Below are 72,089 nucleotides of genomic sequence, written 5' to 3' on the forward strand. Positions count from 1 at the left end.
GATTCTAGTCATTCAACAAATTGTGAATCTATTTATCCATGTTATCATCTAGCCCACACATCTTCATCTTTTTCACAAGAACAGCATGAAGTAATTTATGAAATGTTTTGCTAAAATCTAAATAAACCATATCTAGAGCATTTCCCTGATCAGCCAAGTTAGTAATCTTGTCCAAAAAAAAAGGTAATGGTAGTGGTGGTAAGTTTAGACTGGTATTACCTGTTTTTGATAAAGATATCCTGGCTCATTGAAAGGATTTTCTCTGCCTGCTTTTCAGTATGTTTATTATTCATCAATTCAATATACTACTACAAAATTTTCCTAGGAATCAAAAACAAGCTCTCTAACTCACAGTTAGAAAATTTTATTAATTTGCCTCTTTAGACAAATGGGACATTTGTACTCCTCTATTGTATTGATGCTTGTCACATTTTCTATGATTTTACAAATACCACGTACAATAATCATACCTGCCAGTTCTTCCAGTACTGAATTTTTACTTTATCAGTGCAAAGATATTTGAATTGAACAAGGGCAGCAAATTAGGTGCTCTTTTCCTAACTTCATGTAGTAACAATTAATTAACCATTTTTGCCCTGCCATTACCAGTGAAAAATTAATTTTCTTTGAAAGAGAAAACAGAAATAAAACAAATATCAAGCAGCCCTGCCTTCTCTCTATTTTCAGTAACCAAGGTCCCATTCAGCCCAAACAATGGTACAATTCATCCTTTGATTTTTTTTCTTTCTAAAATGAAACAAACAGAAAAATACAAAAACTTGTACTTTCTTTTTAAAAAAATGTTTGCTTTTAGTTTTTAACATTCACTTCCATGAGATTTTGAGTTCTAAATTTTCTCCCACTCTCTCCCTTCACCCTACTCAAGACTGTGTGCAGTCTGATATAGGCTATACTTATACATTCATATAACATATTTTCACATTAGTCATGTTGTAAAGAAGAATTAGAACCAATGGGAGAAACCATGAGAAAGAGCAACAGCAACACAAAAAGAAAGCAAATAGTGTGTTTTGATCTATACTCAGACTTGGTAGTTCTTTTTCTGATGAGTACTGTATTTTCCATCATGAATCTTTCGGAGTTTTCTTAGATTCTTATATTGCTGAGAAGAACTAAGTCTGTCAAAGTCATTCATTGCACAACGTTGATAACATTATCTACAATGTTCTGGCTCTGCTCACTTCACTTAGCATTAGTTTATGTAAGTTTTTCCAGATTTTTTCTCAAGTCCACCTACTCATCATTTGTTGTGGAAAAATAATATTTCATTATATTCTTATACCACGGCTTGTTCAACCATACCTCAATTGATGTGCAGCCCCTCAATTTCCAATTTTTGACCACCCTGAAAAGAGGTCCTAAAACATTTTTGAACATTTGCACAATCTCTTTGGGATAAAGACCTAGAAGTGGTATTGTTAGGTTAAAGGGTATGTAGGTTATTATAGCTCTTTGGACATAGTTCCAAATTGTTCTCCAGAATGGTTGGATCAGTACATGACTCCACCAACAATGCATCAGTGTTCTAATTTTCTCAAATCTTCTCCCATATTTATCATTTTCCTGTTCTGTGTTAGCGAATCTGATAGGTATGATGTGCTACCTCAGAGTTCTTTCGATTTGCTTTTCTCTAATCAATACTGATTTAGAAGATTTTTTCACATGATTTTAGAGAACTTTTATTTTGTCCTCTGAAAACAACCTGTTCATATCCTTTGACCATTTATCAATTGAGCAATGACTTGTATTCACATAAATTTGAATTAGTTCTCTATGTAATTTAGAAATAAGGCCTTTATCACAGACACTGGTTATATAAATTCTTTCTCAGTTTTCTGCTTCCCTCGTAATCTTGGTTGCATTGACATTGTGCAAAAAATTTTCAATTTGAGGGGCAGAGGCAAGATGCCAGAATAGAAAGATGGACCTGTAAAAGAACTCCCCCACAGCCTATAAAATATCTGTAAAAAATGATTTTAGTGGGGAGGAGCCAATATGGTGGAGTAGAAAGATATACATATGCTAGTTCCAAACCCACAGCTCATAAATTACCTATAAAGAACAACTACCAACAAATTATGGAGCAGCAGAAGACACAGAACAACAGAGTGGAGGAGATTACTGTTCCAGAGAGACCTGAAAAACTGACCCAAAAGGTCCATTGTGCCCCAGACCCAGAGCAGAGTCCAGCCCTGCCTTGGGCGCGCAGCACTGAGAGGAGCAGATACAAGCAGGCTCCAGGGACAGAATCTCCAGCTGCCAGACAGGTCTCTCCACCCACAGGTGACAAAGGTCAGTGAGAGAGTCTTTTTGGGTGGCTGAGAGGGGAGTGGGGTGTCCCCATAACTCAGGCCCCCTTGGGAGGCAGCAGCAAAGGCAACAGCAGACAAGGGCTCCCAAAGCAGGCAGGAGCTCAGATCCATTGTTGGAGGTCTCTGCATAAACCCCCTGAGGGAACTGAGCCCTGTGTGGTGGCCCTGCCCCCACCTGAGCACCTGAACTTAATCTCAACTGAATAGCAGCCCCGCCCCCAACAAGAGCCCTGAGGCTGGGAAGCAGCATTTGAATCTCAGACCCAAGCACTGGCTGGGCAGATCTGGAGACAAGGTGGGTGTGTAAAGGAAGCTCAGAAGTCAAGTCACTGGCTGGAAAAATGCCCAGAACAGGGAAAAAAAATAAGACCATAGAAGGTTACTTTCTTGGTGAACAGATATCTCCTCCCTTCCTTTCAGATGAGGAAGAACAATGCTTACCATCAGGGAAAGACACAGAAGTCAAAGCTTCTGTATCCCAAACATCCAGAATAAATATTCCATGGGCTTAGGCCATGGAAGACCTCAAAAAGGATTTTGAAAATCAAGTTAGGGAGGTGGAGGAAAAGCTGGGAAGAGAAATGAGAGAGATACAAGAAAAGCATGAAAAGCAGATCAGCTCCCTGCTAAAGGAGACCCAAAAAAATGTTGAAGAAAATAACACTTTGAAAACTAGCCTAACTCAATTGGCAAAAGAGGTTCAAAAATTCAATGAGGAGAAGAATGCTTTCAAAAGCAGAATTAGGCAAATGGAAAAGGAGGTTCAAAAGCTCACTGAAGAAAATAGTTCTTTCAAAACTAGAATGGCACAGATGGAGGCTAAGGACTTTATGAGAAAGCAAGAAATCACAGAACAAAGCCAGAAGAATGGAAAAATGGAAGATAATGTGAAATATCTCATTGGAAAAACAACTGACCTGGAAAATAGATCCAGAAGAGACAATTTAAAAATTATGGGACTACCTGAAAGCCATGATCAAAAGAAGAGCCTAGACATCATCTTTCATGACATTATCAAGGAAAACTGCCCTGAGATTCTAGAACCAGAGGGCAAAATAAGTATTCAAGGAATCTACCAATCACCGCCTGAAAGAGATCCAAAAAGAGAAACTCCTAGGAACATTGTGGCCAAACTCCAGAGTTCCCTGATCAAGGAGAAAATATTGCAAGCAGCTAGAAAGAAACAATTCAAGTATTGTGGAAATACAATCAGGATAACACAAGATCTAGCAGCCTCTACATTAAGGGATCGAAGGGCATGGAATAGGACATTCCAGAAGTCAAAGGAACTAGGACTAAAACCAAGAATCACTTACCCAGAAAAACTGAGTATAATACTTCAGGGGAAAAATTGGTCTTTCAATGAAATGGAGGATTTTCAAGCATTCTTGATGAAAAGACCAGAGCTGAAAAGAAAATTTGACTTTTAAACACAAGAATGAAGAGAACCATGAAAAGGTGAACAGCAAAGAGAAGTCGTAAGGGACTTACTAAAGTTGAACTGTTTACATTCCTACATGGAAAGACAATATTTGTAACTCTTGAAACTTTTCAGTATCTGGGTACTGGGTGGGATTACACACACACACACGCACACACGCACACGCACATAGAGACAGAGTGCACAGAGTGACTTGAAGAGGATGGGATTATATCTTTAAAAAATGAAATCAAGCAGTGAGAGAGAAATATATTGGGAGGAGAAAGGGAGAAATTGAATGGGGCAAATTATCTCTCATGAAAGAGGCAAGCAAAAGACACACTACTGGAGGGATAAAGAGGGGAGGTGACAGAAAAACATGAATTCTACTCTCATCACATTCCACTAATGGAAAGAATAAAATGCACACTCATTTTGGTATGAAAACCTATCTTACAATACAGGAAAGTGGGCGATAAGGGGATAAGCAGGGTGGGGGGGATGATAGAAAGGAGGACATGGGGAGGAGAGTGCAATCTGAGGTCGACACTCATGGGGAGGGATAGGATCAAAAGAGAATAGAAGTAATGGGGGACAGGATAGGATGGAGGGAAATATAGTTAGTCCTATACAACACAACTATTATGGAAATCATTTGCAAAACTCCACAGATTTGGCCTATATTGAATTGCTTGCCTTCCAAAGGGAAGGGGTGGAGAGGGAGGGAGCTAAAGAAGTTGGAACTCAAAGTGTTAGGATCAACTGTTCAAATAATGTTCTTGCCACTAGGAAATAAGAAATACAGGTAAAAGGGTATAGAAAGCTATCTGGCCCTACAGGACAAAAGAGAAGATGGAGACAAAGGCAGAGAGGGATGATAGAAGAGAGAGCAGATTGGTCATAGGGGCAATTAGAATGCTTGGTGTTTGGGGGGTGGGGGTGATAAAAGGGGAGAAAATTTGTAACCCAAAATTTTGTGAAAATGAATGTTAAAAGTTAAATAAATAAATTTAACTATAAAAAAAAATTAGAATGGAGCAGATGGAATCTAATGGCTTTATGAGAAACCAAGAAATTACAAAACAAAACCAAAAGAATGAAAAAATAGAAGAAGGTGTGAAATATCTCATTGGAAAAATAAGTGACCTGGAAAATAGATCCAGGAGAGAAAATTTTAAAATTATGGGACTACCTGAAAGCCATGATCAAAAAAAGAACTTAGATATCTTCTTTCATGAAATTATCAAGGAAAGCTGCCCTGATATTCTCGAACCAGAGTTCAGAATAAGTATTCAAGGAATCCTCCAATCACCTCCTGAAAGAGATCTGAAAAGAGAAACTCCTACGAACATTGTAGCCAAATTCCAGAGTTCCCAGGTCAAGGAGAAAATATTGCAAGCAGTTAGAAAGAAACAACTCGAGTACTGTGGAAATATAATCAGGATAACACAAGGTCTAGCAGCTTCTTTGTTAAGGGTTCAAAGGGTGTGGAATATGATATTCCGTAAGTCAAAGGAACTAGCATTAAAATAATCACCTACCAAGCAAAACTGAGTATAATCCGTCATGGGAAAAATGGTAATTTGATGAAATAGAGGACTTCCAAGTTCTCTTGATAAAAAGACCAGAACTGAATAGCAAATGTGAATTTCAAACACAAGAATCAAGAGAAACATGAAAAGGTAAATAGGAAAGAGAAATCATAAAGGATTTTCTAAAGTTGAATTGTTTACATTCCTACATGGAAAGATAATATTTGTAACTCTTGAGACTTCTCAGTATTTGGGTAGTTGGAGGGATTACACACACACACACACACACACACACACACACACACTCACACACACAAACATACATATGTATGTATGTATGTATGTATGTATGTATGTATGTATGTATGTATGTATAGACCGAGAGCATAGAGTGAGATGAATAAGAAGGAATGATAACTAAAAAAATAAAATTAAGGGGTGAAAGAGAAATATATTGGGAGGAGAAAGGGAGAAATGGAATGGGGCAAATTATCTCACATCAAAGAGTCAAGAAAAAACTATTTCAGTGGAAGAAGAAAGGGGGGAGGTGAAAGGGAAAAAGTAAAGCTTACTCTCATCATATTTAGCTTAAGGAGGGAATAACATGCATACTCAATTTGGTATGAAAATCAATCTTACACTACAGGAAAGTAGGGGAAAAAGGGATAAGTGGAGTTGGGGCATGATAGAAGGGAGGGCAAAAGGGAGGGGAGAGCAATTAGAAGTAAACACTTTTGGAGAGGGACAAGATCAAAAGAGAGTATAAAATAAATAAGGGTCAGGATAGGATAGACGAAATATAGTTAATCTTACACAACATGACTGTTATGGAAGTCTTTTGCAAAACTATATATACATATACATACACATACACATACACATACATACATACATACATGCATACATACATATATATATATATATATATATATCCTATATTGAATTACTTGCCTTCTCAGTGGGGATGAGTGGAGAGGGAGGAAGGGAGAGAAGTTGGAACTCAATGTCTTAGGAACGAATATTGAGAATTGTTTTTGCATACAACTGGGAACTAAGAAATATAGGTAATGGGGTATTGAAATTTATCTTGCCCTACAAGAAAAGAGAGATAAGGGATAATGGAAGGGAGGGGTATGATAGAAGCGAGGGCAGGTTGGTGAAAGGAGTAATCAGAATGAACAACGTTTTGGGGTGGGGAGAGGGTAGAGATGAGAAGAAAATTTGGAACTCAAAATTTTGTGGAAATGAATGTTGAAAAGCAAAAATAAATAAGTAAACAAAAATTGCAATTTCACGTAATCAAAATTATCTTTTTTGAATTTCATAATGTTCTCTATCTCATGTTTCTTCACAAAGTCTTCCCTTCTCCATAAATCTGATAGGTAAACTATTCCTTCCTCTCCTACATTGCTTATATTATCTTCCTTTAAATTGAAATCATGTACTCATTTTGACTTTATGTTGGTATATGGTGTAAGCTGTTGGTCCATGCCTAGTTTCTGCCATACTATTTTCCAGTTTACCCAACAATTTTTGTTAAATAGTGAGTTCTTATCCCAGAAGCTGGAGTCTTTGTGTTATTTTTTCTTGTGTACCTAGCCTATTCCACTGATCCATCACTCTATTTCTTAGCCAGTACTAAGAAATTTTGATGATTGCTGCTTTATAATATAAGTTCTAGTGTAGCTAGGTCACCTTCCCTTGCATTTCTTTTAAATAATTCCCTTCACATTCTGAACCTCTGTTCTTCCAAATGAATTTTGCTATTTTTTTCTAGATCTGTAAAATATTTTTGCATGACAAAACAAGAAAATTATAAATGGTGGAGAAGATGCAGGAAACTTGTTGGTGGAAATGCAAACTGATTCAATCATTCTGGAGAGCAATTTGGAACTGTGCTCAAGGGGCTATATAACTGTGCATACTCTTTGACTCAGCAATACCACTCCTAGGGCTGTATCCCAAAGAGAACATAAAAAATAGGAAAAGGACCCACATGTACAAAAATATTTATAGCAGTTCTTTTTTGTGGTGGCCAAGAACTGGAAATTGAAGGTATGCCCATCAATTGGGGAATGGCTGAATAAGTTGTGGTATATCAATGCAATGAATACTATTGTGCTATAAGAAATGATGAGCAGATGAACTTTAGAAAAACCTGGAAAGACTTATATGAACTGATGCTGAGTGAAATGAATAGAACCAAGAGAATATTGTACACAGTAAAAGTCACATTATGCAATGAGTGCCTTTGATAAGACTTAGCTCTTCTCAGAAATGCAAGGACCTAAAAGAACCCCCAAAGACTCATGATGGAAAATGTTATCCACATCCAGAGAAAGAAATATTGACCCTTAATGCTGATGGAAGAATACTATTCGTTTTCCCTTTCTTTTTGTTTATTTCTTTCTCATGTTTCCTCCCATTCATTCTAATTTTTCTATAAAACATGACTAATGTGAAAATTTGTTTAATAAGAATGTATATGTGGAGCTTCTATTGGATTGCATGCCATCTTGGGGAGGGGGCAAGGGAAAAAGGCAGAGAAAATTTAAAACTTTGGAAGTGAATATTGAAAACCTAAAATAAATATATAAATTTGTAAAAAAACACAAATGTTTGGTAGTTTGATTGGTATGGCACTGAATAAGTAAATTAATTTAGGTAGACTTATTTTGATTATCTTAACTTGGTTTACCCATAAGAAATTCATATTTTTCCAGTTATTTAGATCTGACTTTATTTGTGTGAAAAATATTTTGTAATTTTGTTCATATAGCTTTTTTTCTCATTCAGCTGGTCAAAGATGCCAAAAGAGAAAAAGGCCATGGGGAAGAAACTGGTTCTGGCCCCTGCTGTTGTAAAGAAGCAGGAGTCCAAGAAAGTGGTCAATCCTTTGTTTCAGAAGTGCCTCAATAATTTTGGCATTGGTCAGGACATCCAGCCCCAAAAAGACCTTACTCAATTTGTCAAATGGCCTCAGTACATCATGCTGATAATCTACGTGGGTTCATTTTATATCCTGCAACTTTGCTAAAGTTGTTTGTTTATTATTTCAAGTGAATTTTTAGTTGATTCTCTACAATTATCTAAGTATACCATCACATAATCAGCAAATAATGATAACTTTGTTTCTTCTTTGCCTATTCCAATTCCTTTATTTTTTCTTCATTTATTGCTAAAACTAATATTTCTAGTACAATATTGAATAACAGGAGTGATAATGGGCATCCTTGTTACACCCTTTCTATTTGAAATGCTTCTAACTTATCCGCATTATGTAGAAGGCTTGCTGATGGTTTTAGATAAATGCACTTATCATTTTAAGGAAGATTCCATTTATTCCTGTGCTGTCTAGTGTTTTTAGTAGTAATGGATATTACATTTTGTCAAAAGCTTTTTCTGCATCTTTTGAGATAATCACATGATTTCTGTTAGTTTTGCTGCTGATATGGTCAATTATACTAATAGTTTTCTTATTACTGAACCAGCCCTGCATTCCTGTTATAAATCTAGCCTGATTATAGTGTATTATCCTCATGCTAAGTTGCTGTAATCCATTTGCAAATATTATATGCAATTTTTTTTGCATCTATATTCATTAGGGAAATTGGTTAATAATTTTCTTTCTATATTTTGAGTCTTTCCAGTTTAGGTATCAGCATCATATCTGTATCATAAAAAAAAAAATATGGTAGGACTCCTTTATCTGTTTTCCCATGTTGTTTATATACTATCAGAATTATTTGTTCTTTAAATGTTTGATAGAATTCACTTTGTAAATCCATCTGACCCTGGAGATAATTTTCTTAGGGAATTTATTGATGACTTATTCAATTCCTTTTTTTAATGGGCTAATTTAAGTATCTTATTTCCTCTTCTGTTAAACTGGGAAATTTATATTTTTATAAATATTCCTCCATTTCACTAATATTTTCAAATTTATGGGCAAATAGTTGAGCAAAATAACTTTTATTTCCTCTTCATTGATGGTGAAGTCACCCTTTCCATTTTTAATACTGGTAATTTGGTTTTCTTCTTACTTTAAATAATGTAATTAACGAAAGGTTTATTTTTTTCATAAAACCAGCTGTTAGTTTTACTTATTAGTTCAATAATTTTCTTATTTTCAATTTTATTGATCTCTCTTTTGGTTTTTAGAATTTCTAATTTGGTATTTAATTGAGGATTCTTAATTTATTCTTTTTCTAGCTTCTTTAGTTGAATGCCCAACTCATTGATCTCCTCTTTCTCTATTTTATTCATATAAGCATTTAGGGATATGAAATTTCCCCTAAGAACTGCTTTTCCTGAATCATATAAGTATTAGCATGTTGTCATTTTCTTGGATGAAGTTACTTATTATTTCTATGACTTATTCATTTACCTACTCATTCTTTGGGATTAGATTATTTTGTTTTCAATTAACTTTTAATCTATCTTTCCATGACCCCTTATTATATGTAATTTTTGTTTCATCATTGTCTAAAAAGGATACATTTACTATTTCTGCCTTTCTGCATTGGATTGTGAGTTTTTTATGCCTTATACCTGGTCAATTTTTTTGTAGGTGCCATGTATCACTGAAAAAAAAAAAAAAGATGTAGTCCTTTCTATCCCCATTCAGTTTTCTCCAGAGGTCTACCATATGTAACATTCCTAAGATTCTGTTCACCTCTTTAATTTCTTTCTTATTTATTTTGTGATTAGATTTATCTAGTTCTCAAACGGGGAGGTTGAGGTCTGTCCCTAATATAGTTTTGCTGTCTATTTCTTCCTATAACTGATACAACTTCTCCTCTAAAAATCTGAATGTTATACAACTTGGTGCATGTATGTTTATTATTGATATTACTTCATTGTCTATGGTAACTTTTATCAGGATGAAGATTCATTCCTTATCCCTTTTAATTAGATCTATTTTTGCTTTTGTTTTGTCTGAGATCAGGATTGCTACCCCTGCTATTTTTTTTTTACTTCAGCTAAAGCGTAATATATTCTGCCCCAGTTTTTCACCTTTACTTTGTATGTATCTCTCTGTTTCAAATGTTTTTCTTGTATACAACATATTGTAAGATTGTGGTTTTTTTAATCCACTCTGCTATCTGCTTCTGTTTTATTGGAGCATTCATCCCATTCACATTCACAGTTATGATTACTGTGTCTTTCTTTCTGTCTTTCCCCCTGCTTATGATTTTCTCTTTCTTTTTCTCCCTTTTCCTCCTTACCTGTGTTTTCTGACCATCCCTTGCTCAGTTTGTCCTCCCTTCTATCAGCCCCCCTACCTTTTCTTTCTCCTTTCCCCTACTATTTCTTCCCTTCCTTCTGCTCTCTCTTCTATTGACTTCCTCACTTTTCTTCCCTCTTTCCCTTTTTGCTTTCTATTGAGTAATATATATTTCTATACCCAATTGTGTGTGTGTGATATTCTCTCTTTGAGCCAAATCCAATGAGAGTAAGATTCAAACAATCCTTCCTGTCTTTCCCTCTACTATAATAAATAGGTCTTTGTGCCACTTCATGTTATGCAATTTACCTTTTTATGCCGTCTCTTTTTCTCTCCTCCTAGTACAACCTTTTTTCACCCCTTAATTAATCTTTTTTTACCCCTTAATCAATCTCATTTTATCAAAACATCAAAGTCAATTTATGTCCACACCCTCTATCAATGCATACCTCTTCTAAATGTCATAATAAAATACAGTTCTCAAGAATTGCAAGTATCATTTTCCTATGTAGGGATATAAACCATTTAACCTTGTTAAATAACATTTTTTTTTATTTCCTGGCTCTACTCACTTCATTTTACTCTACATTAGTTCATTTAAGTCCTTCCAGGCTTTTCTGGAATCAACCCACCCATCATTTCTTATGAAACAATAGTATTACATTACATTTATATAACACAATTTCTTAAGTCATTCCCCAATTTATGGGCATCCCCTCAATTTCCTATTCTTTGTCACAACAAAAAGAACTGCTATAAATATTTCTGTTCATGAAGATCCTTTCCACTTTTTATGATCTCTTTGGGATATAGAACTAGTAGTGGTATTGCTGGATCAAAAGGTATGCGCAGTTTGGTTGCCCTTTGGGCATACTGGAAAAATGCTCTGTGAATGTACCTTCTTAATAAAGAATGGTACCATATCTCCTCTACCTGTTATTTATGTTGTTCTTTTGCATAAGGTAGACCAAAAATGTAGTTATACCCACTGGTCCATGTAGTCCCAGAAATCAGTCCATATTAAGTAAATAAGATTTAAGGAGATAAACTAAACCTCAAGGAAAAGTTAATAGGGATGTCCCAGTAAATGTCCCCTAATCCTCTTAGTAGGCTTGTAGAGGTGTGGTCTATATGTGAGAGACTTTCAGAATTCTAAACTCAGGCTATCCTGTAATCAAATCAAGTAAAACTGGAAACTCTCCTGATCAATCCCCTATTCTCTTTTTTTTCCTAGTTAAATATTCACAACTCCTGCAAACCAAATGTAGGTATTTCACGGCACATTGATTTATATCCCTAATTCTATATATTATCTGTGAAGACTTCAATGTAAGGAAATTCATCTAACTAGCAGTTATTCTTTTCCCATAGTATTGTCTTTAGGGTTCCACATTAATTCTCCAAAAAAGTCTTTATCCATGTCTATGATATGGTTTTTAGATTCTGTCCAAATAAATCATCTTATGTGAAAGCTAAGACCCTCCATAGCTAGGTGAGCAATAAGTGATATAGAATTGTATAATTTAAGGAACTTTCCAGTTTTCATCTAAGTAGTCCAGTTTTTGTCTAACATTCTATCTTTAAGATTCCTGGAAATGCTAAATATTTATGGTCAGTAGTAACAGCCAACCTTTAAAAAAAATAACAAAATACCAAGAATTATAAGGATATATCTTGCCTTCTACTCCCTGAGCCTTCATACCACCTAGAAGTGGGCTTATAAACACTCACATATCCTCAGTATTCCATTCCAGGCATGAGTATGATAAAAACACCTGATGTTTGTTCAGCACATTATTGTTTCAGGACCAGCCAAGTAATCAGCAGGCTAATCTCTTCTCTTCAAATAGCCATTCATTCCCAGAGAGAACACCTATTTATGCAGGTGAATAGTGCCAGCAATGCAAAACTTTGAGGAAGCTAGAATTTATATTCCCAGTACCCGTTCTCTTTCCTATTAACATCTTTCCACCTTCTGCCCATCCTCCATACAAAGTGATTCTAGTCATGGAACTGTCTTCTTGACTGCCCCCAATCAGACTTGAGTACAAGACATTGGGCTGTGGTATAGAACTTCCTTTCATCAATAATAAAAATTAACTTGTCTTCATTTATCCAAAGAGATTTATTGAGTGCTTAATGTAGATACAATATGACATAATGGATTGAGAACAGTCCTCAGAGAAAGACTTTAGTTGAATATTACTTCAGGCTATATGACACTGGGCAAGTCACTTAATCTTTCTGTTTCCAGGGCAATTTTGCAAAACTATCAGGTGCAGAGAAGATGCTGACCTGCTTTGGAAGAGGAAGTGTCTCATGAGGAAGTATCCTATGACAAGGAAGTTGCATTTCTAGTAACAACAATAACGACAACTCTAGAAACAGCATTTATCAATTGAGTTGCATGTGGAAGATACTTTTCTTGTCATATTCAAACACTTTGATTTTACAAAGGTGAAAAAATAAACTTAGGAGGTATAAAATCAGCTTTTCATGAAAATAAAGAATTAAGACATTTTTCGAAAGATACAAGTTACTACTCTCTTTTATATGAGAACAATTTGTAGAAAAGGGCAGAAAAGCAACCTCTTTTGCAAAAAATGTGATGAAACAGACTTTTCAGATAAGATGTGACAGATATAGATTGTAAGGAGTAAATAGAGAACTTAGAGGACCTGTTTGAGGACATAGAAAGGACTGTGAAGTATTGTGATCCTTCAACTGACTTGCACACAACTGTCTTTAGAATTTGTAAGGTTAAAACTTATAAAGTGGTAAAAACAAATGAATATTTGGACACTAAATAGTGACTGAACAAGGTCTACTGATTTCATAATTAAGACACAGAATTTGTTTTACTTCATAAATCAAATATCAGTCACTTACTGCCAGTAAGCTATAAGTTGAACCATTGAAAGTGTTGAAAATGACAGAAAAATAAGCATAGTACAACCAGCTAGAGAAAATTCAATTAACTGAGAAGATGCTAAAAAGCAATTCATAATACAGCAAGAGGCTGGCTATAAGAAAGCTTCTGCTCGGGTACTTTGTGTTGGTAATTGGCTAGAGAATGGTTGAATTTCATTGGAAGTGCAATGAAATCTACTTTTTCTTTCTAGCATCATCTAAGATTTGAGAAAACTTGAGCTTCTCAATTGTTGATTTTTCTTCATTGACATCTTTGATTTAATAGAGAGAATCTGAAGGAAAAAGGATCAGCATCTACTCTGTTGTTAGAAATTGACTGAACAATGCACCATCTTAAAAAATGAAGAGCTCTCTAGGCTTGTCTGTATTGCCCAGACAGCCAATTTAAGGAATTTTGCTATTAGCTATGCTTTTCTGTAGAGAAAGGATAAAAGTTGACTGCATGGATCAGCATCCTATGGCATAAGAAGTAAGTGGACTTGTCCACATTGCTCATAGAATCAATCTGAGGAGGTTTGAAATTCTCTTTCTTAAGGGAACTGCTTATCATTACAATACTATAAAATATTATCAGCACTATTTTAAAGGTGATCATGAGTCTAAAGAGTCTGTCACTGTGTCATCAGTTTGAGATTAGAAGAGCAATAGATTTTCCCAGAAAGATAGGAATAAGATCTAGAGGAGTAATGGTTACAGAAGCACAGAAGCAGCTTCATGTGGTGGGCTATACTGTGAGGACAGCCACACAATATATTTTACAAAGGTGTTACACATTAATTTGATCTTCATAAGTATTATTTTGAGTAATTATAGGTTAGTTAGGGCCAGCCTGTGGAGTGTGCTTAGCACTGCCCTTCCAGATTTGATTGACCATGTGTGCTGGCTCAGCCCTTGAGTACTTAAAAATGATGAACTTTGTGTCTGCATTTGCCTATGCTGAAAGACATGAACACTGAAATGGTAAATAAATTCCCTTATTAGTAGCTGAGTTGATAAAGCTGATGATGATCTGTTGGACCTTTTAAAAGGTTTTTATTTTGGGGGTGAAGCCAAGATGACAGAGTAGAGTATTCTAGCAGAACTCTCTGAACATCCTCCTTCGAACAACTTTAAAATAATATGTAAAATAAAATTCCAGAGTTGCATAACCAGCAAAAGTTTAGGGTGAGAAATTTTTCTAGCCCAGGACAACACTCCACTGCTACCACTCCTTTGTGGAGCATGGACTTAATTTGGTAAGCTTTAACCTAAGCCTTGACTACTTTTTACTTGTTTAATTTTATGTTGTATATCCTTTCCTGCTTAAGTTATTGAACAGTATCCTAGGGGTAGCTGTGTAAAGCATTGAGGGTCATCTTGTGAGTATAAGAGGTACAAGTTCAAATCCTGGACAAGCACTTAAATCTGACATTGAGAACTAGTATTGAACTCAAAGGCCTTTGGTACCACATGTATTCCCTTCTCTGCTAAAAGACCCTCTGTTCTGGACCCATGAAGGTTCAGTCTTGAAGGAGTCTGTCCTCCAACAAAGATATTACATCATCATTTCAAAGCACCAATGATTCCTACCACTGAACTACCACATACTTAGAAGTCACAGAGTCATCATCTCTCAAGTACCCAAATGCTGAGGCAGCACACTTAATCAGCTAGAAACAGAAAAAGCAACTATGATCATGCTGTATGGGATGGCCTTCATTACACTGTTCCTACAATTAAATATTTAGTATTCTCTGCAAATTGACAGGGATGCCTTTCCACATTTATCCATTGCCCCAGTTTTGGTGTCCCAGGGAGACTCAGGCATTTTCCTTTCAACTGTCTTACCCAATGCCTTGCATAAATGAGTCTCAAACAGTATGTGTGGTACTGTTCTTGGATGGTTTTTTTCTAGAGGGCTTATAGCTGATTCTAAACACTCCCATATACAAAATTATGCACAATAATATATGCACAACAAATACCCATTTTACACAACTTGTGAGAAGCCATTGCTTACTTAGAAGTATAAAAGAGCTTCTCCCAGTCCAAGAACATGGGGTATAAAAGTAAAAACTGAAATAGACAAATAAAGAGAAAATATTCAAGATTAAGTAAGCAAAAAAACAAAAAAACTTTCCCTTTCAGAGAAAGAAACTCTTCTCTCCAATGAGTGGAATTCTCCTCCTAGGGATTAGGATGTTGGATCTGCTAGAAATTACTCCCCCAACTTACTTCCAGATGAGAACCTAATTTAGCCACAATTATTTTCTGGATTAAATATCTCCAGATATCTTCCCAACACATAAGACACACTAAAATTTCATCAGCAATTCCAGCAATACTTAGGATTATCCCATTGGAAGTGTGAACAAAAGTTTTTCTATGGGTCTATGCATACACAGGACACCTGAAATTTTTCCTATGTATACCTGCCAAAGCATATAGCAAGAAAAATGGAGTTTCCAAATCACCCAATGCTAGTGCAAAAAGAATCAGACTAAGCTCAAAAAGAAACAAAATCATTGAGTTCTAAGCATATATGTGTCTTAATGGGGATTAAGTGCTTGGGGTCAATAGGAATTAGGCCATCTCCATCTCTAACATTTTTTAAAATTTATTTATTTATTTTTAGTTTTCAACATTCATTTCCACAAGATTTTGAGTTCCAAATTTTCTCCCCATCTTTCCATTCCCCCTACCCCAAGACACTGTGCATTCTGATTACCCCTTCACCTAATTTGCCCTCCCTTCTATCACATCCCTCCCTTCCATTATCCTCATGTCCTCTATTTTCTTGCATGGCAAAAATAGATTTCTATACCCCATTACCTGTATTTCTTATTTCCCAGTTGCATGCAAAAACAATTCTCAACATTCATTCCTAAAACCTTGAGTTCCAACTTCTCTCTTCCTCCCTCCCCACATATCCCTGCTCTGAAGGCAAGCAATTCAATACAGGCCATACATGTGTAGTTATGCCAAAGACTTCCATAATAGTCATGCTGTGAAAGACTAACTATATTCCTCTCCATCCTATCCTGCCCCTAATTTATTCTATTCTCTCTTTTGACCTTGTCCCTCCCCAAAAGTGTTTATTTCTAATTACTCCCTTTTCCCATTTGCCTCCCCTTCTATCATCCTCATACCCCGCTTATCCCCTTCTCTCCTAATTTCCTGTAGTGTAAGGTAGATTTTCATACCAAATTGAGTGTACATGTTACTCCCTCTTTAAGCCAAATGTGATGAGAGTAAACTTCACTTTTTCCCTCTCACCTCCCCCCTTTTCCCTCCATTGTAAAATCTTTACCCTGACTCTTTTATGAGATAATTTGACCCATTCTATTTCTCCATTTCTCTTCCCAATATATTACTCTCTCACCCCTTAATTTTATTTTTTTAGATATTATCCCTTCCTATTCAACTCACCCTTTGCCCTCCGTGTATAAGTATATAATCCCTCTAACTACCCAAATACTGAAAAAAATCTCAAGAGTTGCAATTATTATCATTCCATGTAGGAATGTAAACAGTTCAACTTTAGGAAATCCCTTATGATTTTTCTTTCCTGTTTACCTTTTCATGCTTGTATTGATTATTGTGTTTGAAAGTCACATTTTCTATTCAGCTCTGCTCTTTTCATCAAGAATGCTTGAATGTTCAGTTTTGGTGTGTAGGTGATTCTTGGTTTTAAGGTTAGCTCCTTTGACTTCTGGAATTTCACATTCCACGCCCTTAGGTCCCTTAATGTAGAAGCTTCTAGATCTTGTGCTATACTGATTGTATTTCCACAATACTCAAATTGTTTCTTTCTGGCTGCTTGCAATATTTTCTCCTTGACCTGGGAACTCTGGAATTTGACTACAATATTCCTAAGAATTTCTCTTTTCAGGTCTCTTTCAGGAGGTGATCAGTGGACTTTTTCAATATTTATTTTACCCTGTGGTTCTAGAATATCAGGTCAGTTTTCCTTGATAATTTCATGAAAGATGATTTCTAGGCTCTTTTTTTTGATCATGGCTTTCAGGTAGTCCCACAATTTTTAAATTGTCTCTCCTGGATCTATTTTCCAGGTCAGTTGTTTTATCCAATGAGATATTTCACATTGTCTGCCATTTTTTCCATTCCTTTGGTTTTGTTTTACAATTTCTTGATAGTTCATAAAGTCATTAGCTTCCATCTGCTCCATTCTAATCTTTAAGGAATTATTTTCTTCAGTGAGCTTTTGGATTTCCTTTTCAATCTGGCCTATTTTACTTTTGAGGGCATTCTTCTCCTCATTGGCTTTTTGGATCTCTTTTGTCATTTGGGTTAGTCTATTTTTTACAGTATTATTTTTTTCAACATTTTTGGTGGTCTGCTTTAGTAAACAGTTGACTCGTTTTTTCATGATTTTCTTGCATTACTATCCTATCTCTTCCCAATTTTTGCTCTATTTCTCTTACATGGTTTTCAAAATCCTTTTTTGGGCTCTTCCATGGCCTGAGACCAATTCATATTTTTCTTGGAGGCTTTGGATGGAGGAGCTCTGACTTTGTTTTCTTCTGTTTGTGTGCTTTAGTCTTTCTTGTCATCAAAGTAAGATTCTATAGTTTAATTCTTTTTCCAGTTTTTGCTCATTTTTTCAGTCAGTTACTTGACTTTTGTTTTCTTTGTCAAGGTAGTTCTCTGTTTCCAGTGGGAGTAGGGCATGTACTGTCAGCCACTTGATTCCCCCCACAATCAGTGGACCTAGAGCTCCAGAAATGGTGGCTGCAGCTGCCCCTGTTGTTGCTGTGGCTTCTGAGGGTTCCTCCACACTCTCCCACCTCAGTTGCCTTGAGGCTGGAACTGGACCATTCTACTCTTTTGCACTGGTCCCACATTCTTTTCCCACTGACTTTCCAATTTATCCTCAAAGTTTTGGGGTCATGAAGTCTGGAAACCACCACAAGGGAGAGAGATTCAGTCTCTCCAAGGCCTGCTCAGGTTGCCTCTGTGCACTCGCAGCTCACACTGGGCTGAGTTCTGCTCCCAGCATGGCATGATAGACACTTCCCCATGAACTTCCATGACCTTTTGGGATGGATATTTGCTTCACTCTGTCATTCTGTGGGTTCTGCAGCTCCAGAATTTGTTTAGAACCATTTTTATGGGTATTTGGCTGGGCTTAGCAGAGTGCTCTAGAAAGTCCATACTGTTACTCTGCCATCTTGACTTCCCTCCTCCACCTCTAACATTAAAGAACCAGTGCTGCACCCAAGGGGATACTGCACCCACTAACTCTCAATTCTGAACACATGGATGCATTCCATGACAATTCAAGAAATACCTCTTAAGTTTTAGTATATGAAAAGCATTGTGCTGGGTTCTGGGGATACAAAGCATCCCTTGACCTAATATAACTTGCAGTATACTTATGGAGGTACTTTATACATACAGATAAATAAATGAAAGGCTCTTTAAAGAGGTAAAGAGTTTTGATGACTAGGAAAGGGTAGATTCAGAAGTTTATGGTTTTCACTTTTTGTTTTGTTTTACTTTATTTTCACTAGAAACATGTACTGAATATGTTTAAGCAGGAGAGTGACATTGTCAAATCTGTTCTTTGAAAGATGATTTTTGCAATTGTGTGAAGGATGAATCAGAGAAGAAAGAGACTAAAAGCCTGGAGGTCAAGAAGGAGGCTATTAAAATAGTCTAAGCATGAAATGGTGAGGGCCTGAACTTGAAATTTTAGTAGTATGATTGGAGAAAATGTGATATGAAGGATGTTACAGAAAGTCTCAATAAGACTTAGCAGTTAAATGGAACTACTTGAGATGAGGTGGGGGGAAATCATGACTCATACATTATGGACCTGAGCATCTAGGAAGGCAATGATACTTTCAACAAAAAATATGGAGCAGTCCAGGTAAAAATTTAGGGGAAACATGATATGCTAGTTCAATTTTATCAGATGCTTAGAGCTGAAAAAGATTTTACAAATTATTGTCTGACTCCTTTATTTTACAGATGAAAGAAAAAAGAAACGGAGAGAGACCCTGAGAGGTTAAGTGATTTTACAAAGGTCACAAAATTATATCAGTAACAATGATAGCATTTATATAGATGCCTATATAGATCCATATACTATGTGAGGCACTTTCCAAGTATTTTTTCATTCAGACTCTGGTCCTCTACTTGCAAATCAAATACTGTCCTTTTTCAGTGAATTGATTCATGTTTAGCTTAAGATATCCATAGTGCATCTATGTTGAGATGTTTAATAAGCAATTGATGAATTGAGACTAGAGTTCAGGAGAGAGATTGTGGTTGGATACATAGATTTGGTAATAATTTGCATAATTATGCTAACTAAATACATGGGAGTGGATGGGATTACCTAGGGTAAGAACATAGAGAAGAAGACCCAAGACCAAGACTGGGGAGACAATCATGCTTAGAATACAAGAGCTAAATGAAGAGCTACTTGAAGATATTAAAGATTGGCCACACACGAAAGGAAACTCAAGGGAGAACTATGTCAGAGAAGGAGAAGTAAAAGGAGTAGAGAAGATTTAAGAGGAGATTGTTAACTGTATAAAAACGCAGAGATGTGACTGATGATGATCATTAAAGATTTAGCTGCTTCTATAAAGCAGTTGGATCAGAAGCTAGATTAAAAGAAGTTGAGGAGTGACTATATGATGAAGTATAAGCAGTGAGTTTCAAGTACTTTTTCTGGGAGTCTGGCAGAGAATGGAAAAGAAGAGATACAGAAAAATAATTTGAAGGGATGGTAGAATCAAGAAATGGTTTTAAAAGGGTGGGTGAAACCTGTTTTTAGGTGGCCACGGAAGAGTCAGTAGAGAGAAAGGGATTAAAAATGAGAGAACAGAACGATTGATGGCACAAAGTCTCAAGGGGAGGGTCAGAAATGATATTGCCGGGGTGGAGATCCTGTGGCCTCAGGGTCACATGTGGCCTTCTAGGTCGTTGGGTGTGGCCTTTTTACTGAGTCCAAATTTTACAGAACAAATCCTTTTATTAAGAGGACTCAAGGTCACAGCTTCCCTACCTCTGATATAGAGGATACAAATAAAAAATTAGTTTTGGTAAGAGAAGGATCAACTCTTCTTCAGGTACTGGACAAAGAAGAAGATTAAGAATGAATATGTTAAGAGGTTTTAAGATGTAGGATACACAAGGAGAGTTCCTAACAATATTTCATTTTTTTCCAGAAAAGTAGGAGGAAAGATAGCCTTCTCAGAGAGAGGAGGTAGAGGTGGCATATAGGACTTGGTTAAGGAGAATGAAGTTCAAAACAACTGATGTAAGGAGTATGACAGAAACTTCAGTCAAAGAACTTTAAAATGAATGATATGTAGCCAGAAAGGCCAAGGGAAATTTAGGTAACATGAACTACAGTGGATCCAGATTGCAGTTATGAGACCTCAACATCCTTTAGTAACTCTAGAATAGAAATGGAGAAATCAGACTGTGGGTACAACCTAAGAGTGAGAAGTGAAAGAGCATGGATTAGTGAAATTACAAGAAGGCAAAGTTCTCAAGGGGGAAGGATGATACATGGTTGAGCTGCTTATCCACAAAGTCAAAGCCAGGAGGAAGAAAGGACAAAATAGAGGTCCTGCTCAATCACTTGTTACCTGTATATCCTTAGGCAAGTCAGTTAACCCCTGGGCTTATGTGGAGGTATTGGAAGTCATGGTTAGGGGGAAGACTAAATTTAGCAAGAGTGAGGCAAGAGTGAGGATGGGAAAGGATAAGAAATGTCAGGATTTAGTATTATGGAGATGGAATAATTGTGGTTGATAATAATGAGGCCGAGTGAAAATTTAGATCATTGGAATTCTTATTGTCCTGGGGGGCATCAGCATGGATATCTAAGTTTCTAAGATAATAGCAATAAAACACTGGCTCTGGAGATGAGGAACCTGGGTTCAAATACCATATCTGATGCTTATTACATTTATGACCATAAGCCCATGATTTAACCTCCCTGGACCTTGGTTTCCTAATCTGTAAAATAAAGGGTTAGACTAGGTGGCCTCTGAGGTTCATTTCAACTCTAATTATAATAATAGCCAACATTCATATAGTGTTTTAAGTCTAACAAAGTGTTTTGCATATGGTGTCTTATTTGTTCCTCACAACCACCTTGAAGATTATTTCTCTAATAATATAATTGTTGCTATTATCATCATTTTGAGACAATGAAACTGAGGCAGACTGAGCGTCTGTGATTTGCTCAGCCTCTAGCCTACAGATGAAGAAATGGAAGATCAAAGAAGTCTTCCTTACAGTGACCTGCCTAAGACAATACAGATAATGAGAGAGTCAGAATTTGAACCCAGGTCCTGTGACTTCAGGTTCAATACTCATTCCATTACACTATACTGGCTACTCTTTAATATCTTTAAATCTACATATGTACCTACATATTTCCATTACTGTGCACACTAGTGAGTACCTGGGGATAGATTTGAACTCATGTCTTCCCGAATCTAGGTCAAACTTTCTATCCATTGAAGATTTCCAAAGTCTGCAAGACTATGCTAACAAATATTTGGGTGGGGTCATGTACCTTAATACATTTAATTTCAGAGAAGTAGAGATTCCTGGATGATAGCAGAAGGTGAAGGGCATGGAAGTGACTGGGATCACTATGCTCTTTTTTACAAATTAAGACACTGAGGCTCAGAGGAGATTAAAATCACTTAACGAAGATCTCATGCCTATTAAGTGGTAGGAATAAGAATCGAACATAGGTCTTCTAAATGGATGCCCATTGCTCTTCCCTCTCCAGGGTACTGTCTCTATATCCATTAAATAAATTAGTCCTCAGGACCTGTAACAAAGCTTCCTGAATTCCTTCATCCTTGTGAAAAGGGGGAAGAGGGACTGTTCTTTAATCAGAGGTGGTATGAAGTTGATTAGGTTTGATTGCATGTTTCATGGTCGTTATTGATCTCGGTGATGATGGATGGGTCAGTGGTTGTCACTGTCACATTGTGGCTAGAATTGCATGAATTATTTGTCAGGGTTGGGCACCTCTTACTCACATGCATTAACAATAATTTCTCAAAATGTTTTCCCTTGACAGAGATTGAATGATTCTGAAAGGTCCCGTGTAGCTCCTTCACCATGCAGGAAAAAAAGTATATTCATAAATTACTCAATTGACACAGATGGGAACCTGGATGGCAGAGGGATAAATTGTACATCTTTCTTCCCATCATATAATTCCAGATAGCAGGATGGTCTGAGTCTCTTTTGAAGTCATTTGGGAGGCTATTTTGATTATATGTGGACATGAATGGTGGTTCTTTTATATAGAAAAGCACAGTTTGATAGGATTCCATACTGAGAGTTCAGTGGGATCTACAACAAGAAAACACATAAATTTCATTACTTCAATTAGAAGGATAGAATCATACATAGATCAAGCATAAGGAGAGGCCTTAGAGTTCATCTAATTTATTCCCCTCTCCTTTCCTCTTCTACTGTACAGATGAAGAAATGGAAGACAAAAGAAGTGTCCTTACAGTGACTTGCCTAAGACCATAGTGATGAGAGAAACAGAATTTGAACCCGGGTACTGTGATTTCAGGTTCAATACTCATTTCATGACACTATACTGATTATTCTTTAATGTTTTTAAATCTACTTATGTACCTACATATTCCTGTTATAAGAAAACTGAGAACAGAGAGACTAAGGGACTTTATAGAGTTGTTGAACAAGATCCTAATAGCCATACATTGAGATGAAACCTAAACTGAAAATTAATTCTTCACTAATATATGATAATTGGTTATTTTGGGGACTTAGCAAAGGTCACAGTCTGGTATTGGCATGGCAAAACCAAACATTAACTCTGATGTTGTTGCACCTGGGCTCAAATTTTACTTTCAACACTTAGTCCTTTTATGATCCTGAGTAAGTTACTTGACTTCTTGGGGCCTCAGTTTTCCCAAGTGTAAAATGAGGTTCTATTTGATGGCCTCTGATATCCCTTCTACTTCTGAATCTATGATCCTATCACCTAGGAAATTAGAGACATTGTGGTATAATAAAAATAAAAATCTTCTATTTAGAACCAGAGGACCTATTGAACATGTGTCCCAGCACTAAGTGTACTACTCATGTGAGTTTAACCAACTTCTTTCACTTTTCCCTATTTAGTTTCTTCATCTGTAAAAAGAGAGAATTGGGATAGGTGATCTCTAAGTTTTCTTATAGCTCTCAATCTTATCCTTCCATGAGTGGTTGTGCTAGGACTCAAAGCAAGGCTTGCAATCCCAAGTTTAATTCCTTTCAATTCACTACTCTTGCTTTTCAAAATTTATTTTATTTGTGTCTTAAAGATATGGGGTTAATATCCCCTAAAGGGATGAGTAACCGGCAATTGTACTCATTAAAAGTCTGCTTATGTTTCTGCAGTCTAATGCAACCAATTGTTTATTTGGGCTAAGCTCTTCTGCCTTCATTGAAGTCATTAGTACCTGTCAGTGAATGATAAGGTGTTTGAATTCTATCAAGTATTTTTCCAGGTCATTTGCATTTCACTTGACTTATATTTAATAGCAAGGAATCAGACACAATCAATAACTTTCACATGATTACACCTGGAAGTCAAAAAGAGTCAATTTGAAAAACATTTATTAAGTGCCAACAATGTAGGAAGTACTGATGGGGATACAGAGACAAAAGGAAAAAATAAAATAGTTGTTCTCCTCAAGAAGCTTACATTCTACTAGGGGAATAGTTTATAAAAAAAAATTCCTAATGATGGTCCTTCTTTATGTGTACACAATACACTAATTTACAAATTTCTTAGCATAAGAAAATGTTGGAGCTGGAAGGGACTATGGAGATCATATTGGCCAACTCTGTCATTTTCCAAAGTGGAAAGCCAGACCAGAGTAAGGAAGTGAATTAGCTAAAATCACACAGACAGAAAGTGAACGTAGTACTATTTTCTTCTACAGACAATACTAGATTTTCTTTTCCTTTCTCTGTCATAATTTATAATATATTACGGTAGCTTACACAGCGTGTGTGTGTGTATGTGTGTGTGTATGTGTGTAAGGAGGGATATTTTATTGACATTTTATGTTTTTTTAACCACACAGCTATTTCATAGCATACTATGCTGATCCTGCATTGAATCTTCCCTTGAAACAAAGAGAAATGGTTAACTAAGACACACAAACTAACTACATTTGCCAGCACATGCAACATTCCACATGCTAAGTCGCCCACATTTCTACTGAGAAGAGGGAAATGTCTTCCATTATTTTTTTTCTGAAGGACCAATATTGGGTCATTAATATCTAATAGTTGTGCTGTGCTCTGTTAGAAAATCATTTTCACACTTCCATAATCTCATTTGCTCTCAAAATAATCCTATGAGGTTGGGAGTAGAAGGATGAATATCTCTAATTTAGAGATAGGGAAGCTGAGCCTTAGCAGGATTAGGGCACTAGACCTAATGCACAAAGTTAGGATAAAACCACAGACTTTTTGAACAAGAAGGAATTTTCATCTTAATCTGATTCTCTAATTTTATAAAAAGAGAAAACAAGTCACAGAGATGAAATGTCTTGTTCAAGGCCACAAAACTTATGGCAGAGCCAGGATTCTTACACAGATGTTTTGATTTCAAATTCAGTACTCTTTCAACTATACTATGCTGCTTACATAGTCACATGCCCTTGAATATGTGTGTGTATATGAATGTATTATGTATGCATGTACGTATACACAAACACTGTGAGAGATATACATATTATGAGATGTATATATATAATCATGCATGTATTTTAATTTTATGATTATATATATCTAGATATACACATGGAGAAATATATACTTACATGCATATCTATATTCATATCTACTACATCTATATCTACAACTTCATATATGCAGAGTATCAAAATAGAGAGAATATCTATATACAGAGAATATATATATATACATATAAATTTATATTGTGTGTATATATGCATATACATATATATATACATACATACATATATCCAGTACATGTGTGCATTGTGTTTTTTCAGTTTTGAAGAAACACCAGATGGATAATTGCAGCCCCTAAGTGCATAATCTGCTCTCCAGGACATAGGCAGATTTCTGAGCCAACAAAACTTAATTGAACTTTCCTTTCCAGCTGGAAAAGGTTAGGGAGCTGTGCTGTGCAAACGAAGGCAGAATGAAAAGGTCAGCAGCTCACTTTTCTTTGTAATGGATTGACCAGGGCCGCGTATTTGTGTGTGTGTGTGTGTGTGTGTGTATGTATGCATGCGTGTGCATGCATGTGTGTTTTAGTTTTCTCCCACAATCACTGGATTTGAAAACTTAATTAGCAAAGTTAGTTCTCTTTCCCTGCCTTGAGGTATGCAGGTGATATAAATACTATAGATACCTTTTACCTACTCTTCATGTTTAGTCAGAGTCCAATAGCTAATGCAGGGAGATGGTCTATGACCCAGACAGGATAAGGCAGAGGTGTACATCTCCTGCTTGACCTTATCCTGGATTTCATGGCCCCTCCACTAACTTTGGGCCTTTGTTAAACTACACAAGAAGTCATCTCCACATCCAGACTTGTTTCAGTATTCCTTAAGTATAGCTTTCTCATTCCTACCACTTGTGTGTCATAGTATATTATAATAACAATAACTTATACTTGTGTATTACCTCTTGCTTAAAAATTCCATTATATAAGTTATCCAATCTTCTAATACATCATTCTTTCTAAGGTCCTTTCCACCTCTTACAGTCTGTCTTCATTTTTCTAATATCCTAAATTCTAAATTACTTTCCAGCTCTAAGGATCTCAGTTCTGTATTGATTCCAGCTGTTCTGTGTTCTATGTTCAGAGTTTTACCCAGCTGTTAGCCTTCCCTTTCACCTCATATGTTCCTAAGGAGCTCTTAGTCTAAAGTCTTTTCTGCCCTGCTTTACTCTTTTTTATTAAATGAATCTGTGCACATCCTTATGACAGAACAAGTAACGTCAGAGCAGAGGTTGTTTTGGGTTTGTGTTTGGATCCCTAATGCATTGTTAAATTAAATTGTATGAACTTTTTCCTGACATTTAGACCCTTGGGTTTGTTCCAGCTCTAATCATCTATTAGTCTGTGATCCTAGATCTTACTAGATATATATTAATGAAAGCCTCAATATTCCGTAATAAAATGTTGATCATATAGCTTCTTACCCATCCCTTATTGATGAATGAACAGTGATCTAATATATAATAGACTCCTTCCCTTCCCCCTTTGCAATAGCCCTTCCATTCAGACAGATATATACCATTTGAAACACAAATTTCAGTACTTGGAATGAACCTCAGCAGCTATCTAGTACAACCCACAACTTAAAGGAATCCTTACTATCATACATGTGCTAAATACTCATTCAGTCTGCTTGAAGGAGGTGGAGGAAGGGGGACTCATGCCCTTTCAAAGCAGCTCTTTATGCTTTTGGATAGTTTTAGTTGTTAGCAATTTTTTCCTGATCTCAAGCCCAAATTCGCTTCTTTGCAATTTCTACCTATTGTAGACTTTTTATTATTGATTGGTAAGCCTATGGAACTTTTCTCAGAATAATGCTTTTAAATGTATAAAATACATAGGTCTGCAAAGTAAACTCCCTTTATTTCAATTGCATTGCAATAAACATATTGTTTTCTCATCCAAGGTCATGAACTCTCTTACACCTATCTGTAGACACCTTGCCTATGAAAGACAGGTTAAGAAACCCAGCACTAGGGGATGGATAAACTCTTTGTTCCTGCAAGCTATGATTCTCTTCATGTATCCCAAGATTGCATTACCATTTTGGGCTCCTACATGGCACTTCTGACTCATTGTGAACTCCTACAATTCCTTTTTCTATATAGCCTTCCACCAAAGCATGACCACCATCCCTTGAACTTACCATATTCATTCCCATTCATACTTTTATGATGGACTGGGCACTTAGTTCATTCAACAGAGATTTACTGTGTATCTACTATGTACAAAGCCTTCTGCTACGTGTTGAGCGATATTAGCACTGTAATTAGAGAATGCTGTCAGAGATACCAGGGAGAGGTAAAAATTCATTATGAGCAATTGTTTTATTGTTCAAGCAGAAAGAGTATTAGATTGGGATGTCTAAGGAGAAGAAAGGGATGTTACTCTTTTCACGTCAGTAATTAGGCTGGTAGCAACCTGCTTGCTTTTGCACATAGTCATTTGTTTTTTTGAGCGATGATTAAAATACGATACTCCCCAAATTTCAGGAAGGGCCTCAGTTCAACATTCAATTTAACAAACACTTACTGTGTGCCTGTTATGTACCAGTTACTGGATTTGGAATGGGAATAAAAAGATGAAACAGATAACACAGTTCTTGCCCTCAAGAAACATATGTTCTTGTGGGGTCAAGCATGGGTACATGATACTTTTATTTTAACATAGATTATAATGGGGGGAAATGAGATTTTCCCAACAAGGTCTTAAGGACAATTTAAGGATGGAGAAATTAATTTCTAATTGAAGGTGGGGAAAAAGCAAGGAAGACTTCCAACAGGAGGTGACATTCATGCAGATCCTTGAAAAAAAAGAGGGATTTTGATTGACAGAGATGAGGAGGGAATGTCTCTCTAGCATGGGGAATGATCTATGTCCATGACCAAAGGGAAAAAAATTGAATCTTGAGTTCAAAAAGCAAACTAACTAGCCATAGTAGTTTAATGTGTCTATAATGTAATCTATGAATCAGTGGAAATTTGAGAAAAGGTTAGAAAGGTAGGTTGAAGTCAGAATGAACAGGTCATTAAATGCCAGGCTAAGGAGTTAAAATTTCATCTTAGAGGCAGTAGGGAATCATGGAAGCTTTTTAAATAGAGTGGTGACATGGTCAAATCTATGTATTAGGTACATTATTTCAGCAGTTGTGTGAAATATGGATTAGAAAGGCACTGCCCTAGGTTTTCTCTTCTCTCTCTACCACACCCTTTCTGTTGATGAACTACCTCGTGGATACAATTATCATTTCTACAGAGATGACTCTCCAAACTAAAAATTTAGCTTTGGTCTCTCTCCGAAGTTCCAGCCCCTCATCCCCAACTGACTGTTAGTCATTTGATGGGCATCTCAAAATCAGCACCTCTAAAAGAGAACTCACTAATTATACCTCCAACACATCCATTAAAGAATTCCTAACCTCCTGCCCTGGCCCAAAGAATTTCAAGACACAGGCTCTCATCCCATCTTTTGTCTCTATATTCCATACATGTTGTGCCTGCATTTCTGGAAAATGGTTTCTCTCTTCCTCTGCTTCTTAGAATCCCCAACTTCCTTCAGAGCTATCAGAGGTGGGGAACCTGAGGCCCTAAGGCCACATCTGACCTTCTAGATCCTTGGGTGTGGCCTTTTGACTAAGTCCAAGTTTTACAGAATAAATCTTTTTCTTAAGGAGATTTGTTCTGTGAAGTTTGAATTCAGTCAAAGGGCTGTTCTTAGGACCTAGAGGGCCACATGTGGACTGGAGGCCACAGGTTTCCCACCCCTGGCTTAGCTCAAACATCATACACAAAACTTGCTTGACATCAGCCAGATGCTAATGTCTTTACAACCACAATAAGTTTTTATTTGCATAAACTTAGAGAAGTCCATATAGTTTCTCAAAATAAATATAATATCCTTGAGAGCAGGGATAGTTTTACTTTTGTCTTTATATCTCCAATTCCTAACAAAGTATCTGACACATTGCAGGGAATTAAGAAATATTTGTTGATTGATTTTGTTTGTTTAAATCAATGAAAAGTGGGAGGGGCTTCAGGAATGAAGACTAGTTGAGAGAGTTTTGTGATAGTCTAGGTCAGAACTGATGAAAGCCTAAGCCAGAGTGGTAGAAAAGAGGAAAGGTGAAAGAGGTAGAATCAACAGGATGTGATAAATGATTCTATATAAGAGTTAAAGTAACAGAACAGATACAAAGATGACTTAGATTATGAATGTGCATAACCAAGAAGATGGTGGTCAGGATGGCAAGAGAAGGAAGATGGGAGAGTGGACAGGCATTGAAGGGAAGATGATGAGTTCAGTTTGGAATGAGTTACATTTGAAGTACTGACAGGTTGAAATATGGGACCAAGAAGTTAGAGATGTTGGATTGAAGCTTTGAGAAGAAAATGATTTGGACCCAACTTATTGCTTCATTGGTATAGAGAACTCCCATAAATTTATTCTTTCCACCAATGAAGGGCAATACGTTCTTTACTACTTAGAACTTGTAAAAACTGTCGAAGGCAATGAGAGCTTAAGTAACTAGCCCAAGGTCACAGAGCTAGTATATGTCAGAGAAAAGACTTGAACTGAAGTCTTCTTGTCTCTCCACTATGTCATAATGTCTCTTTGTAGGAGAGGGAAAAAATAAGGCTTTAATATACAGATATTATAGTCACTTATGTAGAGATGATAGCTGAACCAATTGGAACATATTAGATCAGGAGTGCTTAACTAGGGCTCCATGGAAGAGGGGTTATAAATTTGAATGAGAAAATTTATATCTTTATTTTCACTCACTTCTGACTTCAATTATGAATTATCCAAAAAAATATTGAGATGAAATCTAAGGGCTTCAGCATAACGCCATTGTGGTCCACATCACATAAAAAGGTCCAGAACTCTTGCAATAAATTATCAAAGGAAGTCATGCTGTATATTTAAGAGAGGAGCTGATTGGGACAGAGCCTTTGGGACACCCAATATAATGCAAGAGGAAGAATATAGGTCAGGAAAGGAAATCTACAGGGAATGGTCAGGCAGACAGTAAGGGAATAAGGAGAGACCAGTGCCATGGAATTCAAAGCAAGGGAGAGTTTCCATGAAATGGGGTTGCTTAACAGACTTAAATGTTTCCAAGGAGTCAAAATTCAAATTCAGCAAACATTTATTGTTGTTGTTATTCATTAGTAGCTTCTGTCATGTTTGGCACTTTGCTATCCCATTTGGAGTTTTCTTGGCAAAGATACTGGAATGGTTTGATACTGGTATCAAAAATACTAGTCCTTCTCCAGTTCATTTTTAAAGATGAGGATCTGAGGCAAACAGGTGTAAGTCACTTGTCCAGAGTCACATAACTAGAAAGTCTCTGAGGTCAGATTTGAAGTGAGAAAGATGAGCCTTTTTGACTTCAGGCCCATCCTTCTACCCACTACATGACCTAACTGCCCCAAACTTGTGCACTGTGTACAAAAAAGCACTATACTAGACACTGGGGATTAAAAGAAATAAAATAAACACAGAAAGGGGTTATGATAGACTTTGAGTAGGATGTAGCACTTAAGCTGTATGTTGAAGGACAATAGGGATTGTAAGAGACAAAAGAAAGGAGGGAAGGCATTCTAGGAATAGAAACCATCTGTACAAAGACAAAAGGACAGGAAAAATCATGTTAAGTTTGGGAGAGTTTGGCTGGAATATAGAGTGAATGAGAGTGAGTAATAAAAAATTCTGGGGTAGCCAGGTGATACAATGGATAGGGAAAGATCTGAGTTCAAATCCAGCCTGACACTTGTTAGCTGTGTGATTCTGTTCAAGCGACCTTATTTGCTTCAGTTCCTCATCTATAAAATGGGGACAAACTAGAGAAGGAATGGCAAACCATTCTCTTATCTTTGCTAAGAAAATCCCATTAGCAACAGTCCATGGGAACATGTAGGGTCAGACACAACTGAACAACAATAAAAAATTTAGTCTATAAAGATGGGTGAGAACCAGGTTATGAGAAGCTTCAAATGGCAGATTGCGAGGTTGTATTTTTCCTAGAGGCAATATGAAACCACTGAAGTTTTTGAACATAGGAACTACATGATCAGATATACTTTAGGTATAGTTATTTGGCAGATGTGTGGAAAATGGATTGGAGAGGAGATATGCTGGAAGGAGAGAGACCAACTAGGAGGCTATTGGAATAATTCAGGCAAAAGGTGACGTGGTTCTAAACTAGGATACTGGCTATGTGAGTGCAATGTTATTGGAAAAGGATCAATTAGATTTATTAACTGACTGTGTCATTTTTTTGTCCTTTGTTTTTGAAGAAAGTGTTATCACAGGATGATGTCTTGACTTGTGTGTGAATTGCATTTAAATGAGGCAGAGATGCACAAAGTTATCAGCCTCACTTTCTCTTCCTGAGTTACCCAGTGGCAAGAGAAAAGTCAGGATGATTGGAGATGGCCCAGGATGCAGTGGATGACCTTAGCATCTTTGATGTCTGACCAAGCTCTAAGGAATCCACAGTGCCTGTTTCTTCAACTTTCGTGGCTCTTGGAACAAATTGTTCTCATCTATGCGTTCCACTGGATGAAGTCTTCAAATGCTTGGGGTAGATATCCCCTTAACTCACTAACAGGTTTGAGGTTTGTTGGTTACTCTCAACCTGGTTTAGCTCATCTACTGAGACAGTTTACCAGGCTGTGACCACTATGCATGTTACAGTTTTGTTTTGTTTTGTTTTTTACAGCCACAGGCATGCCAGTCCTCCTTGAAGATCCCACATACCTTATACAATTCATTATGTATGAAGTGAGGGAAAGGAAATCATCAAGGACTACATTGATGTTTGAGATCTGGCTAATTAGAAGGATGGTAGTTCCTTGATAAAAATAGGATAGTCTATACCAAAAGATGGTAGAAAATTGGGAGAGTCTTCCTGGGTGGTGTGGAGTGGAGATTATTGAGCACAATATCTTTCACTGATTGTTTGAGGAAACTAAGTCCCATAGAATTGTGACTTGCCTGAGTTCACATTGGTAATATCTGTATAAATCAAGAGAGAGAAGAGATGAGGTCCATTTTGAAATTTTTTCATTTGAGATGCCAAAGGGGCACCCAAGCAGAGATGTCTAGTTGATAATTGGGCCTGAGGCTTAAAATACACTTTGGTACTTAGCACAATGTCTGGAATACAGTATGTGCATAATACACACAATTTGATTTGGATGTCATCCGGATAGAGACAATAATTTAATCTTTAGGTGCTAATGAGATGAATGAAAAAAGAGTATATAGGGACAGAAGAAAAGAGGGATCAAGACAGAGCCTTAGGGGAAGGGAGGTTTTGGTAAATTTTTAACAACAGGATCTCTGAAAAAAAAATACACACACACATATGAACCACATTTTCAAGTTTAATCTGCAGTAACATTTTGCTATCACTTTCTTAAGTCTAGGCAACATGATAAAACTAACAAAACAATAAATCAATCTCTAATTTGTAGTGTTTGCTGATTTGTGAGATATAAGTGATCACACTGACATTTTAACAGTGGGTTCTTAAAAGTCTGATTGAGCTGATTTTAGCATACCCTTTTTTTTTTTTTCCAAAAAAGGCCTATTCAAGGAATGGGTGTTACCTCACCCTAAGTGACTACCTGCATCAATGTTGGCCTAAAGGGGCCAAGGTTTCCCAGTGCATCCTGGGTCATCTCCAGTCATCTTGAGGAATATCAGGTCACTGGATTCAGATGGCTTTGGAGGAGAAGTGAGGCTGATGACCTTGTACAGCCCTCCCTCACTCAAAACAAAGTAAATTGCAAGTGCTGTCATCATTTCTCCGATGGCATGGTCTTCTTTGGCAATGAAGGACAAGCACAACCCCTTTTTGCAGAATACTCACAGTTAGAGTACAGCACAATGGTCATGCTACAGAAAGGGAGACATAGCAGGAGGATCACAAAGGTGGAACCTTGAGAGGGATTTCTAGGGTCACTAAGAGGATAAGGAATGTACCCAGTTGCACACAGTCAGCATGTGCCAGAGGTAAGACTTTAATCCAGGTCTTCATGACCTTGGAATTAGAGTTGTTACAAAACACTGGATCATCATGGTAGGCTGTCAGTGGTGGTAGTGGTGGATAGTGATTTCACCTGGTTGCATCAATTTGGGAGTCATTTCTGTAAAACCTATAATTGAGCGTATTGTAATATATGAGACCATCAAGTCAATAAAAGTATCCAAACAAAAGCTTATGCATGATAAAAGTATCTAGGATTATGAGGTGGTCAATAGTGTCAACTGGTGACCACCAAATCCTGTATATTTTTATCATGTTGCTGAAAGGGCAAAAAAGAAAAGAACTTAGAAAATGTCATCATATTTAGCAATTGAGAGATTTAGTTGGCTTAGGAAGGAAAAAGTTTGGTTCAAAGGGCAGATTGGAAAACATATTGCACAGGGTTTAGAAGTGAATGAGAGGAAGGGAATAGAAATAAAGCAATATATGCCTTTTTCTATGAGTTTGACTGTGAAAGGAATTAGACAGAATGATAACTTGAAGGGATGGTAGGATCAAGTGAAGGATTTTATTTTTTAATGATGAGGAAGATCTAGGTAGGTTTGATGACAAACAAATATAAACATTGAATAGAAAGAGACTTAAAATTACAGAGAAAGAAAAGCTAAACAAGAGGGAAAAGTTGTGGGTTACAACAAAATCAAGATCACCAGTACCATGATTCAGTGTCTTCTGGAAAGAATCATGTTTCTATCAGTACAAGTAGGTGGAAAGAGCGCAAACTGAAGAGATTTGGATAGAAGAAATTGCGTGTGGGGCAAAATGGAATGAAAGGGAATGGGATAGGAGATTGGAGGGAAAAGGTCAAATTCAACAAGATTTGACAATTGAAGGGTCACTGATGATCTTGTAAGGAGTAGTTTAAGTAGAGTTCTCTGGAAGGGATCCAGGTGACAGAGAGTTGAGGAATGAAAGGTTGAATCATCCATGCAGAACATTTTTAAAAAGAAATTTAGTAAAGAAAGGAGAGATGTAAAATAAATCACCTAGTATTTATTAAGTAGCCACTATGTACCAGACAACGTAATAGATGCTGAGAATTCTAGTCCAAAGAATGAAACAGCCCTTGTTCACAATAATTTGGATCCCATCTCTGAACTCTGGGCATTTTTACTGGTTGTCCTCAATGTCAGGAATGTTCTCCCTCTTCCTCTATGCCTTTTGATTTCCTTAGTCTCCTTTAAGTCCCAGCTAAAATCTCACAGAAAGCCTTTTCCAATCCCTCTTAGTTCTAGTCCTTTCCTTGTCTTAATTATTTCCAATTTTTCCTACTTGTAGTTTTTCAGGACTTTATTTTAATTTTTTTTTTTTACAGATTGCCTCTTCCATTGGACTGTGATTTCCTCAAAAGAAGGACCTGAATTTTATTTTTCTTTATATCCCCAGCACTTAGCACAATGCCTGAAACATACTAGGTGCATAATGAATATTTATTGACTGAGTGATGGGATAGATATTTACATATATACATATGTAATATGTGTGAGTCTGTGTGTGTGTGTGTTGTAAGAGAGATAGAGAGAGAGAGAAAGAGAGTTTTTAATGGTGAAAGGGGACTAGAAAGATAGATTGGAATAAGGCTATGTAGGGTTTTACAAGCTATACAGAGGAGTTTATATTTTATTGCTGTGGTGATAGGAAACCATTGGAGTTGACTAAGTATGGCAACAACATGGTCAGATTATAGCCTGAAAGAGTGGCAGGGTTAAGGAAAGAAATACTTAAAGATAGGGAAGATACGATCATGCTAGGAGGCAGCCAGTATATAGAGAGAAATTGAAAACTAGACAGGGAATGATCAAGTCATAGAAAATGAGACAAGATATTGAAAGACCTCAAATTCATATCATAAGAGGATTGATTCAAACAATTAGGGATGTTAGATCAGAAGAGAAAACTCAATGAGTCAGTGTGGACATGCTAACTTTTTCAAGTACGTGGAAATCTGTCACCAAGAAAGAAAGAACTGACTTATCCTGTTTGGTACTAGAGGAAAAAAGTAAGAGAAATCATTGAAAGTTATAAAAAGGGACAGTTAGGTTTCAGTAAAGGAAACATTTACTAACCATTGTATCTTTACGAAGGTGGCATATAATGTCTCAGAAGGAATTAAGTTACCCATCATTGGAGGTTTTCATTCCACTTATCAGAAATTGCATTTACATAATTCTTTCTCAGGTATGGGTTGACTTAGATAACCTCTGGTCCCCTATCAATTTTCTGTGACTCTGTAACTTGGATTTTCCAGTGAGTCAAAAATTTGAAGGACGTTAGAGGAAATGAGATCAAGATCACAAGTAGGAGGTTAAACACTGAGAAGTAGAAAGGTTACTTCATTCTTTGAAATTGATGCAAAAAAATGAGAAGATGGGTGAAAACATAGAGAGGTTTTAATATGTGGAGAAAAGATGAAGAAGCTTATAATGGATGGACCCAGTCTCAGTAATGTATGAGGTGAGGTCAAGTTGCTGTTGAAAGGGAAAGAGTATAAGGATAAAGTGGGAGCTTGAGAAGAGTTCGGAACCACCACTATGGATACATAGATAAGGAGTCAACCAGAGATGACTAAAAGGGTGAAAATGTATCCATGAAGGCTGAATTTGTTAGACTACCTGGATTGTGAATGGGGCCAGACTTCAATTATCCTTCCAATTTCTCCAGCATTATCCATCTTTTCATGAATAGGTGCAGAGTGAGGAGACCTAAGAATGAGGAAGAATAGGGAGAAACCAGTGCAATGACAAAGGATTAAAGGGTGAAAATAGTGCCTTATTCAAACAAACTCTAGGTTAAAGATCAAAAAGTCCTTTTTGTTATCTTCCAGAACTCCAGGTTCATAATCATAGAATTATCATAGATTCCTTATTCTCCCCCCAACCCACACAATTAATAAGTTGCCGAGTCTTGGTGATTCTGCATTCACATGTCTCGTGTCTGACCTCTTCTCTCCTATCACCTTAGCTCAATCTTGCATCGCCCCTTGCATTGATTATAGCAAAAGTTTCTTATTTACTCTCCCTCAGTTAAGTCTCTCTCAACTCCAGTCCATCCTATACAATGAAGCCAAAAAAAAAAATCTTTAAACACAGCTCTGACCATGTGACTCCCAAGCTCAAACAACTTCAGTGATTTAACCTTACCTTTAGGAGAAAATATAAAGAACTTTATTTAGTTTTTAAAGACCTACATAACCAGGTCCCAACTTGTCTTTCTAGCTTCACTGTCTGCCTCACCCAGGATATAATATCTCCTTTAGCTATGCCTTTGATCTGTGTGTTCCCCAAGACTGGAATACACTCCCTCCTTAGTTCAGCCTCAGAATCCCTTCTTCCTTAAAGATACAGCAGAAGAATCAGCTTCTCCAGGAAACTTTTCCTAATTCCCCAGTTGATTTCTGGTTCCTTCTATTTCATACTACCTTAAATTTAATTACTTTGTCTTTATTAATTTTACATTTGTGCTGTATATATTTATGTTTTTATTTATCTCTTTCATCATAATATGCTATTTGTGAGTAAGGATTGTCTCATTTTTGCCCTTATATCCTAAGCATATAGAGTAGTATCTGACACATAAGTGTTTAACATGTTTTGATTAATTGATTGAGGGAACTAAAGTCAGAATAGGGATAATGAACTTGAAGACCAGGAAAGGATGAAGGAACCAAAAGACAAATATTGGATTTAGGGAAAATTAGATACTGGGAATGAAAGGATGGGAGGTAGTGAGCACAGGGGGTAATTTTAGATTCAAAGTTCATTAAGACTAAGAATAGTCAGCATGATTGTGAGGTCTATGTGAGGCGTATGACCAGGACTCTGTGTGGCTAAAGTAGAGTGGAGATGGACTCAGGTCTTAGGGCTTGGAAAAGTCAATGAACTAGAAGATCAGGGTGTTCAAAGGAAAACCAACTTAAATAATAACATACCCAAAAGAAGGACTGAAATGTCAGAGAACGCAGAGAATAATACACACATATATACACATACACCCATACATACATATTTGTGTATAGGAAACAGATATCTTTAGATAGAAGAAGAAGAACAAGAAGAAAGAGAACACAACATCATGATGACGATGATGGAATTGGCAAAATATAGGTTGATGAACTTGACTTTACTAACAAAATTCTAGAATGTAATACTAAGAGATTTGAATAAAGAATTTTATAACATTTTTCAATATTATTTTTGTGAGAAAGATGAAATAACATGGACTTGGTAGATTAATTGAGGAATGGTTGAATTGTCAAATCTAAATGGTAGTCACAAATGGCAATATATCAATTTGGCAGAGTGGAAAACCAAAAGGAACTATGTTTGTCCATATGTGTATGTGTGTGAATGTGGGTATGTGTGTGTATGTGTATATGTGTGTGTGTACATGTGCATGTTTAATTTTGATCAATGACTAGGAAATACTCCATAGATAATGTCCTCATCAAATTCTCTAATGACACAAAGCTAGATGTTTTAGTCAAAGCAATGAGTGACAGACTCAGGATTCAAAAAGATCTTGAGGACCCACTTCAAGGGTGGGTAACTTGTGACCTAGAGACCATGTGTGGCCTTCTAGGTCCTTGGATGTGGACTTTGACTCAGTCCAAATTTTACAGAACAAATCCTTTTATTAAGGGGATTTGTTCTTTTAAGTTTGGCTTCAATCAAAGGGCTGTACTTGAAGAACTAGAGGGCCAATATGGCCTTGTGGCTTCAGATTCCCCACTCCTGGCTCAGTCTATTGTGTTGAATCTATTCCAAAAAAAATTAATCAGAATAAATCAAAGTCTTATGGTTGGTTTAAAAAATATTTTCACTAGTACAAGATGACTAGACACACATTTGTCTGAAAAGTAGCACAAAATTTTAGTAGACTGAAAGCTTAATTTTGGTCAGTGGATCCTTGATCATTTCACTAGAGAATCCTTCCCATTTTTATAGAATTTTAGAGTAAGAAGTGGCCATTTTGTTCAACCCAGACCTTAACAAAAATGCAGCCAAAAAAGCTAACATAATATTGGCCAGAATTAAAGACACGTATCTTCCAGGAAAGAGGTAATCATTCTACTGTAATCTGCACTTGTCAGCTTGCATCTCAAGTACCATTTAGTACTGAATACCACATTTTTTCCAATTTATTTATTTTTAGTTTTCAACATGCAACTCCATGAATTTTAAATTTTCTCCCCCTCTGTCCCCACTACCTCTCCAAGAAGGCATGCAATCTGATATGGGTTCTACAATACATTCCTATTAAACACATTTTCACATTAGTCATGTGGCATAGAAGAATTATAATGAATGAGAGAAACCATGAGAATGAATACCACTTTTAAGAGAGGCCATTGACAAGCTAAGGAGCACCAGAGAAGCACAAATCAGTTTGGTGAGGAGCCTTGAGTTACTCCCACATAAGGATTTCTTGGAGGAACTACAACTATTTAACATATGATACAGAAGATCAAGGGTGGGGTTCAAGGTATGACAGCTGTCTTTAAATATTCAGGAGGTCTGAAAGAGAGACCCAGACTTCTTCTATCTGGTCTTGGAGAATGAGGTTGAAATTGAAAACTCAGATTGAGGCATAATGTAAAAGAAAATTTCGTAAAACTTAGAGCTATCCAAATGTGGAACAGGTTTTCTCAGGAAAGTATGCATTTTTAACTTTGTGGAGGTCACAAATAAAGACTAAATGACCAAGAGGTACCCTGGGTATGTTGTAGAAGGCATTTTTGTTCTTCTAGGTTAAGCTAAATGGCCACTTGGGCCATTTATAACACTGAAATTCTGTAAAAATCGAAGGAAGTATTTCATATTAATCTCTATGGATACATGCTTTGGCAGGACCTCTATTTAATATTTTTGTCAGTAGTTTAAATAAAGAAAAATAAACAAGGCTTGTATATGAAATTTACAGACTATGTAAAGTTGGGAAGGATAACTAAAACAACATGTGACAGAATTAGGTTTCAAAAAGATTTTGACAGGATGGAACATTAGGTTGAATTAAGTAAGATGAAATTTCAGTGTGATAAATTTTTAATCTTAACTGTCAATTCAAAAATCAACTTCATACACACATAATGGAGGAGACATAACTAGACACTTATTTGTCTGGGGAAAAAAGGGGGGGACAATGAGTAAGAGTGAATGATAGCCAGTGTGTGTGTATGTGTGTGTGCAGTATTCATAAAATTTAAATAAAGTGCCCAGTATTTTGATCAAACTTCCAAGGAATATTTATAGGAGAATATGATAAGAGTGGCATATGATGAGAAATGGTGAAATGACCATGGTCCATACTTTAGGAAGGAATACTGTCTTATATTTTCTGACTTCCTTAAAAACTTTATTCAAATCATACCTTCTTTAGGAGATTCCTAAACACTCATAGTACCTTTCTTCAGAAATTTTCTTCCATATATTTTGTATACATCTTAGAGCATTGTATGGGGTTTTCCAGAGGACTAGCAGCATTTTCAGGGCTTCTCATCTATCTTTGGTGTCTACCTGATTCACCCAACTTTTGCCTGTGGTTCTAAGAAGCTGTAGCATACACAGGGGCCACACCTGAGCAGACAGGCTAAACCTGATTGAGGGTAACCAAAAACCTCCAAATTATCAGTGAGTTAGGGGGATGTCTACTCAAGCATGTGAAGACTTTCCATAGTGGAATGGGTGAATAAGAACCATTTGCTCCAATGAACATGAAGGCAACTGAACCAGGTATTGGGGAGCATTTAGAGCTTGGTCAGACACCAAAGTCATCCACTGCATCCTGGGGCATCATCAGATATCATGACTTTTGTCCTGCTACTGGACTTCAATGATTCAGGAAGAGAGAGTGAAGATGGCAACTTTGTGCACCTCTGACTCACTCAGATCCAATTCATGTGCAAGTCATGATGTCACCCCATGATGTCACTGGTCCTCTTTGAAAACAAAAGACAAGCAACAATATATCTTATGTGTATATCATTATTTACATATTGTGATTCCATTTGAATATGACCTTCTTGAGGACAGGGACAATGTTTTTGCCTTTCTTTGTATGTCTTGTATTTATCACGGCACCTAGTACCTAAGGTGAACTTTATAAATGTTTTTTTGACTGGTTGATAACTTTATGATCAAAAATTCATAGAACCAAAGAACAGCAAAATTAAAGTAACTTTCCTGAGAGCACACTTCTATTAAATTTTTTAAAAAGTAGTTCTTAACTGGAGCCTCGGTATTCTGACTTACAGGCCAGTACCATTTCTACTACACCATGATAGGTATCCTGGAAGAACATGTTTGTTGGAGGGTGGAAGGAAAGTATGAGAGGAAAATAAGAATAAGGTACTTACATGAATAACCACAAAGCTAAGCTATGGTAAATATGTATAAGAAACATCAGAAAAGATGTTTAGGTTTGACGGAACGTTGGTTCCATCAGGCAAACAGAGGTTAAGTGATTTGCTAAAAGATGAAAGGTTTAATAAAGGAGACAGTGAATGAGAGAAATTAACCAATCTATTTTTGTTGTAAAAGTGTATTTATTTGTTTTCCTAACTTGGAACAATAGCTGGTTTTGCATATTGTAAAGTTAGGAATGTGTGAGTTGGACTCGGCCTTTCTTTGAATCATTACAAGGGAAACAATTTTGAAATATAGAAAGAGGGGAAGAATCCTGAGAAGTTGGGTAGGCTCTGGTGGCAATTCATTAATGCTCTGTTTGTTTACAATATGCCCATTTTTGAACCTATAAGGATTTCTCCTGGAAAATAATGACATACCTCCTCCTACAGAAACACATGCTTGTATAAAACCACTGACAGCTTCTTGGCTGAGATGCTTCCTAAAGTCCTAGTTGTGGGTGTTATGGGTAGCCTCCAAAGGGCTCTGTTTTCCACTGAAACAGTTCAGCACCCCCAGACTCCAATGACTTTGTGACATTGCTAACTGCTATCAAGGACTTGAAGAATTCTAAGAATGAGTACTTAGAAAAATGCCTTTACTTAAGGTTGACAAATATCTCACAATATCTAGCATACAAAAGAAGGGCCTAATATTTTGTTTCTGAAATGTGAATGTGAAAATAAGTATGTTGAAATATAAACAGTAGCTTGCCATCAATTTTATGGATTTGCATTCCAATCCAATTAAGAAAAATAAACACTACCTATGAGGCCCAGAGCTAGGAACAGAGGATATGATCATTGAAGAAGAGAGACACAGGAGTGTAATGATATCAAGGGTGCAAGTGGAGGGGTTGGCCTTGATATGGAGAAGAGTCACTAAAGAGCACCGGACATGAATTCAGAAGATATTTTTTCTTCACTTCTAGCTCTATTGCTCTCTACTTTGTGATTTTGTACAAATCGCTTAATGTCCTGACCTCAATGAACCTCAGTTTCTCCATCTATTAAACATGGAGTCATACCTGTACTACCTATCTTATAAGGCTCCTGTGAGAATAAAATTAGATATAGAGAGAATATAATAATAATAACAGTCATTCCTACTATTGTTGTTGCTGCTATTACTACTACTACTGCTGCTGCTGCTGCTGCTGCTGCTGCTGCTGCTGCTGCTGCTGCTGCTGCTGCTGCTACTTCCAAACATTCACCTAGTGCCTGCATACAACGTTCCAGTTACTATGCCAAGTATTTTACAAGTATTGTCTCATTTGATCCTCACAGTTCTGTGAGGCAGGTACTGTTATTATAGTTTAGGGAGGCAAACAGAGGTTAAGTGATTTGCTCAAGCTCATAGCTAATGTCTGAGGCAGAATTTGAACTCAAGGTTAAGCAAGCATCTAATTAATATTAACAAAGACACAAATATGCGGAAGGGGGAAAATTGGTGGAAGTTTGCAAATAATTTCCAATATCCCAACTTACTCTTTCCTGACTCCAGACCCAATGCTCCAAACAATGTGCCCCAAGCAGACTAGATAGATGATAGATGGATACATAGAAAGACAGAGAGATTTAGATATATCTACACATACACACATATATGTTTATATATACATATATAGGTGTGTGTGTGTATTAAAGAAAAGCAACAATATGGCATTCTCATGGATAGAAGGCCTTCTCCATTGTCACAAAGTCATAAAGACCTGTGTTCAATTCCCCCCTTTGACACATACCATGTGACTGCAGTTAAATATTTAAATCCTCACTAACCTGTGCAACTCTCCAAAACGATAAAGTACAGAGCTGGTGCCAATCTACACTGGTAGAAATTTCTACAAATTTCTGCAATAAGAAGTTTTTCATTAGAAAATTATTATAGGGGGCGGAGCCAAGATGGCGGAGTAGAAAGATGCACGTACACATAGCTCCGAACCCACAACCCACAGAACAGCTAGAGGGGACCAACTCGCGGTGAATTCTGCACCCAGAGGCCACGGAATATTGGAGCGAGGGAGATTTCTGTTCCAGAGAGACCTGCAAACCTCTCGCGGGGGGTCCTTCGCGCTGTGGACTGGGCGCCAGGACTGGGAGCAGAGGGCAGCCCTGCAGCAGCCGCGGCACTGAGAGGAAAAGATCCGAGCAGGCTTTGGGGACGGGATCTCCACCCACAGAAGGACCTGCAAACCTCTCACAAAAGGTCCGTTGCGCTGCAGACGCAGAACCCAGCCCAGCCCAGACCTGCTGTGGTCACAGCACCAAGAGAAACAGACCTGAGCAGGCTTCAGGGACGGGATCTCCAGCGGCAGCACAAGCCCCTCCACCCACAGGTGACGGGGGTTGGTGAGAGAGTCTCTTTGGCGGGTCGAGAGGGGAGTGGAGTGCCCCCATGGCTCGGGCCCCCCGGGATATAGAAGCTGAGAGGCGGTTGCAGACAGGGGCTCCCCAAGCGGGCGGGAGCCTGGATCCATTGTGAAAGGTCTGTACATAAACCCCCTGAGGGAACTGAGCCTGAGAGGCGGCCCTTCCCCGACCTGGCCATCTGAACTTAATTCTCACACTGAATAGCAGCCCTGCCCCCGCCAAAAGCCCTAAGGCGGGAAGCAGCATTTGAATCCCAGTCCCCAAACGCTGGCTGGGAGGACCAGGAGGCGAGGTGGGTGTGAGGAGAATATTCAGAGGTCAAGTCACTGGCTGGGGAGAATGCCCAGAAAAGGGAAAAGAAATAAAACTACTGATGGCTACTTTCTGGGAGAACAGACATTTCCTCCCTTCCTTTCTGATAAGGAAGGACAATGCTTACCATCAGACAAAGACACAGAAATCAAGGATTCTGTGTCCCAGCCCACCCAATGGGCTCAGGCCATGGAAGAGCTCAAAAAGAATTTTGAAAATCAAGTTAGAGAGGTGGAGGAAAAACTGGGAAGAGAAATGAGAGGGATGAAAGAGAAGCATGAAAAGCAGATCAGCTCCCTGCTAAAGGAGAACCAAAAAAATGCTGAAGAAATTAACACCTTGAAAACTAGCCTAACTCAATTGGCAAAAGAGGTTCAAAAAGCCAATGAGGAGAAGAATGCTTTCAAAAGCAGAATTAGCCAAATGGAAAAGGAGATTCAAAAGCTCACTGAAGAAAATAGTTCTTTCAAAACTAGAATGGCACAGATGGACGCTAAGGACTTTATGAGAAAGACAGATATCACAGAACATAGCGAGAAGATTGGAAAAATGGAAGATAATGTGAAATATCTTATTGGAAAAACAACTGACCTGGAAAATAGAATCAGGAGAGACAATGTAAAAATTATGGGACTACCTGAAAACCATGATCAAAAGAAGAGCCTAGACATCATCTTCCATGAAATTATCAAGGAAAACTGCCCTGAGATTCTAGAACCAGAGGGCAAAATAAATATTCAAGGAATCCACAGAACACCACATGAAAGAGATCCAAAAAGAGAAACTCCTAGGAACATTGTGGCCAATTCCAGAATTTCCAGGTGAAAGAGAAAATATTGCAAGCAGCTAGAAAGAAACAATTCAAGTATTATGGAAATACAATCAGGATAACACAAGATCTAGCACCCTCTACATTAAGGGATCGAAGGGCATGGAATAGGATATTCCAGAAGTCAAAGGAATTAGGACTAAAACCAAGAATCACCTACCCAGCAAAACTGAGTATAATACTTCAGGAGAAAAAATGGTCTTTCAATGAAATGGAGGATTTTCAGGTTTTCTTGATGAAAAGACCAGAGCTGAAAAGAAAATTTGACTTTCAAACACAAGAATGAAGAGAACCATGAAAAGGTGAACAGCAAAGAGAAGTCATAAGGGACTTACTAAAGTTGAACTGTTTACATTCCTACATGGAAAGACAATATTTGTAACTCTTGAAACGTTTCAGTATCTGGGTACTGGGTGGGAGTACACACACACACATGCACACACGCACACATACATAGAGACAGAGTGCACAGAGTGAATTGAAGAGGATGGGATCATATCTTAAAAAAAAATGAAATCAAGCAGTGAGAGAGAAATATTGGGAGGAGAAAGGGAGAAATTGAATGGGGCAAATTATCTCTCATAAAAGAGGCAAGCAAAGACTTATTAGTGGAGGGATAAAGAGGGGAGGCGAGAGAAAATCATGAGGTCAACTCTCATCACATTCCACTAAAGGAAAGAACAAAATGCACACTCATTTTGATAGGAAAATCTATCTCACAATACAGAAGAGTGGGGGACAAGGGCACAAGCAGGGTGGGGGGGAGGATAGAGGGGAGGGCATGGGGAGGAGAATGCAATCCGAGGTCGACACTCATGGGGAGGGAAAGGATCATAAGAGAATAGAAGTAATGGGGGACAGGATAGGATGGAAGGAAATATAGTTAGTCCAATACAACACAACTAGTATGGAAATCATTTGCAAAACTACACAGATTTGGCCTATAATGAATTGCTTGTCCTTCAAAGGGAAGGGGTGGAGAGGGAGGGAGCTAAAGAAGTTGGAACTCAAAGTGTTAGGATCAACTGTAATGTTCTTACCACTAAGAAATAAGAAATACAGGTTAAGGGGTAAAGAAAGCTATCTGGCCCTACAGGACAAAAGAGAAGACGGAGACAAGGGCAGAGAGGGAGGATAGAAGAGAGAGCAGATTGGTCACAGGGGCAATTAGAATGCTTGGGTTTGGGGCGGGGAGGGGATAAAAGGGGAGAAAACTTGTAACCCAAAATGTTGTGAAAATAAATGTTAAAAGTTAAGTAAAAAAAAAAAAAGAAAATTATTATACTAATGAAGTCAGAGCTCTAGACCTGTCCATAAGTCATAAGTTACTTTGTAAAACTTTAAGTGTCATATTGATGTGAGCTTCTGTTATTATCAACAACAGATCTGGATCTCAAACAAACATATAGATTTAATGTTTTTACATATTTAGAATGTTTGTTTCAGAAACTTCTGAAAAAGGTATGTTATAGAATGGATAATGGGTTAGCTGTAGATTGTTAAAACTAAAAAGAATCTTGGAGGTTATCTAATTAGTATGATAGAGTAGAAAAAAAGCTGGATATGAAGTAAAAAAATGCTGGGTTAGACTCTTGTATCTGCTGTTTATTATATCTGTAACTTTGGGTAAATTTTTTCATCTTTTCAGACTTTATTTATCTCATATTAAAATTAAGGATGACAATATTCACAGTTAATATGTTAAAAACTCACCTAGTTGTCATACGGGTGAAATGAGATAATATATACAAAGTGTTTTGTAACTCACTATCAATATAATTACAGTTGTGTTATGGAATTATTATTATACCGGGGAAATTGAAACCCAGAGGGATTAATTGACCTTCCCAAGATCACATAGTTTATTGATAACAGATCTGAGGATAGAACCCAAGCCTAGCCTTTATGAGCTTCCTTTCTCATATATAAAATGAGAGGGTTAGATTCAATAATTCCCAGTGTCCTACCCAGTTCTCAGTTCTAGTCTATATTTTACATTCTTTAGTCCCATTCCAGGTCTCTGTCCATTCCATCATGTTCCTTTTCATGTATAGTTTCCTCAGTGTTCCTGAGATCTATAAAATAAGGTGTAGCATTTGCTATTATTTTTAATTATTTTTAAGGATGTCCCTTGATTTGTTTTGAGTGTGTATATGTACACTAGCTCAGAACTGAGCACATGGAAATAGAAACTAGAAGTAAATGTGGATAAGCAAATTTGATGGATTGCCCATTCTGAGAAAGAAAATTGTTTACTACTTTGTAGATTTAATGGTGTTTTAAAATCTGCATTAGCATATGCTGATACATTGGGTGTAATTCTGGGAAACGAGAAGGTGAAATCCTTGAGCACAATGTCAGATGATCAAACCAAGGAAACTCTTGATCAGAATTTCTGGCAGGCTCAAAGGGTTAGACAAAGAGCAGAAATATGAACGTAGGACTGAGGCCAAGGATGAGTTAACCTTAAGATCAAAATTCAGTGACATGATGGTAGTATTGCATGGAGTCCAAGACACGAAGACATTACATGTGATAAAGGTTAGGCAAACATCTGAGTAACATTAACCAAATTGAGTCTATGATAGAAGCAGGAGAAAAGTGGGAAATTCATGGAAGCTTCCAAAGGTTGACAGATATTCACAAAGAATGAAACCTCCCCAAAAGTATTCATGACTCAATAAGGAAAATAACTGATTTAGAGCTGAGGAATTCTCTTGTAGGTGAAGATAAAGTCTGAGGCACCAATTAGAGACTCTGTGATTGAGGATTTCAAATCCAGCCTCATACATTTACTAGTCTGTGACCCTGGATGTCACTTAACTGCTGCCTTCCTCAGTTTTTTCAGTTGTAAAATGGGGATAATGACACCTACCTTCCAGGGTTGTTATGAGGATCGAATGAGATAATATTTTTCAAGCACTTTTACAGTGCCTGATACATTGTAAGTACTCAAGAAGTGCTTATTTTGTTGTTGGTATTTTTTTCCTTTTCCTTTTTTTAGGAGACTAGAAAACATGAAAGGAACACATTTACTATTAAAGGTTTGATTCAAGTTACCATCATGGTATAATAAAAAGAGCTCTGAATTTAGAGTTAGAAGAGCTAGCTCTATGACATATTTATGGCAAGCCACTTAACCTTTCTAGGATTCAACTTCTTTAACTGTAAATAAAATGAGAAGGTTGAATGGTATGATATCTAAGATCTCTTCCAGTTCTAAATTCCAATAACCTAGGAACCGAAGGTAGAGACTTAGTCTCTGGGAGATATGGTTAGGAATTAGTGTCCAAGGAACTGGTATATTAAGATCAGAAAAGATCAGTGATAAGAATGACTTGCTACAGATGCAGCAAGTAACTGCCATAAGAGTTCTTAAATCTTCCTGTCTAGAACAAGACTAGTTCATATTTGTAATAGGGTCAAATATGCATGAAGCAGTTCAGAAACACGTAGGAAATTACATTCAAGAAACACACAGGAAATTACACAGAAACCCTGAGCAGGACACAGGATCTTGGACTTGGAAGGAACCATAGAAATCATCTATGACAACTGCCTCAATTTATAGATGAACAAACTGAGGCCCAGAGAGAAGAAGTGATATGCTATTGTTATGTGACTAAGGACAAAGTCCAAACTATACCAAAAATACCCTGAATACAAGGATCTTTCCACTGATACCATAGACTAAAGAATGGAAAGTATATTAGAATTTGAACCCTGTCTTGGCTCTCTTTGCCAAAAGATGTAAGGAGTTTCATATTACTGCATGACACCCTAGAGATTATCTTATTTAATACATAAAGAAGCTGAGGCCCAGTAAGGTAAAGCATATTGTTCATGATCACACTCAGTGAGGAGCAAAGTGGGACTATATTTGATGTCCTCTGACTCCAGATCTATTGCTCTTTTTTCTATGCTACAAATGTTCCCCAATGTTGTCTTTTGGTGATATCACCTAGGATATGACCAACTCAAGTATGATCCGTTCTATTCAGGAAGAAAAAAATGTGCAGCCTAAACTCCTTGAGAGTAGGGACTTTTTAATGTGCTTTTGGATCCATGCAGCCCTTTAAATCATTAGACCACACAACTTTTTAAATCAAATGGTCTGGGATCCTATTCAACACCACAGATAGCACATACTTCACTATTTCACAGAATTTCCACTTCTCAGAACTGGGACAGCAGAAATCTTCTAAATATGATTTAAATGTATACAGAAAATCACCTCTATGATATCCCTGAGAAGTGATTATCCAACAACTAAAGAAAAACCACCAATGATGGGTAACTCACTACTTCCAACTGCACTTTTGGACTTCTCCAATTGTTATTGTTACTATTTTTTTAATAAATGGAAATCAGCCTCTCTTCAATTATCATGCATCAACTGCATTATTTCCTCCTTGGAAAAAGCATAACATAGCTAAAATCCTTTCCCTATAAGTTCCCTTCAAATAATTGGAAACCATAAGAATTCAACCCCATCCCACCCTCATCTTTTCTTCTTCAGGCTAATCAACCTTCCTATTGGAAATGAACTTTAGTTTGCAGCCTTCTCCCCATCCCAACTACAAGCTTCTGCCTGTGCTGCAGTTCACCAATGTCTTTCCTAAATTCAGTGCCCAGAACTGAAGACATCCCTTGAGATACAGCTTGAATGTACCTGTTATTGTAGGACATTTAGTCCACTTCACCTCCTGATAGTCCTCCTCTGGCCATACTCCAGTTTCCCAACTGTTCAGTACATCTCTAAAATATGGTTTCAAGATCCAAATAAAATACTGCAGATTTGATCTGACCAGGGAAAAGTACAGTGGGACTATGGCCCTTCTCATTCTGAACGCTGACTCTCTTAATACAGCCTGAGATCATTGCTTTATACTTCAACCTCTTGTCCTGCTTGGGTCACTTTCCACATCCTCCCATGTGAGACGTACATGCAATTCTCTGATCAAAGATGAGTAGACTCAATAGGACCTGGCCTGAGGGTAACATAGCCAGGAAGATGAGATAGAGAATAATAGCAGGGCTCTGCTATAGTTTAATTTCCCTGCTATTTCCTCTTCAGAGTCAAGCATTAAGGACTGCTGCAGGGACAGTAAAACAGCTCGCTTTGCCCATTCTCTATCTCTCTTTAATGTAAGCAGAGACTTAAATACGATTGAGTTAATCTTTGAAGAAAACAGAAAGTACTGTAACAATAAAGGCCGTAACATGGTTACAAATGAGAGCTACTGCTCCCCTCTGCATTCTAAATTCTAGGGATAATTCTGCAGAGCTTCATTACCAGAGTATAATTGTGTTATAGAACTCTAAATCACCCTGGTACACTTAACTGGCAATAACATTAAGATAGCGCAGATATTCATTTTAATTAAAACATAGCCTCAAACTATTTCCTTGTGTTAAGAGGCAAAACTTTCTCTCTTTTTTTTTAAAGCAGAAACTTTCATTTGTTAGTACATCCAGGGCCCAGCAGAGGATCTTAGATTTAAACACAATAAGGAAATTGCACTTTACAAATCCTGATCAGTTAACGCTTCACTGAGGAAGCTGAACAGATGGAAACCAAGTCCCATTCCTTTTCTCTTCTTGAGTTTTGAGGGCCTGTTTGGCAATGGAGAATTCTCTAAGAATCACAGACTCTCCAAGTTGGAAGGGGCATCAGAGGGCAGCTAGTCAAATCCATAACTCAATAGGAATTCATCCAATAATACCTTTTAGAAGTGGTCAGCCAGATACTGTTTGTAGATCTTCGGTGTTTGGGCACTCAGTTCTTGAGCTAGCCTGTTCTACTTTTGACTTGTTCTAATTTTTAGTATATTATTTTTCTTGCATTCATTTAGAATCTACCTGACTGAAATCTCTACACAGTTCTCCTAGTTCTTCCCTCAGAAGGTAAAAGAACATACAGCTTTCATGTGACAATCCTCAAATAATGATTGATTCAGAGTCAGCTCCCTAACAAAATATCATTCTTTCAGGTATTCATTAAACCTGTATGTTATTAGTGTATACAGTGTCCTAGGGAATGTGAAAGATTTAGAGATAAAGTCACGATGTCTTCACTTGTGAGATTTGTAGTAATTTCCACTTGACCAGTTCCATAATTTTGCAAATAAATACCAAAGCTTTACCAAATAAAAGCTATGAAATAATAATTATAATCGTTCACCTGACTCTCACCTTTTTCAAAAATGTTCTTATAGCTAAAGGATAAAGTTCAAAATCCTTAATCTGGGATACAATCTGGTTCAATCTGTTCTCTCCAGACATTCCTCGTACTACACTGATACATAGATCCATGTTCTAACTCTGACTTAATGACTAATTGCCTCCTGTGAAAGCTCTAAATATTTTTACTTCTGCATCTTTGCTCACTACTTTCCCCTACCTGAAATGCCACCCTGCCTTTTAACATATTCAAATCCTGAACAAGGCATAAGGCTCAGCTCCAGATCAATTTCCTATGAATCACTGGAACTTGGAGCTGGAGTTATCCTCTCCAACTACCCAACCTAAGCAGAGAATGGTCTCATCGCTGAGCACAAGGGGAAATGAATAACCATTTATTAAATATCTATCATGTGATAGACACTGTGCTAAGCTCTTTAAAAATACTAACTCATTTGATCCTGACATGAGGTACCTGCTAATATAATTTCCATTTTACAGTTGAGGAAATAGGTTTAGTGACTTGCCCAGAGTCATACAGCTAATAAATCATAGAGGTTGGATTTGAACTTAGGCCTTCCTGACTCCAGGTTCAGTATTCTATGCACTCTGCAACCTAGCTGCCTTGCTAACCAGCTGTAATGTTAATGGAAGTTAAAATCTCTTCCTCTGTCTATTAACGGACCTCAGGCAGAGCCCATTAAGGGAAAATTGATTAAAGGAGGCTTGTTTTGCAGGAAGGCTCACACCTTTTGTTAATTTCTAATGAGGCACTGTGTCATGAAAGTTGTCCCCTTCATCTCTAAAAACTGTATGTATACTCTGAGGTGAGGTTTTGTTTTGGGGCCTTACTCTTTGGAAAAAGGTTTCTGTGCCAGATGAGACTCTGGGTAGCCCTTAAGGAGCCCCCTGGCTTTGAAAACCCAGATGTTGGTGCTTCTCTCTCTGATAACTATGTATCTATGCAATAGTCAGACAGCTGACTCTGTCTGTTGATCTGTGATGTATATATTGCTTATGGTCAAAGAGTTAGAAGTCCTGTTGGTTGATCATTATTTCTCTGCTTGTATTTTCGCTGTTGGTAGATGTGATCAAAGAAGAATGTTAATTCCTTTTAATCTGCTTTCCTTAGAAAAGAAGATGTGAGAACCTGTGCTGGCAGGCCATCCTGGATATACCAGAGTGCTTGCTGCAACACTAATACTGTCCATTAGTTAGGCCTCTAGGGCAAAATATTGCCCATTATATGGATCTTTTGATATCTTTCTCTGGAACCTAAGAATAACCCCAGATTACCTCCTTCATGGAATCTCTACAAGTTTTCTATTAACCAGGGAGGCTTCTTGGTGTAGTTTAAAGAGTATTGGAGATAGAATTCAAGCTCTTGCTTTACTACTAAGTTTTCTTCAAGTCTCATTTTCTTTATCTGTAAAATAGGAGGGTTATAGTACATGAATTCTAATGTCCCTCCAATTCTACCAGTCTATATACCAACATTCTTAGGGATCCCTTTCAGCAATAAAATCCGAAATTCTATACTCTATCTTTCTCTTCTAAGGATCTAACACTTTGGAATTCTAGGAATCCTTATGTAATAGGATATTTCAGTTGAGCATGTTTGTATAAAACCTGCAAGTTCATCCACCCACCCATACTTCTATTGAATATACTTTCTAAAAGTACTGATAGCATTTGTAAATCATAAAACTGAGAAAAAGGTCCTTGCAGCATTTCCATACCCAGACTGAAGATGCCTTGAAATGAGAACAGACAAAGTTACAATGCCTCCAGGCTTCCAGTTAAAGATTTCAAATATTTCTAATTTCTCCAATTTAACTTCATTTAAATTTTACTGAGAGGTAATTGCACTGAATTAATATAGTTACAATTATGCTGAAATCAATCCATTAACATCTTGAAAAATCCTATTAATCTGGCAGAAATGTTATGGATAAAAAACAGAAATATACAGTCTATTTAGAGCTCAGATTAACATAATAAGAATTCTACAGATAATTTCTTTAGCATTTACATTCCTTAAAACCAAGGGTCATTTCTTAAATTTTAATGTCACCTATAACTGTGAGTCTTCCAATAACTCTGAGCTCAAATGAACCAGATCTGATCCTAGGACCGTCACCCAAAATGGGGGAGCTTTGCTTTCTTTTATTACCCCTTCTCCAGTTTTATTCCCAGGAAATCTCCAAAATATAATTTAGCTTGTTTCTAGGTTTCCTCTAAATGCGAATAACAGGGTATTCAACTCCCACAATGATTCAATGGAAAATATGGCTATTGAGTATGAGAAAGCCTTTATTTGAGGCATCAAAGAAAATACATAAGTGTAAAGGACTCACAGGAGCCCATGAACACATAATGACCTCAAAATGTTCACTAGATCACCCTAAGGAAGACACACTGGGGACTACTGTATAAGTACTTCCATTAACTGTGAATATGCACTGCTCAAGGAACTTGTAACAATTGTAGGAAAGAGTTAGCAAGGTCCAGATTTCCTACTTCCCTACACACACACACACACACACACACACACACACACACACACACACACACACACACATATTGATGTTTGTATAGTTTTCTAGCTGCAAGGGACACATTGGTAGTTTTCTGCCCTGTCCAAGGAATATATTGATAAGGAAATATCACTAAAGAAATCTTATTCTCATTCTCCTTGATCTCTCTGTAGCCTTTGTCACTGTTGATAACTCTCTCCTCCTTGATACTATCTTCTCTCCAGGTTTTCAGGACACTATTCTTTCCTGGTTCTTCTACCTATCTGCTGATTCCTCCTCTGTCTCCTTTGCAGCATCTTCTTCATGCTTTCTAACTATAAGCTTCAGGGTTTTATCCTGGGGCCTTTTCTCTTCCCCCTCTTTACTATTTCACTTGGTGATCTCATCAGTTCTCATGGATTTAATTACCATTTCTATGATGAGGATTCTTAAATATACCTATCCTGCCCTAAACTCTCTGCTGACCTCTAAACTAGCCTCTCCAACTAGTCATCTTTCAGTCATCTCAAATGATGTCTAAGTCATTTTAAACTCAATATGTCCAAAACTGAACTCAGAATCTTTTTCCAAAACCCTCCTACCTTCTACTTTCCCTATCACTGTAGAGACCCTTCCACCTTCCCTATTACTATAGAGGAGAACACTATCATCTTGGTCTCAGAGGCTCAAAACCTAGGAGTCATCCTGAATTTCTCTTCTCTTACCCTTCATATCCAATCTATTGCCAAATTCTGTTGATTTCACCTTTGCAAAACCTCTTGAATGTATCTCCTTTTCTCTTCTTACACTGACATCATTCTAATGCACATATTCATCACCTTACACCTGAATTATTGCAATAGTTTGCTGGAAGGTCTAGATGCCTACAGTCTCTCCCCATTCTAATCCATCCTCTAACCACTAGAGTGATTTTAATAAAGCACAGATCCAACCATGTTTTTCCCCTACTCAATAAACTTCAGCGCCTACATATTGTCTTCAGGACTAGATACAAAATGTACTATTTGACATTCAAGGCATATGTATGTATGTACATGTGTGTATATATATGTGTGTGTATGTGTATATGTGTGTATGTGTATATATACACATACACACATACATATATGTGTATTTATGTATGTGTATATGTGTGTATATATACCTATATACACATACATATGTGTATGTATGTACATATGTATGTATACACACATGTACACACACATATACTGGAGTATATAAAGATAAGAGGTGGCTAGTTTATGGATAAACTAGCCACCTCTTATCTTTCCAGTCTTCTTAACATCCTATTCCTTGTCAAAGACTCCTTGACCCAGTGACACTGGTCTCCTGGCTGTTCCCCAAATAAAATATTCCATCTCTGAGCTTTAATCATGGAGTAGATATTGGAGACAAGTAGTAGGTATTTGATAAATATTCATTGATTGATTGAAATCTCTCTCTAGAAGTTTTGGTGCATAAATGTTTGGAATCAGAAATTCTATTGCTCATAATTTTCAACAAAGTAATACCAATGATTGTGAAAATTCACCTAAAATATATTTAGTCTCTCTTTGCTCAGAAAAAAATAAAGTAAAAGAAGGTGCCAGGGATTTAAGATCCAGAAATTCCCTTAGAAGGTTTGTATTTGCTTCTCTTTTAAATCATCATCACTGATGGGTGACAGATGCAGAACAAAACATAAATTTCCAGACATAGCATGGGAATTCTTTTGTTTGCTTATATATAGTTGTTACAAGACCTTAAAAAAATTATTTCCCTATGGGAGAAGTCAGGGGTCAAGGTGAGTCACTAGGCCTAAAGATGCAGTAGGGGGAAAATAAAAGAAAGATATGAGAGAGGAAGGGAGGAAGAACGGAATGTTAAAGGAAGGAAGAGTGTAAAGAGTGTAAAAGGACGAGAGGGAGAGAGAGAGGGAAGAAAATGAGAGAGAAAAAGGGGGAAGGAGAGAATGAAGGAAGCAAAGGGAGGGATGAATGGGAAAAGAGACAAGTAAGGGAATGGAGGAGACAGAAAGAAGAAAGGTAATGAGGGAAAGGGAGGGAGAGAGGAAAATGAGGGAAGAAAATAAAAGGAGGAAGGAAAAAGGAAGGAAAGGAGATGAAGGAGAAAGGTAAAGGAGAGAAGAGAAAGAGGTAGAGAGGGACAGAAGGAAAGAAAGGATGAAGGAAGAAAGAAAAGAAGGAAAAAAAGAGGAGGGAGTGAAGGAAAAGAGAGAAAGGAAAAAAGCCATTGAAGAAGGATTTTTTATTTTTTAAAATTTATTTATTTTTAATTTTCAAAGTTCACTTCCATAAGATTTTAAGTTCCAAATTTTCTCCCCTTCTACCCCTCCCTCCACCCAAAGATGGCATGCAATCTGATATAGGCTCTACATATAAAGAAGAATTAAAACTGATGGGAGAAACCACAAGAAAAAGATATAAACAAACAAAAAGTAGTCAGCAAATAGTATCCTTCAATCTATGTTTAGACTCCATAGTTTTTTTCTGGACCATAACTTGTTCAGCCATTCCCCAATTGATGGATATTCCCTCAATTTTCAATTCTTGGCCCTCACAAAAAGAGCTACTATAAATATTTTGTGCATATGGGTCCTTTCCCCACTTGTATGATCTCTTTGGGATACAGAGTATGCATATTTTTGTAGCCCTTTGGGCATAGTTCCAAATTGCTATCCAGAATGATTGGATCAGTTCACAACTCCACCAACAATGAATTAGTGTTCCAATTTATTATTATTCCAATTAATTTTCATTTCTCTAATCATTAGAGATTTGGAGCATTTTTTCACATCTACAGATAGCTTTAATTTCTTAATGCCTGTTCATATCCTTTGACCATTTATCAGTTAAGGACCTACTTGTATTCTAATAAATTTGACTCAGTTCTCTATGTATTCTAGAAGTGAGATTTTTACCAGAGATAATGGTTGTAAAAAGTGTTTCCTAGCTTTCTACTTCCCTTTTAATCTTGGTTACATGGGCTTTGTTTGTGAAGCATATTGATAATGAAAAAAGCAAATAGAAGAAAGAGAAGATTTGAGCATTGACAAGGAGGACAGTTTTGAAAACTACAGAGTAAATTTATTGTGTGCTTAATAAAGAAAAGCAAAGTGTTCATAGTAGAGACTATGGTTTCACATAAAATCCTATGTTCTACTATATATATATATATATATATATATATATATATATATATATATATATATATATATATATACATATATATACATATATATTATATATATGGAAATGTCCTATTTATTTGATGTTTATTAAATTCAGATCAAGTGAAATTTAGGTATTTTACACCCCTACCCCATACATATATATGTATATAGAATATATATAGAATATATGTATATTTGTATATACACAGAGAGAGAGAGAAAGAGAGAGAGAGAGAGAGAGAGAGAGAGAGAGAGAGAGAGAGAGAGAGAGAGAGAGAGAGAAATTGATAGATATCATACTATCATAATTGCTCCTGGGTGACAATGGCAAAAAATATCCCCAGTCACCCACATCCTGCTGTATGGTCTAGTTTAAAAGTGAGTAAAAGAAATAGGAGGGGCACAAACTATTCTACAGCTCATATTTATGTAATCCCAAGGAAGGGGCAGCTCTTTCTTCGGTTTTTTTTTTTTTTTTGGTCTTCTTTTTTCAATTTTAGACTTGAATACTAAAACTTAAATACACAATAAAAAAACATTTTATAAACTTAAATATTAAAACTCAAATATGAAATAAGAAAAGAAAAAAGGAACATTTCATGTGCAGCAGAATGAAAGAGAGGATTCAAAATATATAGCAATAAATTTCCATTTCAAGAAAGCCTATATAATAAATACTACATGTTGTGTGAAGAGCTGTTCATCTTTTCTTTGCTTCTTTATAAGTTTTCTTTTGTTCTCTGGTGTGCAGTTTTTACTTTGGTCTTTTCTCCCTTTCCTCTCCCATCCCAGAAGGCTACAATTAAGTGTGGATACACACACATATATATATATATGTATGTATGCATATACATACACACATATACTTCTACACATGCTTTACCTAACAAACTCTACTCCTGATCTTCGTTTTTAAGTTTGTGCATACTTTATTTCATATCCCTCCTGACTCCTTTACTTTATTTCTTGGTTGGTTAGTTATTGTCCTTCATTTTAGAAGAGGACCAAAATGACATCACTAATAAATGAAGTTTCAGTGTGTCTGACTGTGGCTGATCAGAATAATATGAACTTGGAATGCTCTACCACAGGTTGGGAACAGGTAGTCTGTATGAATTTTGGGGGTGGATTCTCCAAATTGTCACATCCTATGTTTACTTAGTGCTGTCTCAATTCTGTTTTGCCCATAGAGCACAGCATCCTTTCTCATGTGGGCACTCCATGCTGAACAGTCCTGTGCCTGTGTCTCCCAAGTTGTACAGTCAAATCCAAAGTTCTTGAGAGAGACCTTAAGAGTGTCCTTGTATCACTTCTTATGACCACCATGTGATCGCCTGCCCCGTGTGAGTTTTCCATAAAATAGTCTTTTTGGCAAGCATATATTTTGCATTCAGAAACGTGGCCCACCTGTTGGAGTTGCACTCTCTGAAGCATAGCTTGAATGCTTGGCAGTTCAGCTCGAGCAAGGACTTCAGTGTCTGGTACCTTATCCTGCCAGATGATCCTCAGAATCTTCCTGAGACAATTCCAATGGAAGCAATTCAGTTTCCTGGCAAGGTGCTGGTAGACTGTTCATGTTTCACAGGCACAATGAGGTCAACACAACGACTTTGTAGACTTTCACTTTAGTAGTCAGTCTAATACCTCTTCTCTCTCAAACTTTTCTTTGGAGCCTCCCAAACACCGAGTTAGCTCTGGCAATGCGTGCATCAACCTCATTGTCAATGTGTACATTCCTAGAAAGTACAATACCAAGGTAAGTGAACTTATCCACAGCATTCAAAACTTCTCTATTTGTTGTAATCGATGGTTCCATGTATGGATGGTGTGGTGGTGGCTGATGGAGCACCTGTGTTTTCTTGGTGTTAATTGTTAGACCAAAATTAGAACAAGCAGCAGAGAATTGATCCATACTTTGTTGCATCTCAGCTTCAAAGGCTGCATTGAGTGTACAATTATCTGAGAACAGAAAATCATGTACCAACACTCTCTGCTCTTTGGTCTTGGTGTGTAGCCTTTTCATATTGAAGAATTTACCTTCAGTACGGTAGTTGACCTTGATGCCTTGTTCATCTTCATTGAAAATGTTTGACAATATGGCTGAAAATATCATGCTAAAAAGCATGAGAGCAAGCACACAGCCCTATTTCATTCCATTAGTGACTGGGAAGGCACAAGAGTATTGTCCACTATCCAAAACTTGGGCAAGCATGCCATCATGAAATTGACATGCAATACTGATGAACTTCTCTGGGCAGCCAAATTTTGATATAATTTTCCATAAGCCCTCTCAACTAACAGTGTCAAAGGTCTTGATCAGATCTAGAAACATTGTGTATAGACCTCTGTTCTGCTCCTGGCATTTCTCCTGGCATTGTTGGGCAACAAACACCATGTTGACTGTTCCTTGACCCTTTCTGAAGCCACCCTGGCTCTCAGGTATATGAGTATCTTCCAGGTGAAGGATCAGCCTACTAAGGAGGAATCTAGCAAGAATTTTGCCAGCAATGACTAAGAGAGAGACCCCCCTGTGATTGTTGCAGGACAATCTATTCCCTTTGCCATTATAGAGATGGAAAATGGAAACATCCTTGAACTCTTGCCATATAACCTGGAAAATTTTTGTCAACTTTTGTATGAGCAATGATCCCCCTACCTTGTAAATCTCAGCTGGAATAGAATCAGCAACAGGTGCTTTGCCACGTGAAAGGAGTCTAATGATCCTCAAAACCTCTTCTTCAGTTGAAAATTCAACTAAGAAGGATTGACTTCAACTTGAGGTAAACGGTCAATGGCCTCAGCATTGACTGATGATGATCTGTTGAGAACACTATGGAAGTGTTCATACCATCTCTTTGGATCATGTTCTTATCACTAATCAATGTGGTTCCATCAACACTGAGTAGTTGTAATGGACCATAGGTTTTTGGTCCATAAATAGCTTTCAGAGAATCATGAAAGTGCTTTGGATTGTTGCTATCAGCATAAAACTGAATTTCACCTGCCTTCTTACTAAGCCAAGAATCCTACATCTCTCTAAGCTTTACTTGTACTTTGCTTTTGATGGAATTAAATGCTGCCTTCTTTGACGTGGATGAACTATCCTGCTAGTATATCATGTGGAGTTCGCATTTTTCATCTGGCAGCTTCTGAATTTCACCATCATTTTCTTTTTTAAATTTATTTATTTAACTTTTAACATTCATTTTCACAAAATTTAGGGTTCCAAATTTCTCCCCATTTCTCCCCTCCCCCCTCCCCAAAACGCCAAGCATTCTAATTCCCCCTATCACTGATCTGCCCTCTCTTCTAACATCCCCCCCTTCCCTTGTCCCCATCTTCTCTTTTGTCCTGTAGGGCCAGATAACTTTCTACACCCCATTACCTGTATTTCTTATCTCCTAGTAGTAAGAACAATACTTGACAGTTGTTCCTAAAACTTTGACTTCCAACTTCTCTTCATCCCTCCCTCCCCACCCATTCCCTTTGGGAAGCAAGCAATTCAATATAGGCCATATCTATGCAGTTTTGCAAATGATTTCCATAATAGTCGTGTTTTGTAAGACTAACTATATTTCCCTCCATCCTATCCTGCCCCCCATTGCTTTTGTTCTCTCTTTGGATCCTGTCCCTCCCCAAGAGTGTTGACTTCAAATTGCTTCCTCCTCCCTCTGCCCTCCCATCCATCATCCCCCACACCCTCCTTATCCCCTTCTCCACCACTTTCCTGTATTGTAAGATAGGTTTTTATATCAAAATGGGTGTGCATTTTATTCCTTCCTTTAGTTGAATGTGATGAGAGTAAGCTTCATGTTTTTCTCTCACCTCCCCTCTTTTTCCCTCCACTGAAAAGTCTTTTGCTTGCCTCTTTTATGAGAGATAATTTGCCCCATTCCGTTTCTCCCTTTCTCCTCCCAATATATTTCTCTCTCACTGCTTAATTTCATTTTTTAAGATATGATCCCATCCTATTCAATTCACTCTGTGCTCTGTGTGTGTGTGTGTGTGTGTGTACGTGTAATCCCACCAACTACCCAGATACTGAAAAGTTTCAAGACTTACAAATATTGTCTTTCCACGTAGGAATATACACAGTTTAACTTTAGTAGGTCCCTTATGATTTCTCTTTGCTGTTTACCTTTTCATGCTTCTCTTCATTCTTGTGTTTGAAGGTCAAATTTTCTTTTCAGGTCTGGTCTTTTCATCAAGAACGCTTGAAAGTCCTCGATTTCTTTGAAAGGCCATTTTTCCCCCTGAAGTATTATACTCAGTTTTTCTGGGTAGGTGATTCTTGGTTTTAGTCCTAGTTCCTTTGACTTCTGGAATATGATATTCCACACCCTTTGATCCCTTAATGTAGAAGATGCTAGATCTTGTGTTATCCTGATTGTATTTCCACAATACTTGAATTGTTTCTTTCTAGCTGCTTGCAATATTTTCTCCTTGACCAGGGAACTCTGGAATTTGGTCACAATGTTCCTAGGAGTTTCTCTTTTTGGATCTCTTTCAGGAGGTGATCAGTTGTTTCTTTCAATATTGATTTTGCCCTCTGGTTCTAGAATATCAAGGCAGTTTTCCTTGATAATTTCATGAAAGATAATGTCTAGGCTCTTTTATTTGATCATGGCTTTCAGGTAGGCCCATAATTTTTAAATTGTCTCTTCTGAATCTATTTTCCAGGTCAGTTGTTTTTCCAATGAGATATTTCACATTCTCTTCCATTTTTTCATTCTCTTGGTTTTGTTTTGTGGTTTCTTGGTTTCTCATAAAGCCATTAGCCTCCATCTATTCCATTCTAATTTTGAAAGAACTATTTTCTTCAGTGAGGTTTTGGACCTCCTTTTCCATTTGGCTAATTCTGCTTTTTAAAGCATTCTTCTCTTCATTGGCTTTTTGAGCCTCTTTTGCCAGTTGAGTTAGCCTATTTTTCAAGATGTTATTTTCTTCAGCATTTTTTTGGGTCTCCTTTAGCAAGGTGTTGACCTGTTTTTCATGCTTTTCTTGCATCTCTCGTTTCTCTTCCCAACTTTTCCTCCACCTCTCTAACTTGATTTTCAAAATCCTTTTTGAGCTCTTCCATGGCCTGAGCCCATTGAATATTTCTTTTGGATCATTGGGATACAGAAGCCTTGACTTCTATGTCTTTCCCTGATGGTAAGCATTGTTCTTCCTCATCTGAAAGGATGGGAGGAGATATCTGTTCACCAAGAAAGTAACCTTCTATGGTCTTATTTTTTTCCCCCTTTTTGGGCATTTTCCAAACCAGTTACTTGACTTTTGGGTCCTTTGTCAAGAATAGGACATACTCTGGGAATCTGTGAGATCTCAGTTCCTCCAAGGTGGCACAATCAAGCGTGTGGATGCAGAGAGGGATTTTTATGCCCAGAATTTTAGCAGTTACCTCTCCACAGCCACCTGGCCTCCAGTTCCCAAGTCAGCACTGGGGGCTGATTTTCAGATTGAGCTGGATGGGCAGGGTTGCCATTCAGTATGAGACAAAGACCAGCTCCCCCAGGTCCTCCACACAGGGTGGAGGCAAGACTCAGCTCTTCAGTGCCCCCAAGGGTTTTTACGCTCCAACAATGGAGCTTCTGTAAGGGCTGCTGTGCAGGCTCTGGGGCTGTTGCCTGCTGCCAGAGCTATGGGAAGACCCTTCTCCTTTCCTGGCCTGCTGATAAAACCCTTTCACTGATCTTTGGCGTGTGTGGGCTGAGGGATCTGAGGACTCGCTACTGTGACTGGAGATTCTGCCCCCAAGGTGTCCTCCTCCCAGAGTCCCCTCATGCAAAGCTTCTCAGCCAAGGCTGGGCTGGGCTCCGGGCTGGGCTCCATGCTCAGCTTCACATCCAGCACAACTGTGCAACCGACGTTTCCATAGGCCTTTCAGGTCAGCATGGGCTGGAAATCTCCTCCACTCTGTTGTTCTCCACTTCTGCTGCTCCAAAATTTGTTGAGAGTCCCTCTCTATAGGTATTTTATGGGCTGTGGGGAGGACCCTGCATAAGTGTGTCTTTCTAGTCTGCCATCTTGGCTCCACCCCCTCCCCATCATTTTCCTCAAACCAGTCTTTGTGTTTGCTAGTGTTCTGACCCAAATAAGCAAATGCAATGCTGTACACCAAATCTCTGAAAGCTGCCCACTCCTTTTCTACTCTACTGTGCCCAACTATATGTCCTTACCTAACCCTGCTATGAGTTAACCTACCCCCAAGGATCTCTTCCTTCTCCCATTCTTATCATTCTAAAAAGCCTTCTATGTCCCCATTTAACCTATTCACTCACCCTCCCCTCTAGAGATTCCTCCCTTGCCCTCTCTCCCCTCCCTATCCTCATAGCATTTTATTTCTTTCTACATTTATGAGATCTTTATATTCTTCTAAATCTATATGTATTGTTTCCTCTTGAACCCATTCCTAATGAAAGTAGTTTTCCAGCACCAACAGCCCTCCTTCCCCATCTAATTCCTCTATATCTGCTTTTCTTTTTGCACCTCATTTGTATAGATAATTATCTTTTTATTTATTCCTGAATGGTTTTACTTTTTGAAGTCATATCATGCTCAGGTCTACCCCAAACTTTCTTATGAATTACTCAATTACTAATAACAATCTTAGTCATACATTTTATATGCATAAATGGTAAATAGTCTGTCCTTACTGAGTCCCTTGTAATTACTCTTTGGTGTGTACCTTATATTACTCTTGGCTCTTGTATGTCAAATTTTCTATTAAGTTCAGTTTTTTTTTTTTAAACAAAATCCCAAATGACTGACAATTCATTGAATATCCATTTCTTTTTCCATTCAGATTATGCTTAGTGTTGCTGGATATGATATTATCTACTGCAACCCTAGTTCTTTTGCTCTTGGATATAGTGTTCCACGACCTTTGGTCTCTTAGTGTTGCCACCACTGCGTCTTGTGTGATTCTAATTGTGGCATTGCCGTATTACCTTTTTTTCTTGTTGCTCACAATATTTGATCCTTGTACTGAAGTTTTCAGAATTTTACTATAATATTCCTGTATATTTTCCTGACAGGATCTCTTTCAGTTGGTGATCGGTAGATTTTTTTTTCGCCTTCTAATTTTCCCTTTTGTTCTAATGTTTCAGGATAATTTTATTTAATTATTTCTTGCATTATTGTATCAAGATTCTTTTTTTATCATAGCTTTCAGGAAGTCCAGTTATTCTTATGTTTTTTCTTTTTGATCTGTTCTCCAGATCAGTTGTTTTTCTTATAAGATGTTTCACATTCTCTTCTATTTTTTCATTCTTATATTTTGTTTTATTATTTCTTGATCTCTTATAACTTCTCTGGACTGCCCTAGCCCAATTCTGATTTTCAAGGACTTTTTTCTTCTTATGACTCTGGATATCACCTTCTAATTGGTTGATTTTCTTTTCACAATCTTTCTTTCTTGTAATTTTTAAAAGTTTTTCCTCAATCTTTCTCATTTGATTTTTAAAGTCTGTCTTAAGTTCTTCTATGAATTATTCTTTGGAATGTGACCACTTGATGCTACTCTTTGGGATAGAAGAGAGTTTCTTTGTTTCAGTCTTCTCCTCTTAAGAGGAACCCTGATCTTCTCTATTCCCATAGTAACTTTGTTTAGTTGGATTCTTTCTCCTTTGCCTGTGCATTTTTTTTATTTGTAGTAGCTTAGTTTTTGTAATCGCTTCTAGTCCTGGAGGATGGAGGGACTTTGTCTCTGGACTTATAGCCTCCTTCAGTTCTCCTCTCTGGCCTGGAACCAAAACCAAGTCCTCCAGACTCCTGTAAGTGCTTAGAGACAGCAGTATCACACTCACCAGAATGTGCTGGTTCCTTCTTTCCCTGTTCACCTTTAATTTCCCTGCCACATCTCTACAGCACATCTGTGTCTAGCATGCCTTGTCAGAAGAGGTTCCCTTGATCTTCTTTCCTCAGACACCCACCTTTCATCCCTGACCAGGGGGTGGAGTTAAAAGTTCCTGTGGCTGGGACCCAGGCAGCCTCCCAACCCACCTAATCCCAGGGCTTGCCACTTGTTTTTTAAGAGAACCTAGCCTGGAGGTGTTTACTCTTCACAGAGACCAAATCTAGTCCTGGAATTTTTCTTCAAATCTTTTCTAATTGTCCCAGGAGAACCCCTGTTCTACCCCTACTCTCATTCATTTTTACCACTTACGTTTACCCTGAGACACTGTTCTATTTCTTTGGTGGAGGAAAATCTTATGAGCTTAGGATTGTCTGACCTACTCTGTCATCTTCCCAGAATCTTCCAGCCCTAGTTTTTGAAACCTAATCAAACATTTACTGATTATGCAGGTCTGGTCCTCCCTTGATCAACATTATTTACCTGTATGTCACCATGAGATATCTTTGTTGGTATATTATCACTTAATAGATTGATAATTCCTTGAGAGCAGTGACCATCTCTCATCAAAACTGTTTCAATAACTCATGCTGTTTTCTATGCAAAGCCAATACATAATAAATATTGTATTGGATGAAAGTGCCATCCTTAATATATGACGACAATTTTATTGACCTAACATCAGGATGATCATAGAACATCAGGACTAAAGTGACTTCAGAGACATCTAATCCAACTCTAAAGAAAGTCCATCCCATTATTGTTGCAATTCACTTGTTCAAAAGATCACTTACTCCACTAATAAGCGGCTCAAATTATTTCTGATACTCCAACTTTCTTTCTTCTAACTTTCCATCATTGTTATTAATTCTACCATACAGGGCAACAGGAATAAGTCTAACCCATCTTCTAACCACACTCTTTTAGAAATTTGAAGACAATTATCATGCTCTTTTCTGTTTTCTCTTCATTACTCTATTTTCTTTCACTTAATCCTTTCAGGACTTAATTAGTTTGAAGTATTCTAACATCCTGGTCAACATCCTCTGGATATTTTCTAGCTTGCCAATGATCCTTTAAAAATGTGATGCCCAGAACTGGACATAATACACCAGATTTGGTCCGACAGGTATGAAGTACTTTTGAATGCTCACCTCCTCTAATCAGTACTCTAGACTTCTATTCATTCAGGCTCAGAAATCATTATTTTTTTGGTCTCTATATTTCACTGCTGAATCAAGTTTTTTTTGTTTTTGTTTTTTACTGTTTTGATCTTTTACTAAAACCACCATATCTTTGCAATAAAATTCTCTATATTTGGATACTTTGATATATCCATGATGTCATCAGTATGTGTTCTTCCTCTTCAGTAATAGATCCTAGCCCTTTGTATCCTTTGTCATTTCATATTCATCTGCTTCCATAAATTCTCCACTGGTTGTCTACAAAATGCCCTAGAGGCCAACCTGTGGGTCTTTTAATATATTTATGAATGTCACTTCTCAGTCTGTCCATTTGTTTTTACTTACCTTCACTACCTAATTGGCTACATGCCCCTGATTAAGTCTTTTCTGAACTTCTGTTCAATAAGTCATCATTGTGAATCTGCTGCAGTTTGCTGACACCCAGCATGTGTCTTCCTATGGCCATTTGGGTCACCTGCAATTTTAAGCCTTCTGAGAATAGTATTATATGATTCATAGCTCTGCAGCATCAGTGGGTAAATATGCATGTTTCAAAAATAGGTTTTGGCATCATGGAACAGCTTGGTATCACTACAAATGCTACAATTTGTCCAAATGCAATTCAGTGCCCTTCTCCTCCCATTCCTTTCTGGGCCCAGATCAGTGTCCATCTGTGGTGTCTGTCCGTATATTTATACATACTGATTGACTAATACAGTCCAAATACATGTCATAATCTAGGCAATAAGCATTCTCCAGTAATTTTTTTCCTATATGATTTCCTAGACTGATCTCCTTTGAGTAGCCATGGATCTCATTGAACAGGTTCTGCAATATTCTGGGGTTCAAAACAGATTGTGCAATACTATGCAGAAACAGAAGCATATGGAAAGTCTGATAATCAGTAAGAATCCTCATTATTTCATTGAGACTGTGTCCAGGGCATTCTCTATGACAGTGATATCATGGGATGAAAAATTTAGACATGAAATGAGTCAGAAGATTTTTGGTCAAATCTCCCCTCCTTTATTTTATTTTATAGATTATTAAGATTATAGATTATATAGTTTCTTAAGAAAATAAAGATTGAGTGACTTGCTAAGGTCACATAGGTCTCAAGTTGTATACAAACTAACTGAAACAGGGTCCCTTAAAAAAGGAAAAAAAAAACCCTAAAACTATGCTGTCTTATCCATATTGTTAGATATTGCTTAATATTGGTGATAAGAGCATTTCTAGCCTTGACATGGGGGCATATGCCTTTAGTTTAGTAAATTATTTGAGCCCCTGGCAACTGAAGGCCATTAAGCTATGCAAGAGGAAAAGAATCAACTCAAGGTGCAAAAACAGAGCAGGTTAAAACTTCTGTATTGATCAGCATTGATATTAAGCTATGAATTTTTGTACTTTGGTCAAGGTGAGATAGAGGGACCTAGTCTGAATAAAATGAAGAGAAGAGGAGAGGAGAGAAGAGGAGGAAAAGGGAGGAGAAGAGATGGGAGGGCAGCGGAGGGAAGAGAAAAGCAAAAATGAAACAAAAGAAAGAAAAGAAAACTTTGGAACACAATTATCTTAGAGTTGCATCTGATCTGACCTTACTACATACATGGAAGGTTTAAAATTGTACCTTGCTCTACATAGTCAATTTTTTTTTTTTGCAATTGACAAATTTAATTTGCATTCTCTTTTTATTTATCTTCACTTCTCATTCAGTTTTTTGACTACAAAGATGTGACTTGCTTTGGAAAATTACCCATGAAAGTATTCCTGATACTTTCTTATATTTTCGTCTGAGAGATCTCACCTTATTCACTTATGATTTCATAAAGATGTTTAAAAATGAGAAAGTAGACATAGGGTCTAGCAGATCCTGTAATCTCTCTGCTTGCATTTTGAAAGTGTCATTATTACCCATGATCTTATGCATTCTTATATATTCTTCCCCTCTTTGAGATATCTGGAAAATAAGTCACTGAATGTCTTTAATTGGGTAGTCTCCTATACCAATTTTTCTCTGCATACATGTATAGACAGAGGTTGAAGTCTAGCTGTTGTTCATAGTCTCTTTTTCTTAAATCCCATTTGCACTTCCTATTACAGTACATCAAAGACTGAAGTGTTCAGAGTACCAATGTTCTTTTATTACAATACCATGTAATACCCAATGAAGTACCATGGACCCAAGCATTCAAATCAGCTAACTCTGAGGACCTTTATGCTTTTAAAATGAATCAAAGTTTGAAAGGGAAAAGGAGAGCATTGAACTAGATAGTATCTAATTCCCCTTCTATCTCTAAAATCCTGAAATCTCTAAATGGCTGAGTAGAGGCAGCAACACAATCAAATTCTCTCAGCATTCCCCTCCAAACAGTTTTAAAATAATGTTTTCAATTGAATTCTGGAATAGTAGAGTCAATAAAAAGTCTGAGTGAGACATTTTTCCATCCCATGACAATATAGGAGACCAGTAGAAGAGGTATATGCCACTGGGATTAGGGATAGCTGGGAGTGCATGCAGCAGCAACATCAGCAGCTGCCATTGGATTCTGTTCTATCAATGACAGCAGCAGTTTCTGGGGCTCTTAGCCCAGAGATGGTAAGGAGGTCTGTCTACTAGTCAGGAAGAGATTACAAAAGATTCCTTGTTGGCACTGGGTACAGAACCCAGTTGTATTGCCCATAAACAGTCTTGGGTCAGAGGTCCAGACTGAAGAGGAGCACTAGCACTTGTGTACACTTGGGCTTCTGCACCCTCTTCCCAGTTTCAGGGAACACTTGCTGTTTCAGGGAATCAGGGTCCCCTTCTGGGTAATGACTAGAATACAGGCCAGGAGAATAGTTACTGCATATTTTCTTGGATCACACTACCTTGGAAGCACCAAAAAATTTACAGGTATCGAAGACTAGTTCTGAAAAGAGTAACAGAAAAAAAATGTGAAGTTGGACCATTTCCTCCACATAACATTAAGTTAAAGGTTAAGAAATAGGCTGGAAAAAATGAGAAAAAACAAAAAGAACCTTGCCATAAAAAAGATATTATGATGACAGAGATCAAAACCCAAATTCCAAGAAGATAACATTCAAAACAGCTGCAATCAAAGCCTCAAAGCAGAAAAAATAATAATGTGAATTGACCACAGAACCAAAAAGAATTCCTGAAAACACTCATACACACACACAACCTCAGTTAAGAGAAGTAGAAGAAAAATTGGGGAAAAAAGAAATGGGAGCAATGTAAGAAAATCATGAAAAGAGAATAAACAGCTTGGTAAAAGAAGCAAAAAAAATACTGAAGAAAATAAAACATTAGATACTAAACTTAAATGCACCGAGTGGAATAGCATCCAAATTCTTAAAGGAAAAGTTAAATGAGATACAGGAAGAAATCCAAAGTAGTATTATACTAGTATAGGACCTCTATTTTCCCTTTTAAAAATAAATAAATCTAACAAATAAATAAGAAAAATGTTAAGGAGATGAATAGAATTTTATAAAGACTGAATATGATAGACCTCTTTAAAAAACTGAATGGAAATAGAAACAGTATTTCTTTTTCCCAGCTATACATTCACATACAAAAATATTGACCATGTATTAGGGCACAAAAGCCTCACAAGCAAATTTAGAAAAGCAAAACTAGTAAATGCACCCTTTGCAGACCTTAACAAATAAAATTACATTGAATAAAACAACTTAAAACACAGATGAAAAACAAACGAGAAATTAAATAATCTAACCCTATTCAATGAATGTGACAAAGAACACATCATAGATACAAAAAATAATTTCATTAAAATCAATAATAACAATGAGACAACATACCCACATTTGTGGGATTCAGCCAAAAGTGTTTTAGGACAAAATTTATATATTCATCTATTTTGGGGGGAAGTAAAAAAACAAACTATTTTTTCATCAAACCACTAGGAAAATATGACACAGCTTTGAAACACTGAACAGGAAGGTTATGCTAATTGCATTCAGTAAGAAGTTGGTATAAAAAAGAAGAAGGTCTTTTCCAACACAATGCTTGGTACTAGCATGTTGCTCAAAGTTTTAACCAACAGTGATAACTGGATGATTGGTGCTAGCTGCCTCCTATACTCTGGGGCAGAAAGAAAGCTCTTCCTTGCAACCTGCTTAGAAGTTTAAGTTGTTTCCCTACCCTTTACTGTCTTGAGAGGAGGTCTCAACAGGTTTCTGTGGAAGACGGCAAATGAGCAGGGCCAGGGTCAGGTATCACATTTTTTTTCTACTTTGGGGAAAACTCACTTTCCCCCAAACCAATCATCTACTATTCCATTAAGCAAGAGACTTAAGATTGTTCTGCAAGCAAAGGGAAGTTTTTTTTGGCCTTGACTCAAAACTGTTTCATGTTAGTCTCAAAAAAACACTAACCGAAATGTTGTTCCCATAGCACCTTCCAGAAGGGCAAGAAAAAGTAACCTGAGCAGCAGTTCTAGAAAAGTCAGTGTGAAGGAACCTGAGCTTCCCATGTCTGGTGGGAGATTCCCCATTTAGGATCTTGCTTGGTATCCCAGTGAAAGTTGGAGTGAACACTGTCTTCATCAAAGGAAAGATCACCTAGAACCTGCTCAGTTCTCTAAAGCAAGTAACCCTCTTTCCCAAGACTCCCCTCTGAATGACAGTTCTTGTACTGGGGAGAAAAACACAACTGTGTTCTCTTTTCCAATCAGTAGTGAACTCATGGCTACTGATTTCTGGTCTATGGGAAATGGTTCAATCAGATAGATGTCAAGTTGGCACCAAACAAAAGTGGATGACTACCTCAGGAGCTCATACCAGATGGCAGGTAAATTAGTGAGGAGAGCTAATAATACCCATAAACCCGAAGGTTTATTCCAGTTTCTAGGAATGGAATATCTCTGAACCAGCTGAAAGCCTTTAAGGGGTCCGACAGATAGAATAGGGGTAATCTTCACTGAAGGGATGGGCTATTAACTCTCCATGCTACTTTCAATCTACATCTGAGCACTGATTTCTTCCATTTCTTCACCTATGGGCTAAAACATATAATGGAACCAACAGAGTCCAGAGACAGATGTGAAATTCCCATAAAGATATTCTTAAATTTCCTACCAACTTCAATTTCTTCATTCCTAAATTTTCCCTGAAAGGTAAAAATTTCCATACATTTTTACAAGTAGACCCATTCTCCCACCCCAGATGACTGACATTGATTTTATTTTGCAATAGATGCCAGGGAATCCTTTATCTTCTTGTTCAAGATGGGGGTGAGGTCATGTGGTCATCAACACATTTGGTCACACAGAACTCTAGTTGACTCTTCACCTGCTGCTCCTTGCTCCCAGCATACATCATTTTTGGTTTTGTCATTGCAGTGCATGTGCATTGCAGGCAGTTCTGAAATTTCTCTAGTTTGTTAGTCACAACAGCCTGTGCCTGGGTCAAGGCAACATGGCAATGTTCAATGCACTGATGAACCTGCTACGTGGAGGCCTGGGTATTTTCACAGCAGCTGGCACTGTACCAAAATATGGTACCCTGCATCTTTCAGATATTCTCCCACTCCAGCCCTTTCACCATGGTGTCCACTGCCTCCTGCACCCCCAGCTGCTGTAACTTCACTATATTGCACATCCATACACCCCCAGCCCTGAGCTCTGCCCTGCTCAGTCAGAATGTTCTAGTACCATGTCCACATGTGGCCCCAAAGAGAAGACCAAAATTTAAATTTTTAAGTGCTCACATCAAGAAAATAGAGAAAGAGCAGATCAATGAATAAGTCATGAAATAAAAAAACCTAGAAGAAAGAATAAATTAAAAATCTTCAATTAAACACCAAAAGTGAAATTCTGCAAATCAAAGATTAATAAAATTGACACTAATAAGTTGAACTAATCAATAAAAAGCAGGAGCTGATTTTATGAAAAAATAATACAATACTTATTTATAACTAATTATTTATTAATAAGCCACTGATAAATTTTAAAAAGGCAGAAAAAAATCTAATTAACAGTATCAAAAATTTAAAAGATGAAAGGCAGAGCCAAGAAGGTAGGGTACAATCCTTCAGGGGAAATATGAACATTTAATGAAATAAAGGACTTTTAGGCATTCCTGATGAAAAGCCTAGAATTTAATAGAAAATCTGACATTCAAACACAAATCTCAAAGGAACCATGAAAATGTAAAAATAAAGAGTAATAATAAAGGACTCAAGAAAGTTAAACTGTTTACATTTTTATGTGGGAAGATGATATATGTAACTCCTAAGAAATTTAACATTAGTTGGACAGTGGGGAGGAGTTTTTATAGATAGAGAGCACAGATGAGAGTTGATTATGTTGGAATAATCTATAAAAAACAATGAAAGAGTGAGAAAAAGGAATGCACAGGAAGAAAGGGAGAGATAGAATTTGGAAAATGTTTTCACATGAAAGAGGTACACATGGAAGAACTTTTATAATTGAGGGGAAAATGGGGTAGGGTGGGGAGAGCAAATGATTTAACCTCATTCACATATACACACATACTCATTTGGGTATAGAAATCTATTTTATTCGGTAGGTAAATAGAAGGGAATGTGAATAAGAGATGTGACAGTAAGAAATAATAAAAGGGAGGGCAGATTATCAAAGGCAATAGTCAGAAGCAAAGCAGAAGCAAAGCATTTGAATAGTGAAAAGGTTAAAAAAGAGGATAAACAGAAGACATTTGGATGGAGGGAAACACACAATTAGTAATCATAACTGTAAATGTGAATGGGATGAGCTCACCCATAAAATGGAAGGAGCTAGAAAATTGGAATTAGAAACCAGAAACTAATAATGTGTTGTTTACCGGAACAGAAACACCCAGATTTAAAATGGACTGGAATATAATCTATTATGTTTCAGCTAAAGTAGAAAAGACAAGGCTAACAATCACAATCTCAGACAAAGCAAAAGCAAAAATAGATCTAGTTAAATGGGATAGTCAGGGAAACAGC

The 72,089-nt window shown here is 37.2% G+C and overlaps 1 long non-coding RNA gene and 1 pseudogene across 1 annotated transcript; both read right to left on the bottom strand.

Annotated features, from left to right (window-relative positions):
• Positions 1–32,634: 32,634 nt before the first annotated feature.
• On the bottom strand, positions 32,635–48,998 carry LOC140526567 (uncharacterized). The gene is made up of 3 exons (XR_011974430.1): positions 48,855–48,998; positions 35,885–35,974; positions 32,635–33,381 (listed from the first exon to the last, which is right to left on the bottom strand). It is a non-coding gene; the product is annotated as an uncharacterized lncRNA (long non-coding RNA).
• A 21,321-nt stretch (positions 48,999–70,319) lies between these two features.
• Positions 70,320–70,738, bottom strand: LOC140518192 (protein FAM136A pseudogene; annotated as a pseudogene).
• Between the last annotated feature and the right edge of the window lie 1,351 nt (positions 70,739–72,089).

Source organism: Notamacropus eugenii, chromosome 1, assembly GCF_028372415.1.
Source record: "Notamacropus eugenii isolate mMacEug1 chromosome 1, mMacEug1.pri_v2, whole genome shotgun sequence".
NCBI lineage: Eukaryota > Metazoa > Chordata > Mammalia > Diprotodontia > Macropodidae > Notamacropus > Notamacropus eugenii.